The sequence below is a fragment of the Thermobia domestica genome, chromosome 6, assembly GCF_964235325.1.
Source record: "Thermobia domestica chromosome 6, izTheDome1.hap1.1, whole genome shotgun sequence".
Lineage (NCBI taxonomy): Eukaryota > Metazoa > Arthropoda > Insecta > Zygentoma > Lepismatidae > Thermobia > Thermobia domestica.
In genome coordinates, this window is record NC_137459.1 from 264,506,235 (window position 1) to 264,578,323 (window position 72,089).

Below are 72,089 nucleotides of genomic sequence, written 5' to 3' on the forward strand. Positions count from 1 at the left end.
CATGCTACCGAGTGATCCTGAAATGAACACCAGTAAAAAAATTTGGTCTAGTCTATATTCACATAACAAAAGGAACAAGAAACTAAAAATCAACTCAACACTACTTTTATACCACCAATAGCAGCAAGGGGCAGACGATACTATCCCGAAAAAAAAAATGCATTTATTCCTTTGACCCACATTGCAAAGCATCGGACAATTTGCAACATCAATTACAAAAGCCTGAAGAGAGAGATTTTTTATGGACAATAAGTTTCTTACATACAATATTCAATTATAAAATGCCTACTACTTATCTTTCTTATTTAATTTATGGGGCGCGATGGTTCACTGGTAGAACGCTTACCTTTGGTGCATGCGGTCTCTGGTTTTATTCCGTTCAAGTAAGCTTGTGGTGGACAACATTATGTCCGTGACTTTTCTCAAAGCATTTCCTTTTCCTTCCACTTTCTCATTCCACCAATTCTTATATCATTTTCTTACTTTAAATATCTTCTCCCTTAGCCTAAAATAGCAGGATTCTAGAACATTGGTCCGTATACCAATTGAGTGGTGATGATGAAAGCAATCAACCTGGTTAACCTGCCTTCACTCGCTATCGCTTGCTCGACTTTACTATATGAATTGTGTATTGAGATTTGATAAAGAAAAGAACCAAACTGGTTACTAATCCAAATTATCCTCTATGTGAGGACCAGCAATCTAGAACCTTCCCGCCTAAAGGGCGTAATAGTGGGATGTTAAATATTTCATTTCATTTTCTAATTTAATTAAGCTCTTCCACATAATATTTTATCTGAAATAATAATAAGATATTATCAAGTGCTCGCAAAGCTGGGAGCGATCTCGGAATCTACCGTAATGTGCGGTAATCTTATTAAATATGTTTCACTACTAGATCAGTTGTTGAATGTTTCATAATGCTATACTAAATTCCATAAACATTCAAGCGAAATAAGTAAAATTGACGAGATTGACAATTTAAACCGCACAGTATTGCAAAGCTGGTGGTGTAAATATTTACTCCATTACGCAAACTCTGTTTCAAATACAACCATTATTATACAGTTCATTTTCATAAACTTGTTCTTATAACAACTATATCATTTCCTATTTAAATTCAATTTATAGATAATTTTGTGTTACATATCAGCTGATACTCATGCTATAAACTATACAATAAGTTAACATTCGATGTAAATAAATAAGAAATGTATAATGTTACAGGTTCTGGAATTGCAATTTAATTCAATTTTAAACTGTATACATTTTCTATATGATTGTTTCATTTACTTTATAAAAATCCAGATTGATTTACACGAACTGTTTTAATTAAAAATACAAGCTTATACAGGGTGCGGGGAAAGTCCTGGAACGGTCCAATATCTCGCGAAATATACAGATCAGGAAAACAAAAATAACACGTGTTAAACAGTTTTGAAAAATCTATCCAATGATACCAAACGCAACCCTCCATTCCCACACGGGGGGTAACTTTAAAATTTTAAATGGATATCCCCATATTTTGTTGCATATTTGGATTCTTCAGAATAAGTAACAGTGACTTGACCCAAAATTGAAAACAGTGCCTTCACGGATAGCACTTGAATCGACACAAAAAATGGAGGCGGCAAATCTTTATGAAAATGTGGCCTCTCAGTGTCGAGCTCTGGGCCATGCGGTTAGCGTACGGGACTGCGGCATGAAATGTCATGAGTTCGATTTCCACGCAGAGTAAAATTTTTATGTGATTCTTTTACCCACATAACGAATTCATACATTTTAACTTCCATAAAGGGTTGCATTTGTCCATATTTATTAATTTGCAAGAAAATACAAATGGTGACAAAAATGGCTTATTTTCGTTGTAAATAACCCTACTACTAAGAACTACTTCATAAAGCTACTTTGCAAAACAATTATCGATATTGTATTCCATGTAACTTCATCTTCGCACACACTGTTTTCAACTTTTGATCAATTCACTATCACTTTTTCTGGAGAATCCACATATGAAATAAGAAATAGGGATTCCCATTTAAAATTTTAAAGTTATCCCCCGTAGTCCCCAAGGAGGTTGGGATAGGTGATTGTGTTTTCTATCATTGGATAGCTTCTTTAAAACTATTTAACATGTGTTATTTTTGTTTTGGTGATATTTATACTTCGCGAGATATTGGACCGTTCCGGGAATTTTTCCGCACCCTGTATACAGTATTTTATCTCTCTCTTTCGCACTCTCACTCTCTATATTACAACTGAGTGTTGCAATAGGTATCAAGAACATGAATAATTTTCATTTTGGACGTATGGTTTAAGGTTGGTATTCAGATCACAAATCTGTTCTCATTATAACGGATGTGGTATCAACGTTAATAAGGATCTTAACGTTCCACATTTTAGTGTCTTCGTATATAGCCTAATTGATGAACATAGTGAATAAATGTGACTGAGCTTTGAAAAGTGATTGTTCATCTGGTCTTGTGTTTTTAAGCACTTCAAACTAGACATTTACATTTAAAAAAAAAAAAAATATTTCACTATATTGAAAAAAAAGCGTTCCGCACTCAGGCTCGAACTGCCACCCTTCGGTTCTAGAATTTCAACAGCATTGCTAAACCCGCTTGGCCACGCAGGCATGTTAGGAAATAACGCGTTCTGATATTAGAAATAGACTCGCTCCAAGCGCAGATTTACACTTGGAGTTTTAAATAGCCATTTTCTTTTTTTTTTTCAGTAATTTCAACTGAAGATATTGATTGATTTCCCATATTGGTACTTCACGTGAAGTGTGAATTGTATGTTCATCTCAAAAATACATTATTTTCTGTTCCTTTAATTTTACGTTTTTGTGAGTGCTCCTAATACCTGTGCACAGTATGGAGTGAATTTCCCTCGGGACACTCTTCGCGTAATTATCTGACAGACTAAAGTTTCATAACAATCACAGTTTTTTGCTTATAATTTTCTTATTTTGCTTTATTTTTTCACAAAAATCATAAATAATTATTCATTACTACACTGCTTTGTTAAGAAAAGCACAAAGAAACTATAATATATTAAGAAAACTGAGTTATTAATGAAAATGTGGAAGTTACAGTATATGCGAACTTTTTTTTGCGGATGACTATACCTGAAAGGCGTTCTCTTTGTATATTCTGAAGTTTTTCATCAGGTAAAAAGCCTGGATAACCTCTACGATCTCGTTATGACGGTGCACCCGCCGAGGTTTGTGTATAAAACACTCCCCTATAACATGGCCAGCCGTCTCAACCCTTCCATGACAACCCTTGCATTGGACGTCTATATCGTTCGTTGCTCGACCCAGGACAGCCCGAACCCCTACGGTGTTCGAACGCAGCTGGAGAGCGTCTATGAACAGTCCATCAGTAAGGAGGGAATCATCAAAAAGAAAGGAGTTGGAGACAGCTAGCTAACTAACTAACTAACTAGCTAACTAACTCTATGGCCTATGGAACCCGGAGGCTCAATGCCGCGATCACAAAAGCTCTCCACTGACTTCTATCCTTAGCTAACTGCATCCAGTTTCTACTTTGTATTCCAATCTCTGCGAGATCCATCTTAATATTGTCCTCCCATCTGCGCCTAGGTCTTCCTAATGGTCGTTTTCCGATTGGTCTTCCAGTCAAGACTTTGAAAGCGTTTCTACTTTCTAGTTGGAGACAGCTAACCGACGAAAATAACGAGCACCTTTACCTTGTGACTCCAGGCCGGCCCAACGCTCGCTTGCCTTCTCTCTCTCGTTCTCCGCAGACTTTTCCAACTTCTCAATAGACAGTGTCCAAAGATCTTTTTCTTTTTAGCAAACTCTCCGATCTTAGCAGGCAATCCTGCATCAAGGGCTATATGACCCACCACCTCATATTTGCCATCCACAAACTTTATCCAATTTCTGACTGCTCCGTAGGATACAATACGCTCTACCCGAGGTATCGCTAGAATCTTTCCCCGTCTTTCTTTCTAGCGTACAAGAGACAGTCAGTTCTGGAGGTAGGTAAGTGGAGAGTCTACTTCACAAAGTTTCCTATCTCTTGGTGTAATGACCGTAGGCAGTAACGCCTTCCTCCTCCACCGTCCATTGGTAGGATAGACCAGTGAGAAGATACTGCTTAAGCAGAATAAGTTTTTGTCTTGGTTTCGATCGGAGTCTACTCAGTCTTCGCAGAAGGAGAAAGAGGTATCCAACTTCACGTAAGGAAAAGCGCCCACTGTTGATAGTAAACAGGCAACCGAGATATTTAAACGCTTCGTTAACTGCTACCTTCGGTACCGTTTGAGCCCCAATGCCTACCTTTGGGTCCCTTGTGTACCAACTTCTATTCTTCGCCACCAATTCGAAAGACCTACACTTGGCAAACGACTGTGACATGTCGATCGACGATAAAAGGTTCTCAACCACCGATAACGAACCCTGAAGGTGAACCGCGGAATTGTATGCCAAGAGCAGGTCGTCCGCATACGCTAGACATTTAATCCTACGATTACCGACCTGGAGTCCACCTGGGGCATCCTCCAAGTGCCTCAAGAGCTCGTCGAGAACCAGATTAAACAAAAGTGGGCTTAGAGGGTCACCTTGTTTTACCCCTCTTTTAATATCAAAGGTCACCTGATGATTTTCGATTCTTGTAATGTTCCGGCTATACAGACAGCCCACTAGATTTTTAAACTCATCAGGTAACCTCTGCTCTCAAGGGCCCAGAGGATAGCCTCGTTGGGCACCGTATCGAACGCCTTCCGTACGTCAATAACCGCGAAGGCACCACCTTCTTTTTTGGCCCTTCTAATAAGTTCCCCCAGAAGGAAACAATTGAATGCGGTGTGGTCTCCTTTTAGTGACCCTTTCTGGGACCTGAAAGTGCACCACTTCCTGTAGGCAGTCCATCAGCATCCCGGTGAATGTTCGCATCAAGAGAGACCCTATAGTAATGGGTCTCCAATTTTCTGACCTTGAAAGCTCCGTTTCCGTTTTTGGGATAAGAACCGTCCTGTGCTGCATCCATCTTCCCGAAATCATGGCAGATTTCTAGATGGCGTTAAAGAGTCCCCGGACCAGATTACGCCGAACCTATTCCAAAATATCGCATTTGCGCAGACCGTCCTGTCAAGGGGCTGTGTCCGCCCTAATTTTGGCCACACGGGTCTGCAACTCCCTCGAGGAGATAGATGCGCACATTCGATTCACTCCCTCGAACTCCACCATCCTAAAATCACACTCACACTTACCTCTTACAGACCACAATTGGTGGTATAGCTCCTGCACTCCTCGAGAAGCCGGCGTTTCCTCTTCCATGTGGCTGCAGACTCGTCTCTCTATTATCCTATTTACCAACGTGCAGGGTGTGTTGCAAAGAGCCTCTCCGTATTCACGTATTCTCTAGGCTTCTTCGATTTCTTTGCTCGATTAAATGTATCGCCCTTGGGCATATTGCGTCTATCCACTTCCGACAAGGTTGTCCATTGATGACATAAGTGGACAACTCTATCATTCCACCGATCCAACTGTTCCTGTCCGAGGGCCCGATCACCACCCTCGACATATTTCGAGATTTCCAGGAGACCCTGAGGCTGCACCCTTATGGCCTCGAGTAAATTGGTCTGCTCATCTGCTCCGATGTAGGGCGTTTGAGAGAAGACTCTGCTTCACTATTATTCAGACAGTTGGCATCATTTGCGACTGGAGGTATAAGATTACACTGGATTGCCTGATCGGTTCCTGTCAAAAGGGAACCTCCAAAATTGCCAGTGTGTCTCTTAATTCTTGGGCCTCGATTGTTCGAACTGTTGAGTTGATCATTGAGTCTGAATCTCCATCGTTTTGAGTGCAAGTTCAGTCTCAAACTCTTCCAGCAGAGATTCAGCAGCTTCTTGTATGAAGCCTCCGTTCTTCTCCTTTCCCTCCTCTTCCTGTTCTCCAGCTTGCTGGCCAGCCAGCTGCTCTACGTGTTTCTGGAGAGAGACTTTATCGCTTTTTAGCTGTTTTATCTGGTCTTCCAAGAGTTCACATATCCTGATGTGTCCCTGGATTTCCGCATCCTGCTCCTCTAGCAGGTTCTCTTTCGCTTGAGAATCACTCCTCAACAGCCTCACCTCGTGGCTCAATCTTTCAGTTTCCTCCCGTGATGAAGTCTGCTCTTGGAATTTTTCATTCCGTAGAGCGATAAACTCATCGAACAGCACCCCGAAAGTGGCTTTCTCGAGCGCCAACTTGTTAGTCTTAGGGTCCAGGCCAAGGATCTCGTCCACCAGTCGGCCCCTACCCCCACCGGTCACAGAAATTAGTGATTTTTTTAAAATTAGAGTATATGAATAATTAAAGAATTTTATATTTTTAGAGAATTTAGCAAAGAGTAGTCCTCAGGTGTAGCTAGGTAAAGAAATAAATAAACAATTAAATAAACTTTAAAAATATAAATAAATAAATTAAATAAATCAATTGAATAAAAATAGTAATTCGATAATTTTAATTAATTTCAGAGTTCATTGGGAAGTTGAATGAGTAAGTATAATACTATGTCCAGATTTATTTGGTACGGGATTTTATTCATGTTGGTGAAAGCAGATGATGTAGATCAACATCAGCAGATAACATTGCCGGGCATTGAACTAGCGTTAGTGCAAGATGCATTTGCTGTGCACGCATCTAATGTAGTGTATACAACCATACGTATGCATTTGAATTTTCGTCAAGCTGTACCAATACACAAAGTTTGTTCTGAGACACATGAAATTTTAAACAAATGTGCTGTAAAAGAAAAAGAATTTCGACCTAATATTATAAATTCTACTCCTTGTCATTTTGTTTATGAAAATGGTAGCGCTATGTGTAAACAAGGAAATATGAATAAGCGTTCTATTTTTGGTTTCCTGTTTGGACTTTCATCGTTAGGACTTTCAGCTTATAATTTTGTACACACACAGCAATTGGCATATTCGATTAATAAATTAACGGAACATAAGATAGTTTTAACCATTGAAGTCACGAATTTAAAAGAATCAATTAATTCTGAAATAACAGTAGTTCATGGAATTATAATAAAAATTCAACAAGTGTTACAAGGTGTTAAAAATAAATTGCTAGAAATGTATTGTTACCTACATCAGGCTCAACGGAAAATTTTGGCTAATTTATTTTCCCACTTGGTGCAGGAAATGGTAAATAAAACTATGAGCGATATATTGAGTAATCAATTGTCGTATCATATTTTAACGAACGAAGGTGTAAAGGGATTTATAAATATGCACGATATTTTGAAACATTCGATTTATAGATCAGATGTGGGAACGTTTTATAGAATGTCGACTATCTATTTAATGCGGAATAATTATTAGGATGATAATCTTAATTTGTTGTTACAGTCACCTGTAATATATAATAATAGTATTTCAGTAACGTATAAAGTTATGTCTAGGGGTTACTTGAGTCAAAATTTTCGAATATTTAATAAATTACCGAAGGTAGTATATTTAGCTGATGGGAAATATCACACGCTAGACAGGTCACAGTATGAATTTAAGAGCTTTTTGTATTTTTGTGAAGCTTACACTTGATGACGATGCTAAATGTTTAAATAATATAGTATTCAATAAATCATTAGCGAATTGTCATCAAAATTCAGAAAAATATTTAGGTGAAGTTTTATTTGAATATACACATGAGCTGGAGGAGCTAAATTTTCCTGGACATTATAATGTTTGGAGGACAATCTCCCTGCGTTTTGAGCTACGCATTTGCTTTAGAAGGCACACGAACAGGGGTTGACAATATATAAGTTGCTTCCTGATTATAATCCCATAAGCGATACTGAAGAGAATAAGTTACTAAGGCAACACTACGATAATAATAATAAGAATAATAATAGCATCGATGGCAATGCACAGGTTTCTACGACTAATGACGAAATAGGAAATATTCTGAAAAATCTTAGAAACAATAAAGCTCAAGGACCAGATAGCATAATGGTAGAAATTTTTAAATATGACTCTCAATTTTGGATAACCTATTTAACTAAGCTTTATAATAAATGCTTAGATGTTGGAATCTTCCCAAAATATGGAAAATTGCAGAACTTATTCTTCAGAAAAATATAGCAGACAATTCTAACTCGCCAATGTCTTACAAGCTGATATGCTTGCTGAATATTATACGAAAAGTTCTTGAAAAAATCATCGCTAATAGAATAAGTGCCAAGAGAAGAGGTATAAATAATCACACACTTCAATTTGGTTTTAGGAAAAACAAAGGCACAATAGAGGCTATCAATTCGCTACTGTGTCATGTAGATTTAGGAAATGATACCGGAGAAAAATATACGACAATCATATTTATAGATGTAAGTGGTGCCTTTGATAATAATCTTTGGTGGCCTATGATGTTAGCAGAGTTGGAAAGGTTAGGAATACGCGGTAAAATTCTTAACATAATTAAGAACTATTCGAGAGATCGACCAATTGTATATAATGGATGCTCCTTTGAAATTAGTAAGAACGTAACCAAGGGATGCCCACAAGGTTCAAATCTAGGACCATTCTTGTGGGATATCACACTCCAACCGGGATTAGAGATGCTTAACAACCTAGAGGAAACGACTGGAATCGTAGCTTACGCCGATTACTTGGCGGTAGTAATAAATGCGGATACCAGAATAACGCTAGAGGGAAAGGCAAATAAAAAGTGGAAGCGCTCCAGGAATGCACCAGAAAGGCAAAATTGGAAATTTCAACTAACAAGACAAAAGATATGCTAATAAAAGGTAAACTAAATACTTATCCAAGTATCAAAATTGCAAACAACCCAATAAGTAGAGTTGAAAACTTTAAATATTTAGGTGTGTGGCTTCATAAACGCTTAAACTTCGAAAATCACGTAACGAAACAAAAGGAGAAGATAATTAGTATTGCCAATAAAATGTTCTATGTTATGGCAAAAGAATACACACTCTCGCCTAAATACTGCCAACTGTACTATAAAGTTATATTCAAGACAATAGCATCGTATGGCACTACTGCATGGGGACATAGAATTAATGAAAATGTCAGGATCCGTAGAAAAATAGACAGCCCCCAAAGAACAATCTTACTTAGAATTTCAGGTGCCATGGCAACAACGCCGGTAGAGGCACTGCAAACTGTATTAGGTACCGACGCACTTCACCTGTCTATATTAAGAACTGTGGGAAAATACTGGATCGAAAAAGGAAATCTTGAAAAAATAGAACACATTTTTCAAAGGACACTGATATTTATGGACGACATTGAAAAACATATTTTGTCTAAATGGCAAGAGCATTGGGATACATGTAATAAATGTGCCAGAGTGCAGGAACTAATCCCAAATATAAAAACAAAGATTAGATCTAGGAAAATAATAGACATGTAATTCAATTCCTTACTGGATACGGACCAATTCGATCGACGTTTTACAAAATAAGCCTACTGGAAAATAGTGATTGTGTTTGTGGTCAAACACAAACTCCCGATCATTTGGTATTTGAGTGCAACAATATAGTATTACCGGAAATGGAACAAAGAATCAGAGGCGAACTATATCAGGTTAAAAATCAATTTGGTACGTTGGAATTAATTTGTAACAACAACTACCAATGCCTTTTTAATAGATTATGTTCCCAAATTCTCGAAATTAATAAAGTACAAATAACAATAGATCTGGCTAGAAGACAATGAACTGAACTAAATAATACTAATTATGGAAGAATCTGACGCCCAGTCCAATACGTTTAAAACATAACATACTAAGTGCAATGTTGGTAACAATAAACAATTCAGTTTTTTTTTAAATGTTAAAATTTTAATGTGTTACTGTTTATGTGTGTGTCTATTGTTAGTGTTTGTGTTGTGCATGGAAGTGGATAATGTGTTAAAAATTATCTAGCTCCCTGGTCTATCAGGAATACTGTAGACTGAGTGTGCTAAAGTTAACATAATGATAGTTGCAGGACCCACGGTAAAGTTAAGCTAAATGTAAGATGGATAGGTGAAAACCATTAATAATTAGAAGTGTACTTACATACAGGAGAAAAACCTGTAAAAATTTACTTACTAGGAGGAAACCAGAATAGTCGAACAAGTGATTAAACCAAAACCAATAATGTATTTTTTGAATTTTAAACTTATAACTAACATTTTATAATGTATTTCAATTCCTGTATCTTGAAATTAAAAATTGACTAAATATAAGTTGTAATTGTTGTGATATGCTTTTGTGTATTTTGTTTTGTATTATGTGTATGTGTGGTGGTGTTGTAAATAATAAAACAATCTTTTCAGTGAAAAATAATAATAAAGGATAATAGGAATATAGGGCCTGATATAATTATAAGGCATCAGGCTAAATTTCTGCCTCCACCCCTGCAAATGGGTGAATTAGTACGAAAGAGAGAGAAGATATAAATAAAAGGAGAGAGATTATAATAAAGGGGGTCAGGGGCCCATGCGTCTGCCATTAAGACCATAAAGAAATGGGTAAGGCAGGGGTAGTGGAGGATATTTAAAAAAAGATAGGGACAGTGGGAATCTCGTTAATCCATTCATGCGCGTCACTAATTAGATGACGAGGCATTTGGCTATTAACAGCTCTTTATTGAATTAAGAGTTTTCATCTGAAAAGAGTCTAGTTTACATACACTATAAAAGTTCCATACAAAGTATGTCGTAAAAAACACATTATAAAATACAATGTGAACATTATAAAATTTCTATAAAAGTATGTCGTTAAGAAAATGATCCGTATACTTCCATACCATGATATGCCGTTAAAATTATACATAATATACAATAATAAATTATCATACATAAAAAGACTTGAAGTAGTAATAATTTCCGCAATCTCATTTTGAATTTACCTTATCTGTATTTATTTATTTTGTCTCTTTCTCTTCTACCTCTTTTTCCCTTATCTTGCCTTTTTTCTCTTACTTTCATTCCTTCTTCTCTATTTTATCCTTTCCTTTCCTTTTTCCTTTTCTTTCTTCCTATTTAAAAGTTATTTCCTTTATCTTATTTATTTCCCTACATTTTTTCTTTAATCTGTAATTTTTTTTCTAGTCCTTAAAATCTCATCATCCTAACAATCATTAAATTAAAATGCTCAATAAGATCACCGGATTCAATGGGAAGTCATAACTCAAAGTTAAAAAGGAAACCAAAATAAAATCAGGTATTCAAGCAAAGATGACAACCTCGTTATTTATAGTCCAAATTGGTATTCTCCAATTAAACGCTAATTCTTATTACTGACATTACAATAGTTTTTTTTATTCTTCCATTACTTATCCAACTCTTTACAGCATAGAACTCTCAGACCACCTCTGGCTCCTAATACTATCGGGTTAACAGTGACATACCTAACACTATATTTCTTTTTAATTCTCTCTTTTATTTTTTATATTTTACAGTTTTCTCTTTTATTACCAGCTCTTCAAAGTTTCCCTGTTCAAAACTAATTGTAACATCAATAACATGAGCTTTATTTTCTTTCAACAAAATAAGATCGGGTTTAAGCTTCTCTCCATTCTCAAGCTTAACTTCAGGTTCCCTAACATAACTGAATCCATTGTTTACAGTGGAATCCTGAATTATGTCCAACACCACATTATGACGATGAGTTATGTAACTCTTATTTTCGGTGCATTCACAAAGAACTTGTGCCAAAGTTTCAATTTTCGTATTGTACCTTCTAGATGAAACCTCATCCGTTTTATAGGCTTGTGCTAAGTAAACTTTAGTTGCAAAACTTTAGTTGGATCTGATCTTAAGTAAGTCAATATATCGAGAGTCTGATAGCAATCTTTCATCATATAACGCGATATTAGCATCGCGATATTTCTGAAAATAATGAATTACTTTTCCCTGAACTCTTGTTTCTTCATGTTTATTTTTACAGGTTGTTAATTTCTTAACTGAAAAGGCCATCTGATGTTCAAAGCTTGGGCCCTTCTTTTCGTAAGTTCTTCTATCCTGTTTTGTTGATAGAGCTTCCGAATTATTGGATCTTCGTTGTCTTTCCATTTACAACCATTTTTAAGAATAGCCAGTGAGATAACGTTTACCAAACGTGGAAAGCCCAGGCCACCATCACGTTTCTTACTGTAGATTACTGCATCGGTTATATTATGATTTAGATGCAATACTTTTTTTATCAAGTTCTTCAAAAATTGGTCAAGTTCTAAAAGAAAATTTATATACACGATGCCATTAATGAGACAGTAGAAGAATTTGGGTACAAAATATATAAAAATTAAATTCAGTTTTGGTTTCGGTTTCAAGCATAACTTCAATACTCTATTCAAAATTGTCTTAATATCGTTAAGCTGAAGTGTATTGCTCAGACCCTCGCAGACAGTATAATTGCACCCTAAGTATCCAAATCTCTCATTAACACCTAAAACTGTGAATTTCATAATCTTGTGTGTGTAATCTTATAGGTTAACACATCCAATATTTCCCAATCGAGGCAATTCCAAAAGCATAACACTTCTTATTTGATAAGTCCATATCTAAATCATTAAGAAACTGCACAAGAACATTGATTTCTTTTCTTTTCTTTTCTTTTTTTTTTTTGCAATCCCTACTCAGTCTTATCCAAAAACACAGTATCAGCATAGGCCAGAGTAGAGATTTCATCATCATCTACGGTAATACCATTTCCTAGTTTTTCAATCATTTATATCAGGTCATCTAATACTAGATTAATGAGTAAAGGATTAAGCGGGTCACCCTGCTTTATGCTTCTCTTAATAGATAAATTTATATCTTCCTGACCTCTAATTACCGTACGTATATTGCAGTACATGTCACTAATCAGATTTGACAACTGTTTAGGACAATCCCTAGCTTCTAATACAGCTAAAATTGCCGTATTTCGTACAGTATCGAAGGCCTTGGATATGTCTATTCTTAGCGCAGTCATTTCCATATTTCTTGTACCGTTATACAAGAGTCGATTAAACAGAAAACAATTATTAGATGTATTCTCTCCATGAGAGAAACCTTTCTGACGTTTATTATATGTAATTGCTTTCCTCAATCTCTCATCAATAATATCACTAAGCTACCTATGTAGAATAGGATTTATTGTTATTGGTCTCCAATTTTTGGCATATTTAAGATCATCCTTTTTCGGGATCATAAATGTCTTGTTGTTTTTTTCTCCAGCTGCTTGGAATTCTTCCATACCCCAGGATCAAATTTAAAAAAAAACACCTCCAATACTTCAATAACTTCGGGATTGTTCGTATCTGTCTTTTTTAAACCGTCCAGACCTGGTGAGGAATTATTTATCATTTTCTTAATCTTTGTTGATTTTCTCCTTTATTGTAGGTGCTGTCAACTCTTCCTTTAAATGGCCATCCATTCTCTTTTTTTTTTTCAAATGGCCATTTGCAACTTCCCAGAACTTATCATATAATTGCTTAAAATCTTCACCTTTGGGTTTTTCGTCATTCTGTCCGATCAATTCATCTAGATTATTATCCATCACTTTATTGGCTAAACTCCCAGGGTTGGCCTTATAAAATCTTTGTGTTATAGCATAACGATGTACCTTTTTTACCTTTTAGTTCTCGCTTTCTTTTTCTCTGATTTTTTTCCGATATTCCATTCTTAGAGTCTTCATCCTTTGCTTTCAAAAGAGTAATAAGTTTCCATTAACATAATCCAGATCTTCAGTAGTTATTCCTTTATTACTATCCACCATTCATCTAAGAGTTTAATAGATTCTTCACAACGTGTTATCGTTATGGTCATTTTCTTTCCCATTCTCGTTTTGTTCTTCTTCATCAGATATTACCTCATCTTGCAAAAGCTTTTCTATATCATTGTGAACAATATTGCTTATTTCAGATTCAATCACATTCGGTTCAGGTGTCAAGAATAATCTATCTATCATTTCTTGTGTGGACGAAAAACCGCCCATCTCAACTAATTGATTATTATTCGTTCCGCCCAACAACATTTGGAATCTATCTTGAATTTCCGCCACTTGAATATCTGACCAAACGGCCATATCCTTTTCTTTCAAGGGGGGCGCGGTGGCTCAGTGATAGAGCGTTCACCTCTGCTGCTTAGGGTCTCGGGTTCGATCACAGCCCCCACCAAGTGAACTTTGTGGTGGACAAACACCGTGCTCGTGGGTTTTCTCGGGGTTCTCCCGTTTCCTCCCATATTCTTCATTCCACCATTTCACTCGTCTCTCATCATCACCGTCTCCTTTAGCCTAACCGGCATAACCGTGGGACGTAAAACTCAAAGATTTCATTTCATTTTCCTTTTCTTTCAAATCACTCACTTTTGAGTTTTCACCATTTTCCCCAACATCAGGTGTCTCCATATTGCCTCTATTAACCGTTTTTATCTTATCTTCTTTTTGATTTAAGTTGGCAAAATCACTATCAGAGTTTCGTTTTTTCTTAATTAATTAATTAATTTCGCAAGATATCTTTCAATAAATTTTTCCTCTTTTCCCTCAAGTAATCCTTGCTTACGTTTTTCCCTCCTTCTGTTTATTTTTATGAAATTTCCTAATAATAGGAGTTATAATACTCCAACGTCTAGTCAAATTAGACTCTTGACCCTTAATGGCACTACGCTTTTCTTATCGTAGTTTGCACGTTCCGGGCCTGCAAGGCCCACATACACTGTAGTATGAAAATGTGAACATAATTTAGTGGAGATCGTTTCGGATGTGTAACAAATTGAAATTTAGGTGATATAACATGTTCAGTTGTAGTTACAGCAATATAATTCGTAATTTATATAAAGGGCACAAAATAAACTTTAAACTAAAATTAGTATTTCGAACATGAAAAGATGCAAATTTTCACGTTACATATACGCTTTAAAAATGTATATATAGTGTGCATATTTAAGTGATAAATTTTATTGTTCACAATATGCATTATTTTTTTTGTGGGTCTCACTGGTACCTTGAAATATTTCTGCACATAATGCATATTACATACATTGGTCACACATAACAAACATGTGCTCACTGCACACATTATTCTGAGCTTTTCAGCAACCCACTTTGGTTTTCCAGTCTCTGGAACTAGGACACAAGTGACATCGTTTCCTTTTCTTTTCTCCAAGTATTCCTGGCTTATCGCTTTCAATCTTCATACCAAATCTTAACAAAAACTCTCTTACAGAATTTCAAAGTAGACGACTTAGCTTTTTTCAACATTAGGGGTGTAATCAAATCATAAGCTAGCTCCTAGATAAGTCATTCGCTTATGATCCTTTAGGATATTCCAATTCGGATAACAATATTTGAAATAAAGATAAGAGTTTGATATTGCTACCTCTAATATATTCATGTAAAAGGAAAAAGGACATCTTGAAATCTGTCTTTTGCACGAATATTCTCGCGATTTTTGATCCATCAGTTCGACCTCTCCTTTACTTTATTGTAGTAGTTGAAGATGTACTTCCTTTTTAGGCGATTACCACCGATTATCGAATCATGATGCATGCTGCCTATGAGAATCACTTTTGTTGTATTGGGAACATAACTGGTCATTGATACATCTTTACTAAACACAAATTCGAAAGAATAAAATTCCTATTATTACTAGGTCTGCAGATGGGTAGATGCTCCTGTTATTATTTCTAACTATTCCAATCATTGTTATGTTTCTTGGGAGAAGATATTCTGCTAAAGGAATGCTTGTGAAATAATTGTCTGTTTTGTTAAGTCCTTCATATTGATTGAGGCTAGACACAAAACGCTTGCCAACTTCTGCTGCAAGACCTATTCGAACTGGTTTACCAATATTCTACCAAATAGAAATACACGTCAAAAGCGTAACTAAATATAGCATCGGAAATCCAAAACACTTTCATTCCATATTTTACGGGATTTTTAGGCATGTATTGAATGAAAGGACATCCACCTCTATACAGAATCAACTGTTCGTCAATTGTTAAGGATTCGAGGTTAGGCTGATTTAAATTCAATACATTTGAATATGTTGACAGACATTGTAGTGTTGTAATGCGGGTGAGAGTTGGAATTTTAAAACAGTTCTCTGGCGGATACATTCCAACTGTTCTCGACACCAGCCAAAAGTAGAAGTCCTAAAAATGCAAACATTTTTTCTTGTCGAATTCTCTCTATTTTTTGGAACCTCGGTTGCAGCTAGTTTTCCTAGCAAATTAGAGCACAATCAGTTTTTTTTTCCAAAATGTCATGTGTAATGAACAGATCAAACGCAGCGCGAGGTGAATCGGTAAAGGTTCCCTGCCGTGGTCCAGGAGCTGAACGTATAGGCTACTATTGTGAGATCCAGTCTGAGATTATTTCCCCGGAGTTCTTGACCCAGCACGTCCGTCTTTAGAACACAATTCTGCACTTACAATATTCGATGTTCTGCTACTTCCTGATGTATCAGTCGTTTTCATTGGCACTTTCACTTGTATCATTTCCACTGGCTATGTTCTATACGACAATCAATATCATTACGAACATTCGAATCTTCACCATCACTAACTTCACCACTGCTCAACCAGAGACAAGTATCGCTTTCGTCCTCTTCTTCTAACATCTGTGACCTTCCGCTAGAGTACCCATACTTACAAGTCACAGTAATGAATAACACGTATTGAATAGACCTACACCAAACTTATGCAGTAAAATTACATTTCGAAAGGGGGACAGAATGACATCGAAAAATGTTTTTAAACATTTTGCAGGACCTATTTTCAAACATACTAAAGGTGTAAATAAAAATAATGTATTTACTTCCTGCATATTAGAGTATTCTAATACAAAAAAAAAACAGTATATACAAGTTATGAAAGAAATGTGACAGCAATATAGTTGTCACAAGTAAAACTATAATTTATAATATTTATTTCAATACTTTGAAGGAAATGAACGAGAAAGACAGAGTATGTATATAGCATAATACATTATATAAATTCGGGTCTACAAGGCCCGTATTGTGCAAAATCGGGGTATATAAAGAAAATACCTTTAAGTTTCAAAAATTAAAATTGCGAAATGGAAATGATATCACCGTAACAATTTTGAATGTTCAACTGATGATGTCAAAAAGACTTAGCCTGAGACATATATATTTATTAAACTTTGAGTAGAAAATACTATCTTCCGGGCCTCCCAGGCCCGGATTGTACCAACAAGGGTTAACTGATTATCAGTTTTTCATCGATTTTGTTTTTAAACTCCTGAAATTCAATTGCTGATTTATTATCATCAACGTCCTCTTTCTATAGTTTATCCTTTCCCTAATCCATTCCTTAATCCATCTCATCATAATTCAATGGTTTGTACCGTCCGTTATTCACAATTTCTTCTAGATCTCTTCACGTATTTTGTTCATTCCCAGAATCATTCCCTATTTCATCGTCAATAATAGATTCATTTAATTTAGTTTATCCATTTGTTTCCTGGAATTCTAGTTCTTTCTAAAATGTCGTTCCTAGCAGGCTCTTCGATTTGGGTTATGACGTCACTCATAACACAAACAATAGACGTTTCTCATTTCCTATCACCCAGGTTTATCTGGTCATTGCAATTCGTTTCATCCCTCTCATCTGACCCGCAATCATCTTTTAGTAACGATTTTCTTCGATTAGACACGAGATTCCCAATCACATCAATTTGAACCTTCTCATCCTCAGATGCTTTTCTTTCCACTATAACTTCTCCACCTTCCTCATCCTACAATATTTATGGGTTTTTATCATTAACTTCTTCTTCATTTAAATTTCCATATTTCCCCTCCAGGAGACCATTGTCATGATCAGTTTTCTGATTCCTTTTCAAATTACTTTGATCAGTTTCTTTTCTCAAGCTCTTATTTTCCGTTGAGTTATGTTTTCTTCTTACTGATCTTTGTCTCGTTCGGTTCCTTATTTTCTGAATTCTCCTCTAAACATATACTTTTTCTTTTTTCCTTTGCTTAAGACCTCCAATTGTTTACTATTATCCTCCACTCGTATTCTTCCAATTCTGATCAAATGTTTCTTTTTATCACTTATTAAACTAATAGTCTTGTTAGATTTTTCAGCTAACATCATATATAAATTCTCCTTATTTTTATATGTATTATATAACTCAATGAAGGTCTCAACATCTTCATTAGTCCATTTATGTCCAGCCCCTGGATCAATTCTACAATTTTTCTGTTTAACTCTTCAATTTTTTCTTTGTTCCTCTCTGCTGCGTGTTCTAATCTTACATGCGTTCCTCTATCATATACACTTGTAAATTTCCTTACACAGTATCTGTATCTAAATTCCCCCTTTTCTACCTTCACACCAGGACATTTTGGGACATGACACCAGATGTGCTAATTGTTAAATTCTTTACCTCATTTCTTACAAACTAAAACATATACATTATTGTGCTTTTCCTCTAGATGCGAAACAAACATTTTTAGGTCCCAAAAATTTCTTTAGTGTGAATAGAACAGACAATTCCTCTTCATTAAGAGGAAACAATTATAAATTTACCTCCCGTTTTTTCGGACTTTGGACAAACAAACATATATTATTTACATTTAACCTTATTAACCATCGAGAGCTGAAATACCCTTATTTTAAACTGAATTAACAATCAGCGAACCAATTACAAATATAAAACAAGAAAAAACAATGGATTGCCTACAAACAAAACTTTTAGTATTACTTAAATCAGGTTATTATATAAAATTAAAACCTATGTAAGAAAAATTTTGCTTGCACGAAAAGAATTTTACGTCAATAACTTCAACTTGAAAAAAAGATTTTAGGCGTAAGTAATTAAAATATATTTTTTGATTAAAAATATTCAAATTTTAACGTCTAAAATTTAAATTAATGGGAACTAATTATTTTAAAGTAAAACAACAATTTTATCATCATATTAAAGAAAAAAAAAACTTTTAGATATATACTTTTAAAAGGCCATTAACAGACAAAATTATCAATAATAAACAAATGCAATTGTGAAATACAAAAAACTTGGCCTTTGTCCAATGATACGATTTTAACATTAAAAAAAATATATTAAATGATGTGATGCTTAGATCTGTAATTTTACTGCGCTATTTTAGAAAAAAAAGTTACCCAACACACAATTTTAAAATTTACGTCGGAATTTACCTCTAAAATCAACCTGAACAAAACATCTAAATTACAATTTTAACTGCATAACAAAACAATAAATACCAAAAGTTTTAGACTAGAATTTTTAAAGGGCATATAATGGTCCCGACAAAAACCAGTTTTAATTAATCTAATCTAAGTGGTACAAGAATATGACATTGTTTTAATACAACAATTTTGGTATATTATATATAGTCAAAATTTTAGAATTCCTAAATTTATTATTTTATTGTGCTGATTTTAATTATAATAAAATATGATATTGAGCTATTTTTTCACTTGAGATTTTATATGATACTCGCTCTAAAAATTTCCACCTTATAACTACACCATAAAAAGCACAAAATTTGGATTTATTATTTTACACTGCTAATATTAATTTAAAGAACCTCATTAAAATATATGTATGCATATATACGTATATGTATTTGTTTTACTAGATTTTCTTCTTTCTTTTTTCCAAAGAAGAAAATCAGCCCAAAGTTAAAGCCACAATTTGTATTTATAGACTGTACATTTAGTTAAGAGCAAATCGTCAGTAAGTGCAAGTTTAATTCTAGCTTGAAGCTTTATTACTCTCCTTCCTGACTTACGTATGATATACCTCGTTTGCTTAATCAATTACAAGTCCAAGCCTAAACCAATGTTAATTATCCTCTTATGCTTAACTGGTAGCAAATCATAGGCAACACAATCGTTAGTAATACTCAAATATTGTATCAATTATTATTGTTTTGTTTTAATGTAATTCTTTTCTTTAATTTTTTAAATTATAATAAATGAGTGTTAGCCCATGACTATTAACATTCGATGTCTCGTCTAACAATGACGATTAATCACTTACCAACTAGTCCAAGATTTAATATTAACAATTTAAGTCTTCAATATTCCTAATACACATCGTTCACTTGGATGTGGGCTAGTGGTGAACTAACCAAGGACAATTCCCTATCATAAACTGCCAACACAGTATTTTGTAATCTACCCGTCGTGCCTTTCGCTACCAGGAAGAAGGATTGCCATTACGGACAATAACAACATCACACAAAACTCCACAACATCCAATTTTATCCGACCCGGCGTCGGGATGTGGCGCCCCCATCGCTCAGTTCTTCGGAACTGCAATCAGCCACTGGTCCTCCAGGTTGGGGGTTGTGCCGGGCCGATCACCCGGCATTTAAAACCTGCGATCGAGCATAGTTAGAAATATAAGCCTCGGATGTGGACTGCTCTTTTAGAAGACAATCTTGCAATGGACTGGTTTTGCTTTTGGATTTCCTTGGATGACGCTGGACCCGGGGCCGTGGGACGGAGGAGTGCAGCGCATGCGCACCCTGCAGGACCGGAAGAAGTGATGCCCTGAAAGGGAATGCTGGGAGTCTGCGGTCCGGGAATCTCCAATGAACCATTGGTTCCTCCCCTTACACTGTGGGACATGGGTCCTCTCAAAAGTACCCATCAGTCGGCGGTGCAAATGGCTCTGCCTCCTTGTCATTTTGACTTGGTGTCACAGCTTAGCTTGCTGACAAAGGTCATGCAGGTAGGACCTGCCAGCCTCGTTGGCCGCTTCGAACCATGACGGGGAAGCTGAGAGGATTTTGGGCTTTCTATATTTATGGCTACGCATCAACCACCCACCCAGGACAGAGTAAGAGAGGAAAAGCTTGGTCTTGCACCAAGGTATTTAATTATTAAAGATAGATCAAGTGATACCGTTGGAGCATTAAGTAAATTGTCTCCGTTCATAGTTCAAGGACAACTTCATCACATTGCCACAGGAACGTTTCCTCCTGGCTATATTCGCAAATTACGGAATGCGACGCTCCTTGTTCAGACGACCACAGAAAAACAGTCACAATTACTTCTAGCTAGTACGCAGTTAGGACCTGTTCCTATTCTGGTTGAGCCTCATCGACAACTAAACACTAGCAAAGGAGTCATCACTTGCTTCGATTTGCGAGAGTTACTAGAGGAGGAAATATGTGCTGAACTTGGATAGCCATGTCACAGACGTCCATCGCATTACAACGAAGAAACATGGTACAATACAGTCCACGGATTCGTATGTCATTACTTTCACTTTACCTGACCTTCCAACGCATTTGAACGTTGCTTACCATCGATTTGAAGGTCCGCCCGTACATACCATTACCCTTACGATGCTTTAACTGCCAACATTTTGGTCACTCAGCCTCTTCTCGCCATGCCTCTGCCATCTTTGGCAATTGTAGTTCTGCAGCTCATGGTCCGGCTCCATGTGTGGCCCCATCGAAGTGCACTAATTGTAAAGGTGACCACCCACCTTGGTCACGTGACTGTCCTACTTTTATGGCTGAGAAGAAGATCCGTGAATTGATGGTAATCGAGAAGATCTCCGCCGCTGAGGCTAAACGAAGACTACAGCCAAAAGTCAACTTCGGCACCAGTTTCTCTTCGCTTCTAAAGACCAGCAGATCCCAAAGTACCCAGACAGTCAATTCTGCTACCCAAACTGACGTTGAGGTTCCCAGTGCGCCAGTCTCTTCCAAAGCGTCCCGTACCACTACTTCTGTGAACCCAGGACTATCTCGGACGAAGCACCGATCATCATCTGCTTCGCAGCCTAAGCTTCCCTTGAACGATCGTTCGCCTCCACGAATTGTTAAGCCCATTCCTGCTTCTCAGCCTCCTGCCGCTCTAGCAGCTGGCTCTATCTCGTCTGCTCCTACTCCCTCCATAACTCAGTTTTTGAAGCAGTCAAACAGCCAGCCTCCTACCAAACCCCTCACTAAGAAGGAACGAAAAAAACAGCTCCAGGCTCAAGCTTCCAAAGCTGTCTCTCCATCTTCCACTGCTTCTTCTACCAAGGCATCGAAGAAATCTTCACGCACCCAGTCTTGTAGCCCACCTGGTGCGAAGAAACAGAAGCATACGTCACGTAGTCCACCTAGTGATGACGAGTCTCTTATGGATGATATGGTGGAGGAGGAGCTCGATGATTTTACCCTTGTGGAAGGCCGTGAAAAAGGCAAGCGCAGTACCTCGCTTCTTGTTCTCGATGCTTGTTGAACATGTCCCTTCTTCAATGGAATTTAAATGGATATTCCACTCACTACGAGGAATTTAAGCGGTTATTGACATTGTTTCATCCTACCATATTCTGTCTTCAGGAAACGCATTTTACCTCTACTAGCAACTCAGTTCTCTCTGGTTACACTGTATATCGTCATGATCAGGTTACTGCAGGTCGTACAGCAGGTGGTGTAGCAATTGGGGTCTCTGATGCTTACCATTCTGCTCTCATCCATGTGAATAGTGCTTTCCAGCTTATAGCTGTTCGTGTCTTCTTAAGACAACCTGTTACTTTTTGTTGTATCTACCTTACGCGTCATGACGCCTTTACTGCTGTTGATCTTGAACAGATTGCTCGACAGCTTAGATCCCGATTTCTGTTTCTGGGTGACTTTAACTCGTACCATGCACTGTGGGGCTCTCCTCGTACTGAGCCTCGAGGTCAAGAGATTTCCACTTTCCTTGACAACACTAACTCATTGCTCCTCAATGATGGCAGTCCCACACATTTTACTACTGCTACTGGTACCTACTCTCATTTGGACCTCTCCATTTGCAGTCCTCAACTTGGTGCCCATCTTACTTGGCGCGTGCATGATTATCTCTGTGGCAGTGACCACTTTCCTATTCTTGTGCATGGTCTTCCGCTCATCCATTCTGCTCCGTTCACTGCCTACAATCTCCGTCGAGCAGACTGGGATCATTTTTCCGCCACTTTTCGTTTCACCTTAGACCCTCGTTTTACTGTTGATGGTCATTGTGAGGCCTTTCAGCAGAGTATCCTGGCAGCTGCACACGACTCTATTCCTATCTATGCTGGTTCCCGGTGTAAACGCACCGTTCCTTGGTGGTCAGAGGAGATTCGTGACGCTATTCTGGCCCGACGTTGAGCACTACGTACTTTTCATCGTGCTCCTACAGCTGATAATTTGGCTCAATTTCGACTTCTTCGTGCTCGAGCCCGCTATCTGATTAAGCAAGCTAGGCGCCATAGTTGGCGCACTTATGTTTCTTTTACTGCTGGCAGCTCCATGACAGCGGTCTGGTCGCAAATTCGTCGTCTACAGGGACATGTTTCTTGCGTTCCGGTTCCATCCCTTATTATCGATGGTGTAATGGTCACTGATCAGGACAGAATTACTGCTGCGTTAGGTCGTCATTTTGCGGATGTCTCCAGTTCTACTCACTACTCAGCTGGATTCCTCAGTTATAAACAACGCACCGAACGTACGCCACTTCAGTTCCGCTCTGCAACTGCTGAAGCTTATAATTTGCCTTTTACTACTGCTGAACTTGCTGCTGTTTTGTATTCTACGAAGGACACGGCACCTGGTCCTGATGGCATCTGTTATGCTATGCTCCGGCACCTGCCTGACGATGGCAAAGAACATCTTCTTCACCTGTACAACCGCATCTGGCTTGAAGACTCCTTCCCCGCTGCCTGGCGTGAAGCATACATTATTCCTATTTTAAGCCTGCTAAACCTGCAACGTCAAGTGGAAGCTACCGCCCGATCGCCTTGACTAGCTGTCTGTGTAAACTTTTGGAGAAGATGATCAATACTCGCTTAGTCTGGTTTCTTGATCACCATGGCCTCCTTTCCAATCTTCAGTGTGGCTTTCGGCGCTTCCGTTCCACTACTGATCATTTGGCGCATCTTGAAAGTGCTATCCAGGATGCATTTCGTCATCAAGAACATCTGATAGCCATTTTCTTTGACCTTGAAAATGCCTATGACACCGATTGGCGATATGGCATTTTGCGGCAACTCCATCTCTGGGGCTTACGTGGCCACTTGGCTCTCTTCATCCAGAATTTTCTCCAACAACGTTCTTTTAGAGTCAAGCTTGGAGCTACTCTCTCTGCTCGGTTTCCACAAGAGAATGGCGTTCCACAGGGTAGTGTGTTGAGTGTCACATTGTTTGCTGTTGCAGTGAACAGTGTGATGTCGCAGCTCTCCCCTTCTGTTCATGGGCTGATTTATGTGGATGACTTTACTATCTACTGTCACTCACGTGATCTCCGTACAGTTACTCGCCAGTTGCAGTATGCGCTCAACCGGCTTCACCGATGGTCTACCACTACTGGTTTCAGCTTTTCTCTCTCCAAAACACTCTGCGTACATTTTTGTCGACTTCGTCACTGTGCCTATGATCCTGAGCTGTTCCTTGGCTGTTCTCGCTTGTCTTATGTGGATCATGTCCGTTTTCTGGGCTTGGAGTTCGACCGACGACTTACCTGGGCTGTTCACGTTCGAGACCTGAAGTACCGCTGTCTCCGCTCCATGAACTTACTACGTTTGGTGTCCCATCTCTCGTGGGGTGCTGACCGTGTGGTGATGTTGCGACTATATCATAGCCTCATCCGCTCCCAATTGGATTATGGCTGTGTTGCATATGGATCTGCTCGACCTTCCATCCTACGTCACCTGGATTCTGTTCATCATCTTGGCCTCCGTTTGGCGCTTGGAGCTTTCTATGTTGCGGCTCATGAACCATCTCTTTCCCACCGTCGGGACAGCCTGTTCCAGCGCTATTATATTCATATCCGTGCCGTACCTGACCATACTTCGGCCTTTGCCCTTGAGGCTGGTGCTCGCTATTACAGATATCAAGAACGACCTACTGCTACCCGGATGCGTACCGTACCTACGATGTCTTCTACACGGATGGTTCGAAGCATGAAGATTCTGTTGGTTGTGCCTTCGTCACGGATGACCATAGCGCTGGCTTGAAGCTCCATCCTACTTCCACTGTGTTCACTGCTGAATTGGTTGCTATCCTGGATACTCTGCATTATATTCGTCGACGCCATCTCCGACATGTTCTCTTGTGCTCTGACTCCAGCAGCGCTTTACATAGTCTCACGGATGTGTCAACTGTGCACCCTATAGTTCAGCAAATTCTACTCGCTTGCCATTCCTTACGACTTGCAGGTTGCGATGTCCTATTTTGTTGGGTGCCTGGCCATGTTGGTATTCCAGGGAACGAGCGTGCTGACCGTGTTGCCAGAGACGCTGCCCTTACAGGACTTGTCTCCGTCACCGCTTCCCAGCTCTGATATTCGCCCTGTAATCAACCGTATTCTCCTTCAGCGCTGGCAGACAAACTGGGATGAGCAACTTCAGAATAAATTGCATGCTGTCAAGCCGCGACTTGGTGTTTGGGCCACGAGTTCTCGTCCTTCAAGACTGGAAGAACGACGATTGGCACGCTTACGTATCGGGCACAGCCATCTGACCCATGGCTACCTCTTACGTCGTCAGAACCCGCCTTCCTGCACCCAGTGTGGTGCATTCCTGACCATCCGCCACCTTCTTGTGGAATGTGTTCCTCTTGCTCCTGAGCGAGCCCGCCTTGGCTTACCAGCTGATCTGTCTACCTTGCTTGGAGACGATGTCCAGATGCTCCAGAAAGTTTTCACGTACTTGCAGCTTTTGCACGTCTTGCGTGATCTGTGAGTGCATTCTCACATTTCTTTTAATTAATTTATTTCTGCTTTTATCTACTGTTTGTGCTTTTTTCATGGTGTTTTTATGCTTGTCATAGCCTTTCCTTGCTTTTATCTTCTTTACTGCACTGTCATATACATTACTAATTATGGGCTGCCCCACGTGTGTGCACCTATTGCCGAGCTGCCCCGGCAGAGAAGATTAACATGCTGTTGTGTACTAACCCGTCCTTGTGTTTGTGTATCGTGTTTGCACATTTCTTGAATGCTATGACATTTTAATTCATAAATGACCGAACACATTTTACGTACTCCAGACTTTGCTTTTACTTTATTATATCTGTGATACTATGCTTTTATGTTCTTGGGTACTTCATTTTTCTAGTCAGAGAAGGGTGCAAAATACCTCGCTGTGGACGCGCCCATATAAACCCCTTTCAATCAATCAATCAATCAATCCAATTTTATCCGACGAATCCAGTCGCCGTTATTTTCAATACACAGTACATAATTAACTAAGAACTATAGTAAAACTTTTCCTGATAGAAAAAAATAATAGGTAACGATTCGTGTGGATATTTTCATGTTTACCACCATGTATTTTGAATATAGCAAAAACGTGGTTCGCCATAATCGCTGTTCAACCCAGAAATCCAAAGACATCTTATACATCCCACATATTTAAACAATAGTTCACCAAGAAAAGTTTCAGAATCACACGGATAGCCATATAAAACGTTTTACAATCCATATATCAACACGCAGCTAACATTTCCAATAATTCACCACAATAAACGTGGCCTTTGCAAAGAATAGCAGCATGGCAATATTTACTTAATTTTAAATTACTTGATAATTTCTAAATACCTAGCCCATCCTAGCAGGTAGGATAAATATATTAAAGTTTAAAGCAGTACACATCAATATATTAAATTTCCCAACACTACAAACGTAACGGATGTAAATTGCCTTATAATGTATATTCACAATTATAATGGATGGAAACATGGATTCTTTTAAATAATTCAATTTTCCACTTGCATCCAAGTATATCTATAACATCCTTGAAGTCTGAAGATTCATAATACAATTTATGTACAGTAAGATGGAGCTTCATCAAAAGAGAAAGTTAGAAATATATAAACACATGCACAAACACAATACATACCCAAAGTCAGAGCACCAGAAAAAACACGTCCTGCTCGTACCACTTCCCTTTAAAAGAGTCATAGTTACTCCCGCCGTTTACCCTCGCTTGCTTGATTTTTTTCACGTTGACATTCAGAGCAATGGGCAGAAATCACACTGTGTCAACACCCGTTAGGGCCATCGCAATGCTTTGTTTTAATTAGACAGAGTTTAGGGGCACTATTATCTTGTCTTGTATTTTATATTTTTGACCAGACGTAGGTTTCTATGTTAATTATTATCTTTCTCTTTCTTTTGTTCTGATTGCATGTTACAAAATTGTGTACTTAAATATTCCAATTTAAGCAATTATGCAACTACCATTGTGCAACTACATGAAGTGCAATTACAGTTGGTGCTACAATAATATTTGATTAACTGTGCGTCTACTACTAGTGCTACTATATTACATGCAAAATTTGCAAAACTACATTTGATTATATTCATGATTACTACATTGTTTCATTAATATGATTTATTTGTTAACTGTCCCTTAAACTGTCCCTCATGATCTGGGTGGTAGAAGACCCTGTTGCCAGCTCCATTCCTCCATACGTTCATTAGTGTCTCTTCTTCTTCTCCGGTTGCCTGGAAATGCATTTGATTTAGTGTTCACTATGCTGGAATCGGCTACCAATTCCTTTCCATTCAATATCTTATTTTCCTTTCCATTTCTTGCAGTGATACCTGTGTCTCTTCTTAATTGGGCTTCCTTTAATTTCTTCTACCATCCATTTCTGTATTCACTTCAGATAATGAAGACTAACTTCCGTGTTGCGACACTAAACACTATTTGCAACTACACTACATTAATGACACTACACTACTGATTTTCTACACTACATTTACTGCAACACATGCAGAGTAATACTTAACTGTCCTATCAGTTGTATATATTAACCGTCCTATCGGTTAAGGGGAAATGACTCCTTGCATCTTATTCTTGAACCCGATTATGTCCTCTTCTTCACGAGTATTCATCCTGGAAATCTTTAGAAATACAGTTAGTAAGTTTCTCACAGTGTTAATATAGCACTTGATCTCTTAGAATTTCATTTTTTGTTTTGTTACCTACGAAAAGTAACTCTCTCTTCTGTTCCTATTTGCCGTGTATTTACGCATTCGAAGATTACGTGTTTCGGCGTGGCTTCCGTTTGTCCATCACACTTGCAAGTTGAACGTTCTGTTAATCCTAAACTGTGCAATTTGTGGTTATAAGGTCCATGTCCTTTTATATATGTAACATTCCCTTGGTTGGACATGTGTGTGTCAGTGTTATTCTTTCTCTTACGTCAGGAAAGAACCCGTACACTCTTCTTCCTTTCGTTGAGTTGTCCTAAAGATGTTGCCATTTGCTCAGTATCAATTCACTTATTTGTTCTTCATTATTTGCAGGCTCCTTTAGTATTTCTTCTCCTTTGTCTATTATCCTCTTTTAGTCAGTAATACGCTTCCCGCTGCTGTATCACCATAAGCAATGGAGGTATCCCTAATGCCACCAGGAGTCTGTCTCTTGATGTCGTGTTGTATGCACCCGTAAACCTGATGAGTATATTCCTTTGAATTATATCAATCGAGTCTGCATTTTTAATGTTGTTTAGGCGATGGGCCCATGCACTAGAGGCATACGCTGTAATAGCCACCTGATATACCTGTATTGTCTTGAGGGGTAAGTTGAAGCGTCTTTGTCCTATGGTGTTTATCTTGTTCATAACGGATGTTGCCTTTTCTCTGACGTATTTCACATGCTGTTGAAAGTTAAGTCTATCATCGATCATTACACCAAGATATTTCGTTACTCTTGCTCTTTTGATTACTTTATCTCCCACCCTTACCAGGGGGTCTCTTTGTAGTTGCCCTTTCATTAGCATGTACATTGTTTTTTTTTTCTGGTGATAGTTTCAGCTTATTTTCAGCACACCATTGCTGCATAACTGCCACTACTGAAAAAAGCGTTTCGTTCAAGTGCATTTATCGTTTCTCCTGCGATTATTATTGTTAGGTCGTCTGCATACGCCACCACCCCTTTTACATCTCGACTTTCCTGCAATTGATTCAAGCAAGGCTCCATCACTGTGTACCAGAAGATCGGTCCACACACCGAACCTTGTGGGCATCCCTTTGTTGTGTATTTCCATTTTATTGTTTTTGGGCTCGTGGACTGTACTTTCCTATCCTTACAGTAGTTCTTAAATATTTTGTACAGGTATGTCGGACATTTTAAGTTTCCTAGACTTTTAAAGAGTGCCGGCCACCACATGTTGTCAAACGCACCTGAAATGTCTATGAATATCCTTATTGCATATTTTTCTTCGGTTGTTTCTACTATTTCTAGCACTTTGTTAATAGCATCTTCTGTTGATCTTCCTTTGCGAAATCCATATTGATACATATTCATTCCTACATTTAGTCTGCGATTGGTTAGCCTATTGACTAATATCTTCTCAAAAAGTTTCCCCATGCAGTTTATCAGACATATCGGTCTATAGGATTTTGGCTTTGTTGGATCTTTATCCTCCCCTTTTTAATTATCACCTCGGATTCCTTCCAGACTTTAGGAAATCTACCTTGTTTTAGGCACTCATTCATGAGCCCTGTTAGTTCTACGATTATTTCCGTTTTTAGTTGTTTTAATACTTCAGGTTTTAACCCATCTGGTCCTGGTGCTTTCTTCTTTCTGAGTGAGTCTATGGCTGCATTTACCTCTTCGACCGTCATTTTCGCGATATTGTCTGCCTCCATCTGGTACTCGTCTTCGTCTTCACGCCTTATTTCCTTCTGCACCTCATTGTCTTCTTCTCTTCTATCGTCTGGCAGGAGAGCATCCATCAATAACGTCATTGATTCCTCCCAGTTTCTTGTTTTTGTTCCAGCATTCCTTCCCAATGTTGTTATAACTGTGGGTACTTTGACTTTGTTCGATATGATTTTGTAAGGCATTCCCCATGGATCCAATTCAAGCTCTTCCCTAACAATTTTTTCCCAGCTCTTCGTTTTGGCTTCTTGTAACTTGTTTTCCAGTTCGTTTTTGGCGTTTCTACAGTTTCCTAGTCGCATTTGTCTTAAGTTGTCTGGGATGGTCCTTTGATATGCCTTTCTCAGCTTTCTATACCTTTGTTTAAGTTCTTCTATCTTTTACTCCAGAAAGGTGTTCTCGCATATCTTCTTTTAGCACTTCTCTGTGGTATTGCAAACCTGGTGCCTCCTGCATTCTTCTTGTTGGACATTCAGCATTTCCGTCTATATCATTTCCTGTTTTTGTTCTTCCTTGCAATTATCGCTGTTTTACTTTTTTCCAGTTTACATTATTGACATTGTACCTCATTTTACCTTCTTCATCCTCTTCTTCGTCTGTGTTGTTCCCACTCTTACCTATGTCCATAATTATTAAATTATGATCACTTGCAATGGTGTTGTCAATTACTTCCCACTCTTATCTGATCTGACATGGTTCTTGTTGCCAGAGTGACATCTATATTACCTGATGCTCCTGCCCTATTGTGGAAAGTGGGTGGATTTCCTGGTTTGTTGACAATGGACAGATTTAATTCTATGATTAAATCTTCGAGTAGCTCTCCTCTTTCATCTGTCTCTGCATGATGCCATTGCACTGACTTTGCATTTACATCTAATAGACATATTATTTTTGCATTGGAGAAGGCGTAAGTTGTTTCGCGTAGTTTATTTAGGTATGGTTCAATATTATGTCTAAACTGGAAGTATGAATTGACCAGCAAGAAGTCACCTGTATCTGCTTTAACTTCAATACAGCTGGTCCATTCATCACAAATTTGATGAATTTGTACTATCTTCACCTTATTATTAAAATTCAATATGGCTGCCATAGGCATGTCTCCGTTGCATACTTTTTTTTGTGATGATTGGCATAAAAGGTACTCTTCCCCTTTGCGTGTAGGGTTCCTGTAGACACACTATGTCTAATTCCTGTTCTTCGACTAGTATCCTGATTTCCTGGAGGACCGTTTTTGATCTATTTGCATTTATTTGTGCTACTCTAATGTCATGGCTGTTTCGTTGTAACATAACAGGTGGGCCATCTTTGCGACGGGTCATGGACAGTCCTCCCGTGTGTTCTAACAAACTGCCTGTAGATCTCGTTTATGTCGAAGGTTTCATTTCTCCTGTCGAAGACTTTCACGACATACGTCATGAGTTTCAGTGGATCCGTGGATATATTTTCAGCTTTCAATGAGACCCTGTCTATTGCTTCTATTTGCGGAAAGTTGATATATTTTTTCCTTTCTCGTGTAGGTTCCTTACCAGTACTCTCAGGGCCATCGTGTCTTCTGATCTTCAAGCCTTGAAAATCTTAATGCATCTTCTAATTGTTTGTATACGCGATCAGGGTTTACGTTTACGTGTGCGGTTTCACCTGCATGACCTGTTATTTCTTGGCCGGCACATTCCCCATCGCTGTGGTTTTTCACCTGTGTAATTGTTGTCGTTCTTTCACCTTTGGCCTCCTTAGGTTTACTCTCTCCTCTGCGGTTGTTAGGTTTTCACCTGTATAATTTTATCAGTATCTGTTAGTTTTCTGTTTGCGTGCCTATATTTCTTCTACTTGTAGTTTTGGTTTTATACGCTATTAGTCTCTGTAAATCTTAGTTCTTTACTTACTCTCCTTCTATTCCTGGCTTTGTTTCCGTCGTGCTCTTCCTCTGTGTGTTTTGGACTCCTAGTCGCCATAGTCTGTTTTGGCAAGGGTCCTCTGAAGAATTAGTTTGTAGGTAAGACAGTCCTTCGTCTTATCTGCTTTGCAGGCTTTCTTTCTTAGTGCATGTTGCTTTTCGGTCTTTTTTCCACAGTCCTTTTTCTCATGCGATTTGCCTCCGCAGTGAGAACATACCGCTTCATTTTTGCAGTACTTCGCTATTTGACCATAGTCTCTGCATTTCATGCATAACAGCACTGATAAGTAATCCTTAACTGCTATGGCATCGAATTCCAAATACATCCTTGGATCTCGTAGTAGCTTCTTCCTTATATCTGGCGACACCTCAACCACATGATGACATGGAGCTTTAAGTGGTCCTGTCCTAAATTTAGGTTTGAAAACGTTCTTAAATTCCGCGACTTCCATCTTATCTTCATAGTTTTGTTGATGGACGATTTCTACTAGTTCTTTTATTTCTGATGGTACATTGTACAGGATTACCAATGGTCTCTTTTTCTTCTGCCTTTCGCACATTAAAGTTTTGCGGATGTTGTCATGACTCGTGATTTTGGTAATCTTCGCTTTCAGTTTCTACTATTAGAGTATTGTTGGTTGCTCTCATAGACCTTATTTTGATATTATCCTTTGTTGGATTTAAAGTTTTTGTGAAGTGACGTTCAACTTCCTTAATACTCTCGTTTTGCTTGACTTTGATGAATAGGGTATGTTTCTGTTTGTCTTTGTTGAGTTCAATTTGCCGCTGCCGTTCATCCGTTGTTGTCTTCAGTACCTCCGCAGAGGTTGGAGTACTTTTCTCGTAGGCGGCTTTTCGTAGTTCATTGTTCTCTTTTTGCAAGAGCTCAACTTGTCCTTGTAGTTTGGGTTACACGTCAGTGACACAAAAAGCTTTTAATTCGCTCGGGTCGGGCGATTAGAGTTAGTTTGCTGCTTTGTAGGCCAGTAACCTTTTCTGATCAAAGTGGCCTTGAATCAAAAACGAGTAGTCATGATTTTTGGCTACAAACTCATGGGCAGCCTAAGATTATTCCTTGTGGTGCAGGGAAAGGCTTTCGAATGAACACGCCCAGCTTTGTGGTTAGTGACTGCAGCTGACTCCGGAGAGTGGAAACTGTGTGTTCTTGGGCTTCCGCGACGGCGGTTGTCTTAAATGACCAACAAAGTCTGGTGGTTTACAACCCCCTGTTGAGGCAGTTTTTGTCTCGACGAAAGTTCCTGAGTGAATTGGGGAAGTTAGTCCTTGGATTTCATCCTTGCCAAACCCCTTTCGATGGGAACGAGACTGTCTTGTGTACATGCAATTCCCTAGCCTGGGCCGGCGCAAGTTGGTTGGCGAACAAGGTAATTGGACCTCTGAGTCTTGCTATTCCAATTTGCCTCTATTCCCGGATGAGCTTCACTACAAGGTGCCGGCAAGGGGTCAGGAAGTGACCCTTGACCTACCTTGGCGATCTACATCTTGTAAATTGAGAAGTCCTGTTGTGAGCGGGCCTTCAGGCGCGCTCTATTTTTGGAGCTTGACCTCAGATTAGGTGAGATTACCCGCCTAATTTAAGCATATTAATAAGCGAAGGAAAAGAAACTAACTAGGATTCTCTTACTAACGGCGAGCGAACAGGGAAGAGCCCAGCAATGAATCTCACAGTCGTTGGTTGCTGAGACATGCGGTGTTATGGAGGGTCGATTCTCGCGAGTTCTTCAGGCGTGTCTGAGTCTCTTTTGAATAGAGCCAATGCCCATAGGCTGTACCAGGCCCGTGCAACCATTTCAGTTCTCGGGAACACCTCTCCTCAGAGTCGGGGTGATTGAAAGTGCAGGCTTAAGTGGGTGGTAAACTCCATCTAAGGCTAAATATGACCACGAGACCGATAGTCAACAAGTACCACGAGGGAAATTTGAAAAGAGCTTTGAAGAGACAGGTCAAGAGTACGTGAAACCGTTCAGGGGTACACGGATGGTACCTGAAGCTCTGGATTAGAGATTCAGAAAAATCTGTGTGGATCGAATTTTAAGGTTAATCTTTTACTCCTTCGGGGGTTGGTACTTCTGGGAGAGGCAGCTGATTCTACAAAAGACGTCGCATTTCTGTCTTTCGAGGCGTCAGAACTAGTTGGATGCCAGTCCACGGCCTGGGGAGGAACTTGTCCGGGTCCCCGTTGCCCTTAAAAACCCCTGGTGTTCCGGCTGGAGTTCTGCAGTATGACAATAAGGAGTTGCCCCCGTTTAACGCTTTCATGTCTGTACAAGTGTTGGATTTGATAGCCCGCGGACTTAGTCCCAGACTTTGCACCAACAGCATCGGACTACTAGACTCTATGAACCGGGCGTATTTCTTGTTTGTAGCTTGTACTGTTTAATGGACCATCCGACAAGTCTTGAAACGCGGACCAACATGTGCGGGAGTCATTGGGAATTACTGAACCCAAAGGCGTAATGAAAGTAATGGTCTCTGTATAGAGACTGAGGGAAGATGGAGACCTTTAATTTGGATGGGTTGACACGGCCTCTCTGTTGCCTATCACGGGCCCTCCCGAATTCCTGGGGTGTCTCCTTCTCATTGCGAGATGAGGCGCAGCTACAGCGTATCTGTTGGGACCCGAAAGATGGTGAACTATGCCCGGCCAGGACGAAGTCAAGGGAAACCCTGGTGGAGGTCCGTAGCGATTCTGACGTGCAAATTGATCATCGGAGCTAGTATAGCGGGGAAAGACTAATCGAACCATCTAGTAGCTGGTTCTCTCCGAAGTTTACCTCTGGATAGGTGGTGCTCATTTGAACGAATGTCGAACGAGTCTCATCCGGAAAAGCGAATGATTAGAGGCCTTGGGGCCGAAACTACCTTAACCTATTCTCAGCGTTTCGTTCATCCCACAGCGCCAGTTTAGCTTACCAAAAGTGGCCCACTAGGTACTCCGATCCTGAGCCTCTGCTTCACACTCAAGCAAGCAGAGTTTATCACCCATTTAAAGTTTGTTATGGCGCCTAAATCGGAGCGTATTTTGAAACCATAAAAGGTGTTGGTTTCTTAAGACAGCAGGACGGTGGCCATGGAAGTAAGAATCCGCTAAGGAGTGTGTAACAACTAATCTGCCGAAGAAACTACCCATGAAAATGGATGGCGCTCAAGCTCCGTGCCTATACTCGGCCGTTACTGCAGTGGAGGCTGCATATCACACTGAATGAAGCAGTAACGAGTAGGAGGGTCGCGGCGGTGTGCGCAGAAGGGTCTGGGCATGACCCTGCCTGGAGCCGCCGCCGGTGTAAATCTTGGTGGTAGTAGCAAATACTCCAGCGAGGCCCTGGAGGACTGATGTGTCGAAGGATTTCGTGTGAACAGCCGTTGCACACGAGTCATTCGATCCTATGCCCTAGGATAACTCCAAAGGGATTACGGGCATGAACTGTTGTGTGAAGGGGTTAATTAGGACCCTCGTCCAGAAATACGACACTAGTACGGCTCAAGTGCTATCTCACTTAGCCTTCACGGATTTCCCAATGCAATACCCATCCTTCGTTCGAAAGGGAATCTTATTCGTATTCCAGAACCGATCAGCGAAAACGTATTTTACGTACCCTCGCAGGTTCGTCAGGGCAAATTAACAGGATTCTGAGACGTCGACGGGGGCTCTGGGAAGAATTTTCTTTTCTGTTTCAGCGTTCACGTTCCATGGAAGCATTTCGCATGGAGATAGGGACTAGAACGCGAAGACCACCACAGTTTCAGCGGTGTTGAGAGAGATCTGAACATCCTAGAAATGGACACGTGGAGGTATTGCGCCCGATCGTACCCATATCCGCAGCAGGTCTCCAAGGTGAAAAGCCTCTAGTCGATAGATTAGGTAAGGGAAGTCGGCAAACCCGATCCGTAATTTCGGGATAAGGATTGGCTTTGAGATTCGGGGCTAGTCTGGCTTGGTCGGGAAGTGGGTTTTTCGCAGACGTGCCGGGCCTGGGCGAGGTGACGGTGAAGGGTTACACCTTCTTCCTTAACCGAGTTCGGTCCCGTGCCTTGGCCTCAAACGGATCTTCCTTGTTGGGAGCGCCTTGTTACGGCTCGGTATCTTGTCGGCTGCAATTCAACGATCAACTCAGAACTGGCACGCCCGGCGTCGGGATGTGGCGCCCCCATCGCCCAGTTCTTCGGAACTGTAATCAGCCACTGGTCCTCCAGGTTGGGGGTTGTGCGGGGCCGATCACCTGGCATTTAAAACCTGCGATCGAGCATAGTTAAAAATATAATCCTCGGATGTGGACTTCTCTTTTAGAAGACAACCTTGCAATAGACTGGTTTTGCTTTTGGATTTTCTTGTATGACGCTGGACCCGGGGCCGTGGGACGGAGGAGTGCAGCGCATGCGCACCCTGCAGGACCGGAAGGAGTGATGCCCTGAAAAGGAATGCTGGGAGTCTGCGGTCCGGGAATCTCCAATGAACCATTGGTTCTTCCCCTTACACGGTGGGACGTGGGTCCTCTCAAAAGTACCCATCAGTCGGCGGTGCAAGTGGCTCTGCCTCCTTGTCATTTTGACTTGGTGTCACAGCTTAGCTTGCTGACAAGGGTCATGCAGGTAGGACCTGCCAGCCTCGTTGGCCGCTTCGAACCATGACGGGGAAGCTGAGAGGATTTTGGGCTTTCTATAGTTATGGCTACGCATCAACCACCCACCCAGGAAAGAGAGAGAGGAAAAGGTTTGTCTTGCACCAAGATATTTAATTATTAAAGATAGACCAAGTGATACCGTTGGAGCATTATGTAAATTGTCACCGTTCATCGTTCATCGTCAACTTCATCACATTGCCACAGTTACGTTTCCTCCTGGCCATATTCGCAAATTACGGAATGGGACGCTCCTTGTTCAAACGACCACAGAAAAACAGTCACAATTACTTCTAGCTAGTAAGCAGTTAGGACCTGTTCCTATTCTGGTTGAGCCTCATCGACAATTAAACACTAGCAAAGGAGTCATCACTTGCTTCGATTTGAGAGAGTTACCAGAGGCGGAAATATGTGCCGAAATAAAGGATAGCCATGTGAAAGACGTCCATTGCATTACTACGAAGAAAAATGGTACAATACAGCCCACGGATTCGTATGTCACTACTTTCGCTTTACCTGACCTTACAACGCATTTGAAAGTTGCTTACCATCGATTGAAGGTCCACCGGTACATATCATTACCCTTACGGTGCTTTAACTGCCAACATTTTGGCCACTCAGCCCCTTCTTGCCATGCCTCTGTCATCTGTGGCAATTGTAGTTCTGCAGCTCATAGTCCGGCCCCATGTGTGGCCCCATCGAAGTGCACTAATTGTAAAGGTGACCACCCAGCTTGGTCACGTGACTTTCCTACTTTTGTGACTGAGAAGAAGATCCGTAAATTGATGGTAATCGAGAAGATCTCCGCCGCTGAGGCTAAACGAAGACTACAGCGAAAAGTCAACTTCGGCACCAGTTTCTCTTCGCTTCTAAAGACCAGCCGATCCCAAGGTACCCAGACAGTCAATTCTGCTACCCAAACTGACGTTGAGGCTCCCAGTGCGCCAGTCTCTTCCAAGGCGTGCCGTACCACTACTTCTGTGAACCCAGGTCTATCTCGCACGAAGCACCGATCATCATCTGCTTCGCAGCCTAAGCTTCCCTTGAACGATCGTTCGCCTCCACGAATTGTTAAGCCCATTCCTGCTTCTCAGCCTCCTGCCGCCTCCAGCTGGCTCTATCTCGTCTGCTCCTACTCCCTCCATAACTCAGTTTTTGAAGCAGTCAAACAGACATCCTCCTACCAAACCCCTCACTAAGAAGGAACGAAAAAAACAGCTCCAGGCTCAAGCTTCCAAAGCTGTCTCTCCCTCTTCCACTGCTTCTTCTACCAAGGCATCGAAGAAATCTTCACGCACCCAGTCTTGTAGCCCACCTGGGGCGAAGAAACAGAAGCATACGTCACGTAGTCCACCTAGTGATGACGAGTCTCTTATGGATGATATGGTGGAGGAGGAGCTCGATGATTTTAACCTTGTGGAAGGCCGTGAAAAAGACATTCGCAGTACCTCGCTTCTTGTTCTCGATGCTTGTTGAACATGTCCTTTCTTCAATGGAATTTAAATTGCTATTCCACTCACTACGAGGAATTTAAGCAGTTATTGACATTGTTTCATCCTACCATATTCTGTCTTCAGGAAACGCATTTTACCTCTACTAGCAACTCAGTTCTCTCTGGTTACACTGTATATCGTCATGATCAGCTTACTGCCGGTCGTACAGCAGGTGGTGTAGCAATTGGGGTCTCTGATGCTTACCATTCTGCTCTCATCCATGTGAATAGTGCTTTCCAGCTTATAGCTGTTCGTGTCTTCTTAAGACAACCTGTTACCTTTTGTTGTATCTACCTTACGCGTCATGACGCCTTTACTGCTGTCGATCTTGAACAGATTGCTCGACAGCTTCCATCCCCATTTGTGTTTGTGGGGAGATTTCCACTTTCCTTGACAACACTAACTCATTGCTCCTCAATGATGGCAGTCCCACACATTTTACTACTGCTACTGGTACCTACTCTCATTTGGACCTCTCCATTTGCAGTCCTCAACTTGGTGCCCATCTTACTTGGCGCGTGCATGATTATCTCTGTGGCAGTGACCACTTTCCTATTCTTGTGCATGGTCTTCCGCTCATCCATTCTGCTCCGTTCACTGCCTACAATCTCCGTCGAGCAGACTGGGATCATTTTTCCGCCACTTTTCGTTTCACTTTAGACCCTCGTTTTACTGTTGGTCATTGTGAGGCCTTTCAGCAGAGTATCCTGGCAGCTGCACACGACTCTATTCCTATCTATGCTGGTTCCCTGTGTAAACGCACCGTTCCTTGGTGGTCAGAGGAGATTCGTGACGCTATTCTGGCCCGACGTCGAGCACTACGTACTTTTCATCGTGCTCCTACAGCTGATAATTTGGCTTAATTTCGACTTCTTCGTGCTCGAGCCCGCTATCTGATTAAGCAAGCTAAGCGTCATAGCTGGCGCACTTATGTTTCTTTTACTGCTGGCAGCTCCATGACAGCGGTATGGTCGCAAATTCGTCGTCTACAGGGACATGTTTCCTCCGTTGCGGTTCCATTCCTTATTATCGATGGTGTAATGGTCACTGATCAGGACAGAATTACTGCTGCGTTAGGTCGTCATTTTGCGGACGTCTCCAGTTCTACTCACTACTCAGCTGGATTCCTCCAGTTATAAACAACGCAACGAACGTACGCCACTTCAGTTCCGCTCTGCAACTGCTGAAGCTTATAATTTGCCTTTTACTACTGCTGAACTTGCTGCTGTTTTGTATTCTACGAAGGACACGGCACCTGGTCCTGATGGCATCTGTTATGCTATGCTCCGGCACCTGCCTGACGAAGGCAAGCAATATCTTCTTGACCTGTACAACCGCATCTGGCTTGAAGACTCCTTCCCCGCTGCCTGGCGTGAAGCATACATTATTCCTATTTTGAAGCCTGCTAAACCTGCCACGTCAAATGGAAGCTACCGCCCGATCGCCCTGACTAGCTGTCTGTGTAAACTTTTGGAGATGATGATCAATACCCGCTTAGTTTGGTTTCTTGAACACCATGGCCTCCTTTCCAATCTTCAGTGTGGCTTTCGGCGCTTCCGTTCCACTACTGATCATTTGGCGCATCTTGAAAGTGCTATCCAGGATGCATTTCGTCATCAAAAACATCGGATAGCCATTTTCTTTGACCTTGAAAAGGCCTATGACACCGCTTGGCGATATGGCATTTTGCGGCAACTCCATCTCTGGGGCTTACGTGGCCAAATGGCTCTCTTCATCCAGAATTTTCTCCAACAACGTTCTTTTAGAGTCAAGCTTCGAGCTACTCTCTCTGCTCCGTTTCCACAAGAGAATGGCGTTCACATTGTTTGCTGTTGCAGTGAACAGTGTGACGTCGCAACTCTCCCCTTCTGTTCATGGGCTTCTTTATGTGGATGACTTTACTATCTACTGTCGCTCACGTGATCTCCGTACAGTTACTCGCCATTTGCAGTTAGCGCTCAACCGGCTTCACCGATGGTCTACCACTACTGGTTTCAGCTTTTCTCTCTCCAAAACATTCTGCTTACATTTTTGTCGCCTTCGTCACTGTGCCTATGATCCTGAGCTGTTCCTTGGCTGTTCTCGATTGTCCTATGTGGATCATGTTCGTTTTCTGGGCTTGGAGTTCGACCGACGACTTAACTGGGCTGTTCACGTTCGAGACCTGAAGTACCGCTGTCTCCGCTCCATGAACTTACTACGTTTGGTGTCCCATCTTTCGTGATGTCGTTTGACCGTTTGGTGATGTTGCGATTATATCGTAGCCTCATCCGCTCCCAATTGGATTATGGCTGTGTTGCATATGGTTCTGCTCGACCTTCCATCCTACGTCATCTGGATTCTGTTCATCATCTTGGCCTCCGTTTGGCGCTTGGAGCTTTCTGAACTAGCCCTATTCCTAGTCTCTATGTCGAGGCTCATGAACCATCTCTTTCCCACCGTCGGGACAGCCTGTTCCTGCGCTATTATATTCATATCCGTGCCGTACCTGACCATCCTTCGGCCTTTGCCCTTGAGGATGGTGCTCGCTATTACAGATATCAAGAAGGACCTACTGTTACCCGGATGCGTACCGTACCTACGCTGTCTTCTACACGGATGGTTCGAAGCATGAAGATTCTGTTGGTTGTGCCTTTGTCACGGATGATCATAGCGCTGGCTTGAAGCTCCATCCTACTTGCACTGTGTTCACTGCTGTATTGGTTGCTATCCTGGAGACTTTGCATTATATTCGTCGACGCCATCTCCGACATGTTCTCCTGTGCTCTGACTCCAGCAGCGCTTTACATAGTCTCACGGATGTGTCAACTGTGCACCCTATAGTTCAGCAAATTCTACTCTTGCCATTCCTTACTATTTGCAGGTTGCGATGTCCAATTTTGTTGGGTGCCTGGCCATGCTGGTATTCCAGGGAACGAGTGTGCTGACCGTGTTGCCAAAGAAGCTGCCCTTACAGGACTTGTCTCCGTCACCGCTTCCCAGCTCTGATATTCGCCCTGTAATCAACCGTCTTCTCCTTCATCGCTGGCAGACAAACTGGGATGAGCAACTTCAGAATAAATTGCATGCTGTCAAGCCGCGACTTGGTGTTTGGGCCACGAGTTCTCGTCCTTCAAGACTGGAAGAACGACGATTGGCACGATTACGTATCGGGCACAGCCATCTGACCCATGGCTACCTGTTACGTCGTCAGAACCCGCCTTCCTGCACCCAGTGTGGTGCATTCCTGACCATCCGCCACCTTCTTGTGGAATGTGTTCCTCTTGCTCCTGAGCGAGCCCGCCTTGGCTTACCAGCTGATCTGTCTACCTTGCTTGGAGACGATGTCCAGATGATCCAGCGAGTTTTCACGTACTTGCAGCTTTTGCACGTCTTGCGTGATTTGTGAGTGCATTTCTCACATGTCTTTTAATTAATTTATTTCTGCTTTTATCTACCATTTGTGTTTTCTCATGGTGTTTTTATGCTTGTCATAGCATTTCCTTGCTTTTATCTTCTTTACTGCACTGTCATGTACATTACTAATTATGGGCTGCCCCACGTGTGTGCACCTATTGCCGAGCTGCCCCGGCAGAGAAGATTAACATGCTGTTGTGTACTAACCCGTCCTTGTGTTTGTGTATGGAGTTTGCACATTTCTTGAATGCTATGACATTTTAATTCATAAATGACCGAACACCTTTTACTTATTCCAGACTTTTTTTTTACTTAATTTTGTCTGTGATACAATGCTATTTTGTTGTTGGGTACTTCATTTTACTGTCAGTGAAGGGTGCAAAAGACTTTGCTGTCGACGCGCCCATATAAACTCTTTCAATCAGTCAATCAGAATTGGCACGGACCGGGGGAATTCGACTGTCTTAATAAAACAAAGCATTGCGATGGCCCTAACGGGTATTGACGCAATGTGATTTCTGCCCAGTACTCTGAATGTCAGCGTGAAGAGATTCAATCAAGCACTGGTAAACGGCGGGAGTATCTATGACACTCTTAACTATAGGAGTTAAAAACCAAGGGAATGGGACTCCAAACGGGCAGGAGAAGACTAAGATTTCCCCATTATTGGAGCAGCCAAGAGATCTCCAAACTCATATCAGTCTGCAAGAGATATGCAGAATATCGAAACATTAACTTCTTGGCGGCCGAAGCACTGGAAGTAAGAACGGTGGATGAAATCGGACTCAAAAAGAGAAAGCTGATCCTGCAACGGATCATCCGGAGAACGTCTACGTCCGCAACCTAAAATGTTGAAGCCATACACTTATCTCTCAGGCCGGATCCTCCCATTTGGTCGGGGAGCTACGTGGGGGTACGGACAAACTGGTGGACGAGATCTTGGGCCTGGACCCTGGGGCCGACAGGTTGGAACTGGAGAAGGCCACTTTTGGGGCGCTGCTGGACAAATTTATTGCTATGCGGAACGAAAAGTTCCGAAAGCAAAACACCGAGGAGGAGACCAAGCGACTAAGACATGAGGTTCACCTGATGAGGAATGACTCGCAAGCGAAGCAAGATCTATTGGAGGAGCAGGATCTGGAAATTCAAAGACACATCAAGAGATGTGAGCTCCTCAAGCAACAAACTAAATCTCTCAGAACTGAAAAAGAGTCTGTTCAAGCAAGTGGAGAAGCATGCTTTACAACGTGAGGGAGAAGAAGAATCGGAATATAGACTCTCTAGAGCAAGAGGCCGAGTCTCTGTTAAAACAATTAGAGAAGGAAAGGAAGTTCTTGAAACAGAGCTCGCTCTGAAAACGGTGGAAATACAGAGACTTAACGAGCAACTCAGTAGTTCGAACCTGGAGGCTCAGCAGCTTAGAAGTACAGTGGAGATTTTGGCGGGTTCCTTATTAACAGGAACAGATCAGGCCATCCAGTGTGAACTTATTTCTCGTATGGCTAATGGCGTCATGTATCAAGAAGGAGGAGATTCAGATGATGATGAAACAGCCCTCAAGCTTCCACCTACGGAGACAAGAGAACAATCCAACTGGCTCGAGGCCATACGGGCTCAGGCCTGGGATCTCGTCTTGGAGATGTCGGAGTACGTTGAGAGGGTAGACGAGGCTCTGAGGGGGAAAGCTGTTGGATCGCTGGAATGATAGGGTTGTCCATTTATGTCGCCAGTGGACGATATCAAAAAAAAGGGAGAGAAACCGAAGTCTCAAAGGTCTAACCGTGTCAAGAAGTCTATAAAGGCTTGAGAGTATGCCGACACCGAAAAGCTAAAGTTCCCCGTGCTTTGGTGGATCGTATAATTCAGGAACGTGTGAGTGGCCACCTGGAGGAGGAGACGCCGGCGGCTCTTGGGATACAGGAATTTTACAGCCGGTTGTGGTCGGTTGTAGGAAGACGTGATTGTGAGTTTCAAACGGTGGAGTCTGACGGGGCAAATAGGTTGTGCGCATTTATCTTCTCGAGGATCTACAGACTCGCTTGGCCGAGGTTAGCGCGTACACGGCCCCTGGGCCGTATGGCCTGCGAAAATGCGACCTTCTGGAGAGGTTCGGCGCGATCTGGTCCGGGGGCTGTGTAATGCTATCTTGAGTTCTGGCATGATACCGGTGGGATGGATGCAGCACAGAACGGTTTTGATCCCCAAGTCTGAGACTGAACTCGCCAAGCCTGAGAACTCTAGGCCTATTACCATTGGTTCCCTCCTTATGAGGGTGTTCACTGGGGTGCTGGCGGGCCGCCTTCAGGAGGTCGATCAATCTCATAGATCCCAGAAAGGGTTTCTCAAGGGGGAGAATACCGCGTCCAACTGTTTTCTACTTGGAGAACTCATTGGGAAGCCTAAGAGGTTGGACGTTTTTCTCGCTGTGCTAGATATACGAAAGGCGTTCGATACTGTGCCCTACGAGGCTATCCTCCGGGCACTCAGGAGCAGGGGGTTGCCTAAGAAATTCATAGATGGGTTGGGCTCACTACATAGTCATAATGTGACATCAATTGAAATTCGCCAGGTAACCCTTGAAATTCGAAGAGGTGTAAAACAGGGAGACCCTCTAAGCCCACTTTTTGTTTAATCTTGTTCTGGATGACCTCGTGAGGCGCCTGAAGGATGCCCCGGGTGGACTCATGGTGGAAAGGATTAGGGTAATTTGCTTAGCATACGCGGACGATCTGCTCTTGGTACACGATTCAGCTGCCCACCTTCAGCGTGCTCTGTCGGTTGTGGAGGAGTTTCTATCATCGCTCGATATGTCATTGTCAGTGACCAAGTGCAGATCGTTCGAGCTGGTGGCAACAGGTATACAAGATACTGGTATGCAAGAGACCCAAAGGTAAATATTGGGTCCCAGACGGTTCCCAACGAGGTAGCTAACGAGTCATTTAAGTACTTGGGCTGTCTGTTCATTCTTAATAGTGGACGATTTTAGTCCTATGATGTGGGATACCTCTCTCTCCTCCTGCGAAGGTTGAGTAGAATCCGGTTAAAGCCGAGACAGAAAATAACTCTTCTCCGGCAATAATTACTCCCCCGCTTATACTACTAGTGGACAGTGGTGGAAGTAGTCGTTACTGCCTTGCGGTCATTTGACCAAGAAATAAGAAACTTTGTTAAGCAAACTCTTCACTTACCAGCCTCCACCACCGACTTTCTCCTATACGCGAGAAGAAAAGACGGTACATTAGCAATACCTCGCGTAGAAAGGATTGTGTCGTATGGAGCAGTCAGAAACTTGGTAAAATTTGTGTATGGTAAAGACTATGTAATCGGGCATATGGCTCTGGAAGCAGGACTCCTTGCGATAATGAAGGAGTTTGCAAAGAAAAAGAAAATATTCGGACCGCTGTCAATAGGGAAACTGGAGAAGTCCGCGCAGAGGAGAGGGAGGAAGAATGTGAGAGATGGCCCAGTCTGGAGTCCCAATGAAAAGGTGCTACTTATTTTCGCAAATCGGCGGTCTCCAACGCCTTTCTATATGATGATTCCCTGCTTACTGCCGGACGATTCATAGACGCACTTCAGCTGCGCTCTAAGACTATGGGAATTCGGCTAGTTTTGGCTCGGGCTACCAAGGGTATAGACGTCCAATGCAGGGGATGTCATGAAAGAGTGGAGACGGCCGGCCGTGTTGTTGGGAGTGTTTTAGACACAAGCCTCGGAGGGTGCACCCGGCGTCGGGATGTGGCGCCCCCATCGCCCAGTTCTTCGGAACTGCAATCAGCTACTGGTCCTCCAGGTTGGGGGTTGGGTTGGGCCGATCACCCAATCTAAAAATACCGATCGCTGCAGAAACCAAAAATGCCTCGGATGAAGCCGGACGGATCTTCTGACTTGACCCCTGCATGGATATGGACTTGAGTTTGGTTACTATTGGCCGACGCTGGACCCGGGATCGTGGGACCGAGGAGTGAAACGTGTTTGCACCCAGCCGGACCGGATGGAGTGATGCCCGGAAAGGGAAAGCTGGGAGTATGCAGCGCAGGGATCTTCGAAGAATCACTGATCTTTTCCCCAAACACGGTGGGACGTGGGTATTCTCGAAAGTACCCATCAGTCGGTGTTTCAAGTGGCCCTGGCTCCTTGTCAGTTTGACTTGGAGTCACAGCTCAGCTTGTTGACAAGGGTGGAGCAGGTAGGACCTGCCCATCTCGTTGGACGCCTCGAACGATGACGGGGAAGTTGAGAAGACTTTGGGTTTACTATACCTATGGATCTGCATCAAACAACTTCTTCAGAAAATACTCAGCAAAGCAAAGTGAACACAGTACCCAGATATTTAATCATTGCAGATAAGTCAGACGCGACAGCTGGTTCTCTACACAAGTTATCGCCGTTCGTCATTTATAAACATATTTGCCATATTGCCACGGGTACTTTCCCGGATGGCCACATCAAGAAACTACGTAATGGTACCTTGTTAATACACACCACTACTGATAAACAGTCTACTCTTCTTTTGAAGTGTCAGCAGCTTGGATCAGTGCCTGTTGTTGTTCAACCCCACCGCCAATTGAATGTTAGTAAAGGAGTGATTACCTGCAGAGATTTGCACGATGTGCCGGTGGAGGACATCCTGGAAGAGCTACGCGCCTCCAATGTTATAGACGTGCATCGTATAACTGTGAAACGGGATGGGCAACTGGTAGCCACTCATTCTTACATTTTGACCTTCGATCTTCCTACATTGCCGCCTATTCTGCGTGTTGGCTACCTACAACTGAAGATTCGACCATATATACCGTTGCCATTGAGATGTTTTAAGTGTCAACGCTTTGGTCATTCCGCCCCCACTTGTAATGGACCCGCCACTTGTGGTAACTGTGGTGAACCTTCCCATGGATCTGACAAGTGCAACGCATCTTCTAAATGCGTCAATTGTAATGGTGCCCATCCTCCTTGGTCCCGGGATTGCCCAAAGTTTACCGAGGAGAAAGCGATTAAAGAACTGATAGTCACTGAGAAGATCTCTGCTGGTGAGGCTCGCCGCCGCGTGCTGCCCAAGCTGCCTGCTGGTGGCAGTTATGCTTCCCGAGTATCCTTGACCACGACTGGCACCCAAAACTGTACTGCAAGCACCCAGACCACCTTTGCCGCTCCTTCTGCCGCTGGCTGTACTTGTGGAGCATCTCAACCATCTAGTGCAAGCAAGTCTACGGGTACCATGACTCGTTCGCGGCCTTCTCCGTCGCCTGCCTCTGCTGCAGTACCTACCTCACCTCGCTCTCGCCGAGAGAAATTTCTAAAAACTACACCAACTGCTACTTCTACACTCCCGAAGGACAAGAAGAAAGGTTCTCAATCAACGCCTGTTTCCACCGGCTCTTCGAAAGCGGCTCGTCAGCCCTCTGTTAGCTCTCCTAACTCGAAGAAACCTAAACCATCTTGCAGTCCCTCTGCTGATGATGCCTCTTCAATGGATGGTGTGGAAGAAGACGCCTGTGAAGCGTTTCACGAGGTGACTCCGCGACGCCGTAAGAAAGTCAGTGGCAATTTTCTGGTTGTCGATTCTGTTTAAATCATGGCCCTGCTTCAATGGAACCTCTACGGCTTTTCCACTCACCACGAAGAATTTCGACAGCTTCTCTCGCTCCTGGATCCGATTATCTTCTGTTTACAAGAAACTCACTTCACACCCACCACCAACTGTCTTCTTCGTGGCTATACTGTCTATCGCCATGATAAAATGACTGACGGTCGTGCTGCTGGCGGTGTTGCCATTGGTGTCTCTGGGCTCTATTATTCGACACTGCTCCATTTGACTACGACCCTTGAGGCGGTTGAAACACGAGTGTTTCTTCCGCAGCCTGTTACCATCTGCTGTGTCTATCTCCCGCGTTCCACCGCCTTCACTGCCGCTGATCTGGACAACCTCTACAGCCAGCTTCCAGCGCCTGTCATTCTGGTTGGCGATTTCAACGCCTACAATGTCTTGTGGGGGTCTATCCGGAGCGACCCTCGTTGCCGAGCACTGTCCACTTTCATCACGAACCAGCCTTTGATTCTTCTGAATGATGGCAGCCCAACACACTTTTCCGCTGCCACAGGGACTTTTTCACATATTGACCTGTCTTTGTGTAGCCCAGCCTTAGGAGCTCAACTGAAATGGCGCGTACATCCGGATCTTTGTAGCAGCGACCACTTTCCCATTGTACTCACTGGACTACAGCTCCCTCTACCGGGACCGTCGTCTCGCTACAACCTGCGTCAGGCTGACTGGACACGCTTTGCTTCGGCCTTTGATTTTACACCGGATCCTAGGTGGTCTGTAGATACATACTGTGCAGCTCTTAACTGCAGCATCCAGATGGCAGCTGATGCGGCTATTCCTGTCCATCATGGTCTTCCTCGTCGTCGTGTTGTTCCTTGGTGGTCTGCAGAAATTAGCCAAGCTATCCGTGCCCGCCGACGATCCTTGCGTGCGTTTCGACGTGCCCCTAGTGAAGTCAAGTTAGCTGAGTTTCGCCGCCTCCGTGCTCGAGCACGGTATTTGATCAAGCAGGCTAAACGCCGCAGCTGGCGTGTGTATGTCTCATCTCTTTCTGTGCAGAGCACCATCTCCGAAGTGTGGTCTAAGGTTCGCCGTCTTCAAGGGCAACCCTCATCTACTGGTGTTCCGGCCTTGCTTATTGATGGTCATCTTTTAACGGAGCAGGATCGAATTGTGGCGGATTTGGGTCGCCATTTCGCTGCTGTCTCCTGTTCTGGAAACTATCCTCCTGCCTTCCTGCCTGTGAAACAGCGTGCGGAGCGTATACCCCTTACCTTTCGCTCTGATAACAGCGAGAGCTACAATGCACCTTTTAGTGCTGATGAATTGTCTTCTGTTCTACGCTCTACGAAGGATACTGCCCCAGGTCCGGATAATATTCACTATGCTATGCTTCGGCATCTCCCTCCTGAGGGACTCTATCATCTTCTTACCCTCTATAACCGGATCTGGACTGAAGAGGTTTTTCCTACTGCCTGGCGTGAAGCCTATATAATCCCGATCCTGAAACCGAGCAAGCTTGCAACGTCTTCTGCCAACTATCGGCCGATTGCCCTTACCAGCTGTCTTTGTAAAGTCCTCGAAAAGATGATCAACGCCAGGTTGGTTTGGTTTCTGGAGCATCATGGCCACCTCTCCAATTTTCAGTGTGGATTTCGGCGGTATCGTTCCACGACCGATCATCTTGTTCATCTTGAGACTGCCATCCAGGACGCCTTTCGCCATCACGAGCATCTTGTCGCCATCTTTTTCGACCTGGAGAAGGCCTATGATACGGTTTGGCGTTACGGTATCTTGCGGCAATTGCACGCATGGGGAGTGCGTGGACATATGGGATTTTTTCTCCAGCATTTCCTCCGCGAGCGCTCCTTTCGAGTGAAGCTTGGATCCACATTGTCTCGATCTTTTTCTCAGGAAACTGGTGTTCCACAAGGCAGTGTTCTCAGTGTGACTTTATTTGCTGTGGCTGTGAACAGTGTTATGCCCGAACTTTCACCTTTTGTGCATGGGCTGCTGTATGTGGACGACTTCACCATCTATTGTCGGTCACATGACCTTCGCACCATCGTTCGCCAGCTACAACTGACACTTAACCGCCTTCACCATTGGTCTTCCCACACCGGCTTTCAGTTCTCCTCACTAAAGACGAAATATGTTCACTTCTGTCGTCTGAAGAACTGTGCTTTCAATCCGGAACTTTCTTTGGGCCCTATTCGGCTGTCCTATGTGGAGAGTGTTCGTTTTCTGGGCCTTGAGTTTGATCGCCGCTTTGCATGGACTCCCATATTCTCCAGCTGAAGTATAGTTGTCTCCGTGCAATGAATTTGTTGCGCATGGTTTCCCATACCACTTGGGGTGCTGATCGAGTTGTGCTGCTTAGACTGTATCGGAGCCTCATTCGCTCCAAGATGGATTATGGTTGTGTGGCGTATGGCTCTGCCCGTCGGTCTGTCCTCCGTCACCTGGACACTGCTCACCATCTGGGCCTTCGCATTGCGATTGGTGCTTATCGCACAAGTCCAATCCTCAGCTTATACGTCGAAGCAAACGAACCATCTTTGGATCATCGTCGCCAGTTGTTGCAGCTGAGATACTTGCTTCACCTGCGAGCTTCCATTGATCCCCCGTCTAGTTTCACCCTGGATGCTGGTGCTCGTCTTCAACGTATCAAGCCCGACCCACTTGCACCCGGCCTTTTAGCATTCGTGCCCTTGAGCTTTTAGCTGACCCTGACGTCGATCTCCCTGCGCTTTCTCCGCTGGGTTTCCCGCCTCTTCCACCTTGGCAGCTCTTGCAGCCTGTGATCAATCTCCACTTGTTGCGGTTCAAGAAGGCGACTACTACCGATTTGGAATTTCGGCAACAGTTTTTGTGCCTCCTCGCCTCTTATCGAGGCCATAGTCTTATCTTCACTGATGGGTCCAAGCAGGCTGATGGCGTAGGGAGTGCTTTTGTCCTGGATGCCCACCGTTTCAGGTTCCAGCTTCATCCATTCTGCACCGTATTCACTGCAGAGCTGGTTGCCATCTTGGAGAGGCTCCATCATATCCGCCGTCGCCATTTTCGCCGTGTTGTGATCTGCTCTGATTCCAGCAACGCCTTACATAGCCTAGCCGATGTCACTTCTACGCATCCGCTGGTCCAGCAAGTCCTCCTTACTTGTCATGCACTACTTGCTGAGGGCTATGATGTCACGTTCTGTTGGGTACCTGGCCATGTTGGCATCCCTGGCAATGAGTTTGCTGATGCTGCTGCGAAGGAGGCTGCTGTTGCTGGTCGACGCTGTCTTCTTCCTGTTCCTAGCTCTGATGTCTGCTCGGTGTTTGCTCACGTTCTCCGTCAACGCTGGCAATCCTACTGGGATGAGCAGATTCACAATAAGCTGCATGCAGTGAAGCCCCGCCTTGGAGTCTGGTCGACGAGCTCCCGATCATCTCGCCTGGAAGAGCGGACTTTGGCCCGCCTTCGAATTGGACATAGTCATCTCACTCATGCACATCTTCTGCAACGTACACCTCCGCCTGTGTGTCGTCATTGTGGTCAGCCCCTGAGTATTCGTCACCTCTTAGTGGAATGTGTGCCTCTTGCTGCTGCCAGACTTTTGTTTGGACTGCCAGCTGACCTCGCTACTGTTCTCGGCGATGATGAAGCCACTGTGTTAAAGCTGTTCCAGTTTTTGCGGCATTTGCATGTTTTGACGGCGCTTTGACTTTCTTCTGTGTTCCAGTGCTTCAGACCTCCGATCTGTGTACAATTTTTCATTTTTAGTGCTAGCGAGTGCTAGTTTTACTATCTGACCTTCACCGCATTCAGTGCCTCGTCTGTGCTTCCGTCGTTTGTATGACTGTTTCTTTTACGACCAGTGACGGGTGCAAAAGACCTTCGTTGTCGAGGCACCCTCCCCAACCCCTTCTCCATTCCATTCGGAGGGTGCACCATCACAACGAAGTAGTCGAGCTTATCCAGCCATTTTGCCTGAAGAAAGGTTTCAGGGTGTTTAGGGAGAACTCCTTTCTGTAGCGGGAGAGTGGCTCAAGCCTGACCTTGTCATCGACACCGGAGGAGATCGGTTCGTTCTCGATGTCACGGTCAGGTTTGAGGATGGCCATAGCTTTGAGCTCGCAGCGAGAGAGAAAGCTAGTAAGTATGGAGGTATGAGAGTAGTTTTTAAAGACGATAAGGGTTTTAGATATTTGCCGGGGATAGTTTTAGGATCACGGGGGCGGTACCGAGTTGAACGGTAAAAGCGTTGTCGCGCATAGGCCTAATGGAAAGCAGCGAGCTCAGGACTATGTCCATGATATATCTTACGTCTAAAATAGAGATTGTTAATGCCCATTTGGATTACCAGTAGATCTCGTTAATCGATTCGGCCCCCTGCCTCCTCGTGGCGTGCGTTGGTAACGGCGTTGCGGGTCAAATGGGAGGACTTAGATTTTTCTTGGGTTTATTCGCAGTAGATCGTTGTACATCCGGGATGATCGGTTGCTGGATTGGTAGGGTCAGTCGAAAGATAGGTAAGGATAGGTTAAGATGTGGAGGATAGCTTGCCAAGGGGTTGTTTTACTTGTATATTGGGTCTTCTGCGTGTTAGAATAGCCTGCCTTATTTTAGGTGTTATTTAGTTTGTTGTTTGCAGGTTGCTTATGTATTTTACTATCTTTGTTAGATCTTTTAAGACGATTTGGTAATTTATGAAATTCTAATGTGTTTCGGTAATTCTAATTTATCATTTTTATGTATGTATCTGTTTTGCTTATTTATTCGAATGTATGCTCATTTCACATTTTGTATTCTTACCCATGTTCTAAATACACCAAATATTTAATACAATAAGCTAAATTGAAGATGGTGAGGCATTTGGGGGTATTTTAGAGGGGTTAGTTCGGGAGTTTTTAAATGTTATGTTTATTTTAGATATTTTATTAGCTAACATTAAGTTAGAGAATTTTAGGCAATCGAATAGGAACCTAATTTTGAGGGAACAGATAGGAAATTTCATTAGCCAGATGCCTCGTCATCTAATTAGTGACGCGCATGAATGGATTAACGAGATTCCCACTGTCCCTATTTTTTTAAATATCCTCCACTACCCATGCCTTAGCCATTTCTTTATGGTCTTAATGGCAGACTCATGTGCCCCCGACCCCTTTTATTATAATCTCTCTCCTTTATTTATATCTTCTCTCTCTTTCGTACTAGCTCACCCATTTTTAGGGTGTGGCGTGTCTTGGTAGCCACAAGAGGTGAAATTAATTGTGGACGAAGATTGGAGATGAAATGTTTGTATCCATGCAGATTTCCTGGAAACCCTGCCGACGCCCATGAACGGGGGTGAAGTGTAAAAACAAAAAGAGGAAGAAATAGTTCTTTGTTTGTTGAGAGAGACTTTAAATAATGATGTTAATTTTCTTCTTCTAAGTCATTGTGTATTTTTTTTCTTTTTTTTTAAAAAAGAAAATAGGAGAATTGAAATAATGAATATTTAAATGTTTAAAAAGAATAAAATTGAATGCTATTTGTAATTTGTTAAGAGCATAAGGCAAAGAGAAAGAAAGAACGATTGTATGTATGACGTCAGCACTCAATGGAGTATCCGTGCGCTTCTGTCTTGTGACTGGAGGTCGTTTCGTGTAGCTTCAGTTGCAAGCCAGAATGGGAAAGAGATAGTTGGTGTGTCAAACGGAACCTGTGATTGATTCAACCGTGAACGTTCGTTGTCACTTTCTGGACTTAGGTTGCTGCCGAGTCGAGCTGAGAAGCGTTGATTTGATAGAGGAGGAATTCAAGGGCGATATCGGAGTTGTTATTATCGTAATCTGTGTGAGCTGTATAAAAGGACGAAACTTTCTTTGCTGCTGAGGTGTTGTTAGTCTTCGTTCATGGAAGATTGTCAGTTCGAAGTACCCTTTAGTTGAATGTTACATTTGAAGCCAGAGAAAGGGAAACCATTGGGAGCTGATTACGGTAAGTGTAAAGTAGTAAAACCCGTAGAATATCCCTTTGTCCTTGTCCAATTCATATTTCGTGTGGTCGTCTGATTGAATTCTCAGTTTGACATAATTTGCAGTCCGATTTGTTCAGCAGTTTTTCTCCTTTGCATTGATATTGAATGGCTATTTAACGTCCATATTTTGTGCATCGAAATTGAATTACTATTTAACGTCCCAATTTTGTGCATTGATATTGAATGGCTATTTAACGTCCCAATTTTGTGCATTGATATTGAATGGTTAGGATTTTGATTTCTTTATTCGTTGAATTGAATAATTTACTTAAAAATAGTATTTTAATCATAATAGTTAAAGATTAAAGAATCAATTTTGATATTTTTGAACCTTCTCTGACGTTGAATTTACTAAACGTGATTAAAATAAAAAAATATTTCTTACCTAATTTACTGAGTAATTTTGCATAGAATCGTGATTCTAAACTCAACTTGGGTAACCATTGATTGCTGACTTTTGGTTGCTTTTGGTTAAATAGGTTGATAAATTAAAATAAAATTGTGAAAGGGTAATTTGCAATTACTTGATTATTGTGTTTAGAGTTGTTGAACTTAATTAATCAGAAGTGTTGGAATGAGAAAATATTTAACATATTGTTTTTTTTAAAAGAAATTTCAAGTTGCTTGTTGAATCTAGGATTTATATTCGTTAATTGAACTCAAAATTATTATTGTTGGATTTCTATATAAAGTTAATGAAAATAAATTTATACAATTGTTTATGCGAGTTTACATTTCTATTTTTCAACCATAAAGACTGTTTTATGCTTGAATTATTAAGTATTACTGCAATAGTTTTGTTACGTTATCAGTTGAATTGATATCAATTGAGATAAAGGTAAGAAGTATAATTGCTTTTTCTTTGGTACGTTTGACCTCTCAGAAAGCCGCCCGCTGTGTTGGATCTGAAATACTTCAGTTTAAATTGTCCCATTGTAGATTGGTAAACAGTCGTAATATTGCGGATTCCAAATAGGTGTGGTAGCGTTGCTACAAGATTCTGGCTTGCAACTCTGAGTTCATCTCATTCAACTCAATTCTATTAAATTGCTACTTAACCACATTAAACTTATTCTTGAATGTAGATTTTTAACAGGTAACTCAGTGACTCACTATTTTTGAATTTGAAAAAAAAAGAAAGAAAAATAGGTTATTAAAGTTTTCAACGTTGTTTGTATTGAGTCAAGTTTTTGCTTGTTCACGTAGATACTTCCGGGTTGTCATTTGGAAAGAATCATTAATTATAAACTATTGGAATTTCGTGGAAAGTCGAATAGATCCATTGAGAAAATTTTGTTTGTGGAAAATTTATTTTAGTATAAATCTGAATTAACCAAAGTCAGCGTTTCTGTAAATTTTTTATGAAGGATTCAAATTTGGATTTGGTATATTGCAAATCTTGGTGGGTTGTTACCTTTTCTCTTTCTGTAGTAGAACGTAGTGGAGTAGTGGTAGAGTAATTGTCATAATTAATATTTATATATATTTTGTAGAAATTTATTAAATTTTGAATTTATATATGAATGTATGTTTCGGTGAAATTAATAATTATAGTGTTCTGGTACAGTTGTGTTTTAAATAATTTGGCGCAAAAAATAAATATGGCGGAACGAGACGAAACCGTGCGAATAGATATGGATGATATAGAAGATGGTGTATGTACCTTAGATCAAACGGGATTCGTATCTGGTAATAGTTTTGCGAGCATTCCTATGAGTTTGGCCCCTCCCCATAATTCATTTTTTCAGATAAATAATAGAGAAGAGAATTTAGTATTTAATACATTGGAATCTTATTCTAATAGTAATAGAAGCAGTTTAGAAAATCCATGTTTTCCCAATTTTAGTCATGTTTCTCAATCTCCAATTTCAAGACCTTCAGAAAATTCATGTTTTCCCAACCTTAGTCGTGTTGCTCAACCTCCAACTCCGGGACCTTCGGAATATCATAATGACATTATGAATAGAGATAGATTTAGAGTTGGTAACTGTGTTCCTAACGTAACAAGGCAGGTCGAGTTTCAGTTATCTGATGAAAATCCTGAAATAGTTTCACAAAATAGAACTAGGCCAAATTTTTATCGCCTTTCGGATTATTATAAGAGGGTTTCGGCCATTAGGAACTCAACACCTATAGGAAGGTATAGGACTGGAAGGCATTTACCTCAAGATTATAATTATTTTAGTTCAATTCCGATAAATAATTCAGATACTAGGAATTGTCAAGGGAACGTTGCGATTTCTGGAGTAGCGTTGAAGTATATGGATAAATATACCTTTCAGAAATTATTAGAATCATTGGAGAACAAGATTAAGGGATTTTCCAAAATAGATGGAAGATACAGTAACTTAATATTTGAAATTTTGAGGGTTTTGGAAAAATTAATTGAACAGCGTAGTTATCCGGTTGGAGTTTTGTATGGAGTTTTGTTATCGAAAAGTGAGGGTGAATTTCAAATCGAAGTTCAACATGCAATTAGTGCAAATATTTCTTGGGAGGATTTTCGGAATAGAATAGTAGATAAGTTTATATCAAGTACTGCTAGACATTCATTAATGGCCGAGAGAATTTTTAGAAAGCAAAAAATTAAATGAAGGGGTTGATATGTTTATAGAAGATGTTTATTACTCTTCTGTGGTTTTGAATTTCAGTTGTAGTGAGGGGCTGATAATCCGAATTATATTGGATGGGATGAATCCCTCCATAAAGTTTAAATTGTTTTCTAATCGATTACCTCAGTCTTTGAGTGAATTGAGAGAAGTTTGTAACACACATGCGAATCAGTTTAAAGAACAATTATAGTATATGAAGAAAGTGCGGGCTAAGTCTGGTGCATCTGCCTCAGTAATGAAAAGGCCATTCTTTAAATCTGAAAATAATAGTTCTTTGGGATTTAATAAAAAGAAAATTAGTACGGGGGTTAATGAAAATCGAAAAGAAATTAGTACAAGTCGAATGCAATTGACGATGCCTGAACGTCTTAATAGATCGAATAATCGGGTAGTTCCTCCGAAGACGAATGACTCTATAGCTTCTTTTGTGGATGGAAGAATTAATAATTGAAGGGTGATGATCTGTTTGGATAGTGGGTCCTCATATAACCTGATAACCGAAGAATTTGTTCGGAGATGTGAGTTGGAGCATCAACTTGTAGAAACTTTGCCTGAAATGATTCGTGCTCCTTTGGGATCAGAATATCATGCTAGCAAGGAAATTTGTGTTATGGTGAATTTGTCAGGGTGGTTTGAACTGGTAACCTTTAAGGTAATGGCCGACCTACCATGTGAATGCATACTTGGTGTACCCTTTTTGAGAACAACGTTTTCCGTCATTGATTATTCTAGAAATAAACTTTTGTTAAAGAATAACAGGAAATCAGTTATGATTTTTTATGATGATAAGATGGAAAAACATTTAGACAGGAAGTATGGTGGTGTTTCAAAGTTTAGTTCCGGAGACCGTGTTGGCAAGTTTGGTAAACATCGTGAATTAGATACTAAAGGGGGTCAGAAGATGGCTTCTTTGTTTTTGAAGTGGAATCCTGACAAGTCTAGTAAGTGTGATCGTTCAATTCAATGCGATATTGATACAAACAATATCGAAAAACAATTATTGGAGATTAATGCTCCTAATGAAGAACAGTTGAGGAAACTTCGGACAATGTTTGACAAAACCGTAAAACAAGACTTTGGGTCGACTTCTTTTAGAGGTGAATCAGGTGGTCATCGTTTAGATGGATCTTCTGTTAAGGACAGTTTAGTGGGTGTTCCTAAACTGGAATTTTCTTCTGTGAAAACATTTTCGGATTTGAATGGAGACTTTGATTATTTAGTTAATCCAAACCCAGCGACTAATCTAGATTTAGGATATGTGCGCAATGATAATCGAATTGAAGTGCAAAGGGAAGATTCATATGAAAGAAAGGATGGGCATTGTTCGAATAAGAAGAAGAATAAGAAAAAGAAAAGGACAAAAATTAGGAACGATCAAAAGGATAATTCAAATCCAATTCGAGATTGGAGTGAAACTGAAGAAAAGGATAAACATTTAGCTGCAGTGTTATTAAATGGTGAATCAGTTCAGGAAAATTCAGGAAACAATTTTGTGAATGTTATCCAAGAAGTGGAATTTGATCCGGAAGTTTCGGATATGGACCTTGAACAATCTAACAAGTTTTATGAACTTGTTAAGAAAAATAAAAAGTCATTTGCTTCTGATTTTGAGGAAAACTTAAAGAAATTAGAACAGAAAGATGAAACGTCACAAAGTAGGGAAAATTCGAATGGTTTAGAACAATGCGTGGATAAAGACGTTCAGGAATTCGTGAATGATATTCGAAAGGAATTTAGTGATGTAATTTCAAACAATATTGGGTGTGTAAAAAACTTTGTCGCCAAATTGTACCTAAAGGAAAAGAAACCTTTTAAAGAAGCTCCGTTTCCAGTACCAAAAAATAAGGAAAAATTTTTGATGAATGTATTAAAGAACTAGTTTCACAAGGAATTCTGGTTCAGGTAGATCACTCTAATTTCGGAAGTAGTTGCTTTCTTGTAAAAAACAAAAATAATACGCATCGTATTGTAGGAAATTTCTGCAAAGCTAATTCATAGACGATGTGTATCCGTCTCCTAATATGGAGGAGTGTTTAACGAGCCTTGCAGGGAAGAAAATCTTCAGTGTTTTAGACTGCCGTAAGGCATATTTTCAGTTGGCCCTCCATGAGGATTCGCGAGAGATTACCACAATCGTAACTCCGAAGGGATGTTACCAGTATACCAGAGTTCCTGTTGGAATTAAGACTGGAAGTAGTTTGTTAACTCGTGCGATGGAAAAGGTCTTTGGAGATCTTAAAGATGAGGGTGTAAGATGTTATTTTGATGATCTCCTTATAGCTAGTAGAAATGTGGAAGAACATAAAAGAATTTTGCGTTTGGTATTGGAAAGAATGAGGGAAAATGGAATTACCATTTCGCCGGATAAAAGTTTATTTTTTATAAGAAAATTAAGTATTTAGGATTTTTGGCGGATAGTGAATCCATTGAAATAGATCCATCAAGAATAGCAGCCATTAAAAACATACCTCCTCCTAGAAATAGGAGAAGTGTTATGAAAATTTGTGGGCTATTCAATTATTATTCCAAGTTCGTAAGTGGGATGCAGGAAATCATGGCTCCCATAAGTGAATTACGTTCGGAGCGTAAAGGATTTGTATGGTCAAGAGAACATCAGAAAACATTAGATAAAATAAAAGAAATTTTGATAAATAATGTAATATTAAGAACTCCGGATTTGAATAAAACCTTTTATTTGCATTGCGACGGAAGTGGGAAAGCGATTGGAGCTTGCCTGTCACAATTAGATAGTGAGAATCGACTCGTTCCCGTGTCGTTTTATTCTAAAAAACTAACGGAAGCCGATAAACACCGGAGTATATACGAAATAGAATTTCTTAGCTTGGTTAAGTCAATAAACAGGTTTAGACATTATCTCAGTAGGGAGTTTGTAGTCTTCACGGACAATAAAGCTTTGTCTTGGATATTGGGGAAACTCTAAAAGATTGCTTAAATATGGACCATTGGTAAAAACACTGTCAATTTTCTTTTACAGTTCAACATGTTAGGTCGCAAAATAACATTGTTGCGGATTTTTTAACAAGAGTATATGACCCATTTGAATTTGTTCAGGTTGATGGGCCAGTAGGAATGGCTATAATTAAAAGAAATATGAAGATCGCAAATACTTGGAATTTACCTTTAGTAAAAGAACCTATCGATGTTCTACAGAGAAAAGATCCGGAATTATTGAACATTATAGAGAGGATAAATTATGGAGAAAAAGTGCGAAATTTCATCCTGAACAAAGGTATATTAATGAAGAAGAGTAGAGCATTTAACTGTCCATATAAAATATATATTCCGAAGGACTTACAACGGTTGGTAATAGAATATTTTCATGATCATGTTCTGTCAGGTGAACATTCTGGTACGTATCGTACTCGTAAGAAAATCATGAAAAAATACACGTGGGATACTATTGTGGAAGATGTAAAGGAATATGTAAAATCCTGTATTCAGTGTCAGAAAATTAAAGATCATAATAAAAGAAAAATGGGTCCTTTGATATCAATTTTTTTCTGAAAGAGTTTGTGAGAACTACATGATCGATATTATTGGACCAATGCCTGTCTCTAATAGCTATAAGTTTGTACTTACAGGAGTCGATAACGCGTCTCGATTTGTTTTTCTAGAAAAATTGAGAGTATTGAATTCGCAAATTATTTGTAATAAGTAGACTTCGGATTTTAAGGCAAATGCCTATTTTGTTCCCTTTATAGGAAGTAAAAAATACTTCGGATCTTTACGAATCATGAGGAATTAAGCCTATTAAAACACTTTATAAGTGCCCTAAAATGCCTAAAATGGAGTTTAGCGCCTATTTTGGCCGTTTTGGCCTAAAAATGCCTAAAACTGCAAAAAATACAAAATTCCTGTATTTTTTAAATAAACTTTTTTTTTAGTGTTGAGTGAAATTTAATTGACAAATCTGAAGGCAGAGTGAGTGTGTTTGTCGAGGCTAATTTTAGTCTAACTCGTATGAAGAAGTGAAACGCAGAGGGTGGTTGTATGTAAAAAATTGTTTCTAAAAGTTGAGCTATTTCTGCTCAAGGTCAAGCCCATTTGTGAAAGACAAAGACAAACCATCCCTTTGCATCCTGCAGACACTGTACTGAAAGATCTCTATCTCTTTCTGTCTGTCTCTCTTTCCCCAGGGGCAAAACCAAAGCTATTGCTAAGTGCATATCGCAGTAACCAATATTCCCCTCCCTGCCGTTCTGCATTCTTGGAACTATTCCACCTTTTCTCTTCTGTAGCGGCTCACTTCAGCTCTTCTGTGATCCGTTCAGCTCTCTGGAATTTGGACAATAGTTTACACACACACATTCACAAATCAACACACAGCTCTATTGAAGCAAGAATCTCTTCGGGTCTTCGCTTTCAATATTTGGGAAAAACCAAAGTCCACGAACAGAAACGATTCATGAAGTGACGCGGTTCAGTTGACTGGAGTATCCATCCATGTATCATTTTCGGGTCAGTGCAGTGATTTATCTTAAACACGTAGTTCAAGAACGATACATCGTCTCTACAACGCATGAACAATTGGACTCAACGGCTTACAGCCCAGTCACAGATCTTGAGGATTCTTAAAAAGAAGTTTTGTATCATACGCAACAATGCCAAAGGAGAAGTCTTCAAAAAGTACCTTGATTCGCCAGTGGTTGCAAGAATTTCCAGATCTAACATACGATGGAAGAATAATCTTTTGTCCATTGTGCAGCAAGCAGGTAAGAAAAGCTATTTTTATTTACAGAATTTATAAATTTAATTAAATCAATTGTACACCCCCCCCTCCTTGTTTCTGTATAGCTAGCTAAAGTAAAACCTTTATCAATGGGAGGTTAACTATTTTAAGAGACAACGTTACTGAGCTGCTGAACTCGTGAAAATCTAATTTACATGGAATTTAGATCAGTTAAGAAAAAACATAAAAATAATCCTGTAACACAGGAAAATCTTTAAAATGTAAAGACTTCTAGCAGCCTGCTTAAATGAAATATATGAACGATGGTTTTGAAAGTGCTAATGGAAGAAAGTGTCTAGACTTACACATTCAACAGTTTTAGGGATTCTCGGGGATCTTGAGAAAAGCGGACATGGCATTCTCGGTTCTTTCCGAAGGACTCCCCCCCCCCGAAAAAAAGCGGTAAAGGTTAAAAACAATGTAAGTTAAAGTTGACATATTGTGTCAGTAACTCCAAAAGGGGTCCTCTTTTCGGAGAAAAATGTTTAATGCCAGCAATTACTCGACAGTTTCAGGAGCTTAAGAAAACATATTTTTGCTATCTCGTTTTTCAAAAGAAAAAAAAAATACGAAAGAAGTTAAGAAAGGCGGGATTCAATTTTTTTTAAATGCCAACAGTTCCAAAAGTTTGAAAGAAGAAATGTGCAATGCCAATATTGATTATCTTTAAAAAGTTAAGGAAACTGGATATATCCTTTCATCCCGAAAATATCTAAAAACGAGGATTTCAGTTTGAAAGAAAAACTAGAAATGTCAATATCTTGAAAAGCATAAAAGATAGGAAAAATGTTTAAAGGCCATTTTTTTTTGTTATTTTTCTCGAAAAAGAAAGAAAAGATCTGTTAATGGTTAAATAACGGCGTTTGAGGTTCATAGATTGTCTCAGAACTTGTTTTACGAAGCAGAAACTTGTTTGTCTCTTTGTTTTTTTATTTATCAATTTTGCTCGAGGTGCTACTGTCTATTGTCTTAAGATGCTATTGATTTCCATCCATAGTTACAGACAAATAAATTCCACACAGGGGCAAGAAAAGAACAGTCTGACACTCGTCTAACAAGAATTACAATTGCGGATAATTTTATTTTAGGACAGATCTTAAGAAAGGAAGAATTTGTCTCTGATGTTCTCTCCCCAAAGCCAAAAAAAAAGGAATTCTAATCGATTGCTCTCTCTCTCTCTCTCTCCTGATGAAGAATATCCATACACCTTTTGTCGCAGGGCCGCAAGAGACAACTAATTTCCAAAAAAAAAATAAATTAAAAAACGCCAATTTTATTTATTGTATCATGCTGATGTTCACGCTCAACTAAGGCATTGCTAATACTTTATTTTCGTTCTAACTTTGGTTTCTGTCAGTTGATAGTTGCAAAAATTTTGAATTTTTCAAATTTTAAAACGGCCCTTATTTTAAATTTTTGACAGGTCACTGATTTTCACACTGAAACATTTTAATCATATTTTGGGGAAAATTTGGTTCAAATCAGTTAAAAATTTTGTAAATTACAGTTTTAAAGAAAATTTTAAAGGGACGATATTTTGAAATTTTTCATGCAATTATTTTGGCATCCAAATCTCAAACAAAATATTGCCAAATTATGTTTTAATTTTTGCCAAGTTGGAGTGTGTCAGCATTCGAAATTAAATAAAATATAGTGCTTAAAATTAAATTAGTTACAGTGCTTAAAATTAAATATTATTTCTCAGATATTGATATACAATTTTATTGCTTCTGTCTGTAAATTGGGGATTATTCTGAAGTAAAATGCTCATCGATTAGTCTTTTATTTGATCTGTTCTGATTCGAAATGGGACTGGGGTATATTGGTCTTTAACGAGGTAGACCAACAAGTTTGCCTTTTTGTCAACTTTAAATCAATAATGTAACGTTCACCGATTAAAAAAAAAAAGCACATTACGACCAGAAAGGCAAGCAAACAGTGATGGTAGTTGTCGCAATTAGTGCTCTCAATCGGGTCAGTTCGGGTCGACTTTTGGTTGGACACCCTCGAGTAACGGGTCGGGTCAGGTCAGCCTAACTCGGGTCACGGGTCGGGTAGCGTTAGACCAACTCAGTTCACCGGTCGAGTCGGGTCACCCGAGATAGTTTGACCCGACCCGACTGGTGAACTGAGTTGGTCTAACGATACCAGACTCGTGACCCGAGTTAGGCTGACCTGACCCGACCCGTTACTGAGGGTGTCCAACAATAAGCTGACCCGAACTGACCCGTTTGAAAATACTAGTCGCAATGTACACGAAGAAAATTAGAGAATTTGAAACCGAAATTAAAGTTAAAACGCCACCATCTTCACTAGTTTTGTAAGAAGCATTTGAAAATATATTTCTAAGCGTTTTTTTTAAGGTTTCTCAGGAAAAGAAGTGCCACTTAAAGCAACACATTGATGGTGCTGGACATCTTGCCAAATCTAAAGCGAAGAAACAACAGAAACAGACACAGTTAACTCAGCCTTCTGGATCTGGATCTGAATCTGGAACTGCGAACACATTTAATGCGGATCTTGCTAGAGCCCTTGTCGCTGCCAACATCCCATGGAACACACTTCAAAATGAAACATTCCGACAGTTTTTACAGAAGTGGTGCCAGCAATCGATACCGTGTGAGTCAACACTCAGGAAAACGTGTTTGGATTCTGAATACAACAATACACTTGATACAATCAGAAAGGATATTGGCGATTCCAGCATTTGGGTAGGCGTCGATGAGACTACTGATGCATGCAATAGATACATAGTGAATGTTGTTGTAGGAAAACTTGATGAAGATGGACCTTCAACTCCTCACTTGTTAAGTAGCAAGGAAATTAAGAAAGTGAGTGCCCAGACAATTGCTTACACCGTGAACAAAAGTTTGCAACTTCTGTATCCTAGTGGTGTGGATGATTCTAAAATTCTTCTTCTTTGCACAGATGCAGCTTCTTACATGATTGCTGCGTTTAAGAACCTAAAACCTTTCTACCCCAACCTCATCCATGTTACCTGTGTAGCACATGCTTTTCATAGAATTTCTGAAACAATCAGGAACGAATTTCCTCAAGTCAATGCCCTCATTTCTAACATGAAAAAAACTTTTTGCAAAGCCCCATCGAGAATCGCTGTCTTTAAAGAAAAACTGCCTGGCATTTCTCTTCCTCCACAACCTGTCCTAACGCGCTGGGGAACATGGCTTGAAGCAGCTTTGTATTACGCAGAGAACTTGGACGCTATTGCTGGTGTTGTTGGCGAACTTCCTGGTGTGGAAAACATTGCAAGTGTTTCAGTTTTGAAGGAACTTTTCAAAGATCCCATTCTCAAAAGAGATCTTGTATATATCAAGTCAAATTTTTCATTCTTACCTACGACGATCACTAAGTTGGAAGCTACGGGAAAGCCACTTAGTGAACAGGTGTCAGTAGTTAACGAAGCCGAAAAGAAAATCCAAAGTGCTACGGGGAAAGTTGGGGAAAAAGTGCAGTGTAAGTGGGAAAGTGTAGTGAAGAAGAATGAGGGATTTCTTGTGTTGGCTCGTATAGGGAAAGTTTTGATGGGAGAGGATGAAACCATCCCCGACGAAGTGGAAATGAAAAATGTATCGAAATTTAAGTATGCTCCTGTAACATCTGTCTCAGTGGAAAGATCGTTTTCGGCAGCAAAGATGATCCTTACAGACAAAAGAGAGAGATTGACAGTCGAAAACTTTGAGAAACTGTTGGTAATTTACTGTTTCCAAAATTACGAATGAGCAAGTTGTGTACTGAATGAATCACCTGATTCACTGAAAACAAAAGATGTTAATAAAAAGGGGTATGTAATAATTTATACTATTATTTTTAGAGCCTATTTTTAATTTTTAGCGCCTATTTTCCTATTTTTAGTACCTATTTTAGGCGCCTAAAATTAAACTTTTTGGTGCCTAAAATTCCGAAGTCTAGTAATAAGCTACTAGAAGTGTTTAGCAGACTAGGTTTTCCGGAGACCTTGTCTACAGACAATGCTTCTGTTTTCGTATCGGAGAATTTCAAATTATTTTTGTTTAGTCTAGGTATTAAACATATTAGAATAAGTCCTTACCATGCGGAAGCTAATATCGCGGAGAGATTTATCAAGACTCTAAAATATTCTTTGAGAGCTTATTGTTCTAATAACCAAAACATATGGTCGAAATATATTCCGGAGATAGTTTTCTCTGAATCTCTGAGAGCATTCTGGTCTGAAAGCCGTACCGGCGGAACTTTTTTAGAACGTCCGATTAACACCCTTTTAGAAAATAGCTGGCAGCTTAATAGTCCAGAATTGTTTAAATTTGATAAATCAAAAACTTGGGAAAATGCTCTCAAAAATATGGAAACGGCATGGATTAAAAGAAGGAATGTACTCTCTAAATTAAGAGGCCCAGTGGTGGTTCAAGTTGGTGATGAAGTTCTCATAAGATCACATGGTAAGTCATCGTTGACAGAGAAGATTACAAAGTCTTTGAGTGATAAATGGGATGGACCATTTATTATTCGAAGATTTTTAACTCCAAATACTGTTTGTGTCGAATCTGAATAATGATCAGAATTCTTTTAAAATAATTCATGTGACCGATCTAAAGAAATTCTTTCCGAGGCGTCAGAATAATTGAACCTAAGTTCGATCAAAGTTTGAATCCATTCATAAAGAAATATTTGAATATGTAAGGTTGTTAATTGAGAAATTGAGTTGTAACTGATCTGTTATTATTAGTGAATTGAAAAACAAAATTTTTATATTTTTAAAGATTATAATTTGTAAGTTTATTTTAGAAATTGATTATTGTAAATAATAATTTGATTGAATTTTAGACCATGGTCTTATGTATTCAAAGAATGTATGAAAGGTAATGGATGAAACAAATTTTTAATGAAATTTTTAGGCTAGCCTATAATAGAACTAAGTGATTGCAATGTTATGAATGTATTGTAATGTTATGAAAATTTCAACAAATTTTAATGTGTTTTCCTTTTTATTATTTTTTGTGAGTTTTGCAGTATGGAGGATTATTTGCCCGAAAAATTCCAAAGAATTTTTCTCCTTCGGCCAGGGAGGTTTGTGGCGTCTTGGTAGCCACAAGAGGTGAAATTAATTGTGGACGAAGTTTGGAGATGAAATGTTTGTATCCATGCAGATTTCCTGGAAACCCTGCCGACGCCCATGAACGGGGGTGAAGTGTAAAAACAAAGAGAGGAAGAAATAGTTCTTTGTTTGTTGAGAGAGACTTTAAATAATGATGTTAATTTTCTTCTTCTAAGTCATTGTGTATTTTTTTCTTTTAAAAAAAGAAAATAGGAGAATTGAAATAATGAATATTTAAATGTTTAAAAAGAATAAAATTGAATGCTATTTGTAATTTGTTAAGAGCATAAGGCAAAGAGAAAGAAAGAACGATTGTATGTATGACGTCAGCACTCAATGGAGTATCCGTGCGCTTCTGTCTTGTGACTGGAGGTCGTTTCGTGTAACTTCAGTTGCAAGCCAGAATGGGAAAGAGATAGTTGGTGTGTCAAACGGAACCTGTGATTGATTCAACCGTGAACGTTCGTTGTCACTTTCTGGACTTAGGTTGCTGCCGAGTCGAGCTGAGAAGCGTTGATTTGATAGAGGAGGAATTCAAGGGCGATATCGGAGTTGTTATTATCGTAATCTGTGTGAGCTGTATAAAAGGACGAAACTTTCTTTGCTGCTGAGGTGTTGTTAGTCTTCGTTCATGGAAGATTGTCAGTTCGAAGTACCCTTTAGTTGAATGTTACATTTGAAGCCAGAGAAAGGGAAACCATTGGGAGCTGATTACGGTAAGTGTAAAGTAGTAAAACCCGTAGAATATCCCTTTGTCCTTGTCCAATTCATGTTTCGTGTGGTCGTCTGATTGAATTCTCAGTTTGACATAATTTGCAGTCCGATTTGTTCAGCAGTTTTTCTCCTTTGCATTGATATTGAATGGCTATTTAACGTCCATATTTTGTGCATCGAAATTGAATTACTATTTAACGTCCCAATTTTGTGTATTGATATTGAATGGCTATTTAACGTCCCTATTTTGTGCATCGAAATTGAATTACTATTTAACGTCCCAATTTTGTGCATTGATATTGATTGTCTATTTAACGTCCCAATTTTGTGCATTGATATTGAATGGTTAGGATTTTGATTTCTTTATTCGTTGAATTGAATAATTTACTTAAAAATAGTATTTTAATCATAATAGTTAAAGATTAAAGAATCAATTTTGATATTTTTGAACCTTCTCTGACGTTGAATTTACTAAACGTGATTAAAATAAAAAAAAATATTTCTTACCTAATTTACTGAGTAATTTTGCATAGAATCGTAATTCTAAACTCAACTTGGGTAACCATTGATTGCTGACTTTTGGTTGCTTTTGGTTAAATAGGTTGATAAATTAAAATAAAATTGTGAAAGGGTAATTTGCAATTACTTGATTATTGTGTTTAGAGTTGTTGAACTTAATTAATCAGAAGTGTTGGAATGAGAAAATATTTATCATATTGTTTTTTTTAAGAAATTTCAAGTTGCTTGTTGAATCTAGGATTTATATTCGTTAATTGAACTCAAAATTATTATTGTTGGATTTCTATTTAAAGTTAATGAAAATAAATTTATACAATTGTTTATGCGAGTTTACATTTCTATTTTTCAACCATAAAGACTGTTTTTATGCTTGAATTATTAAGTATTACTGCAATAGTTCTGTTACGTTATCAGTTGAATTGATATCAATTGAGATTAAGGTAGGAAGTATAATTGCTATTTCTTTGGTACGTTTGACCTCTCAGAAAGCCGCCCGCTGTGTTGGATCTGAAATACTTCAGTTTAAATTGTCCCATTGTAGATTGGTAAACAGTCGTAATATTGCGGATTCCAAATAGGTGTGGTAGCGTTGCTACAAGGGGTGGGGGCCAAAATTTAGCCTGATGTCTTATAATTATATCAGGCTCTATATTCCTATTCTTCTTTATTATTATTTTTCTTTGAAATGAAAATTTTTATTATTTACAACAACACACATACTACAAAACAAAATACACAAAAGCATATCACAACAATTATTCTTATATTTAGTCAATTTTTAATTTCAAGATACAGGAATTGAAATACATTATAAAATGTTAGTTACAAGTTTAAAATTAAAAAAAATACATTATTGGTTTTGGTTTAATCACTTGTTCGACTATTCTTGTTTCCACTTGGTGAGTAAATTTTTACAGGTTTCTCTTCTGTATCTAAGTATACTTCTAATTATTAATGGTTATCACCTATCCATCTTACATTTAGCTTAACTTTGCCGTGGGTCCTTCAACTACCATTATGTTAACTTTAGCACACTCACTCTACAGTATTCCTGATATACCAAGGTGCTAGATAATTTTTAACACATTATCCACTTCCATGCACAACACAAACACTAACAATAGACACACACATAAACAGTAACACATTAAAATTTTAACATTTTTTAAAAAAAAAACTGAATTGTTTATTGTTAGCAATATTGCAATTAGTATGTTGTTTTAAACGTATTGGACTGGGCGTCAGATTCTTTCATAGTTAGTATTATTTAGTTCAGTTCATTGTCTTCTAGCCAGATCTATTGTTATTTGTACTTTATTAATTTCGAGAATTTGGGAACATAATCTATTAAAAAGGGATCGTTGGTTGTTGTTGCAAATTAATTCCAACGTACCAAATTGATTTTTAACCTGATATAGTTCGCCTCTGATTCTTTGCTCCACTTACGGTAACACTATATTATTGCACTCAAATACCAAATGATCGGGAGTTTGTGTTTGACCACAAACAAAATCACTATTTTCCAGTAGGCCTATTTTGTAAAACGTCGATCGAGATGGTCCGTGTCCAGTAAGGAATTGAATTACATGTCTATTATTTTATAATGTCCTAGATCTAATCATTGTTTATATTTGGGATTAGTTCGTGCACTCTGGCAGATTTATTACATGTATCCCAATGTTCTTGCCATTTAGACAAAATATGTTTTTCAATGTCATCCATTAATATCAGTCTCCTTTGAAAAATGTTCTATTTTTTTCAAGATTTCCTTTTTGGATCCAGTATTTTCCCACAGTTCTCAATATAGACAGTTGAAGTGGCTCGATACCTAATATAGTTTGCAATGCCTCTACCGACGTTGTTGCCATGGCACCTGAAATTCTAAGTAAGATTGTTCTTTGGGCGCTGTCTATTTTTCTATGGATAATGACATTTTCTTTAATTCTATGTTCCCATGCAGTAGAGTCATACGATGCTATTGCCTGGAATATAGCTTTATAGTACAGTTGGCGGCATTTAGACGAGTGTGTGTATTCTTTTGCCATAACAGAAAATTTTATTGGCAATACTAATTATCTTCTCCTTTTGTTTCGTTACGTGATTTTCGAAGTTTAAGCGTTTATGAAGCCACACACCTAAATATTTAAAGTTTTCAACTCTACTTATTGGGTTGTTTGCAATTTTGATACTTGGATAACTATTCAGTTTACCTTTTACTAGCATACATTTTGTCTCGTTAGTTGAAATTTCCAATTTTGCCTGTCTGGTGCATTCCTGGAGCGCTTCCATTTTTTATTTGCCTTTCCCTCTGGCGTTATTCTGGTATCCGCATTTATTACTACCGCCAAGTCATCGGCGTAAGCTACAATTCCAGTCGTTTCCTCTGGGCTAATCCCGGTTGGGGTGTGATATCCCACAAGAATGGTCCTAGAACTGAACCTTGTGGGCATCCCTTGGTTACGTTCCTACTAATTTCAAAGGAGCATCCATTATATACAATTCGTCGATCTGTAGAATAATTCCTAATGATGTTAAGCATTTTACCGAGTATTCCTAATCTTTCGAACTCTGCAAATATTATAGACCACCAAAGGTTATCAAAGGCACCACTTACATCTATAAATATAATTATCGTATATTTTCCTCTGGTGTAATTTCCTAAATCTACATGACGCAATAGCGAATTGATGGCATCTGTTGTGCCTTTGTTTTTGCTAAAACCAAATTAAAGTGTGCAATTATTTATACCTATTATCTTGACACTTTTACCATTAGCGATGGTGTTTCAAGTAGTTTTCCTATAATATTCAGCAAGCATATTGGCTTGTAAGACTTCGGCAAATTAGAATTGTCTGCTATGTTTTATTGAAGAATAACAAGTTCTGCAATTTTCAATATTTTTTGGGAAGATTCCAACATCTAACCATTTATTATAAAGCTTAGTTAAATAGGTTATCCAAAATTGAGATTCATATTTAAAAATTTCTACCATTATGCTATCTGGTCCTTGAGCTTTATTGTTTCTAAGATCTTTCACAATATTTCCTACTTCGTCATTAGTCGTAAAAACCTCTACATTGCCATCGATGCAATTATTCTTATCGTAGTGTTGCCTTAGTAACTTATTCTCTTCAGTATCGCTTATGGGATCATCATCAGGAAGAACCTTATATATTGAAACGTGTCTTTTATATCCTTCGTAAATTTTCCATATGTTTTTTCATATATGTAAGCATAAGAGACTGTTTAATTTTGTCCATAACTATTGTATATGGCATTCTGCTGTTAAATGTGCCCCATGAAATCTTCTTAACATTATAACTGAATATGCTCTTATCATTTGTACAATCATCTTGTGTCTGTTGATTTATCGTAAAGTTGGTTATCTGATGATTGCTTGTTGTTTTGCTATCCAGCACCTGCCAGTTAGAAATTACATTAATGAAATTAGCTGACACTAATGTGATATCAATATTGGATTCATGTCCACTCCTATTTCTATATGTCGGGGGATTCCCAGCCACATTGACTGCAAAATACGTTTATTGCATCCCTCAGGTTCGGTGCATAATCGTGGCAGATAGGTCAAAATTTCATGGGACTTCATATACATTATAGCAACAGCAACCTATATGACAAGGAACGGCAGAAATCCGATAAAACGCGGTTTTGGCGTGTGCCACCTCGCTAGTGAAACAAGAATTTATTTCTGTGAACACGAATTTTTCTCAACGAGACTAAATAAATAAATAATTTAATAAACATTAAATACTTCTAAGGGAAGAACACAGTAAATGAATGAAGAGGTAGGTAAAAATTCCTAATTGAAATACAGGGCTGTGAAGTTCAAAATAAAAAAAAAAAAACATTATCATACTTAAAAATATGTGGTAAAAATTAAAAAAAAACGTTGTGATAAGACCTTTTTTGTACTCTCAAGAGAAGATACACACATCGTCTGGAAATTTGAGTCGATAGAAAGCACACTACTGTGAGCTAAAACAACCACATTTAATAAGAAATCACCACATAAGTGTAAGCTAATGAAGTTCAACAAAAGAAAGCATACGGTAATTGGAGGGCGCAGTTACCGTCATGTAAACAAGTCCGTTTACGCTTAAGTTTAACGGGAGCGAGAAGGTAAACAATGTCTGTGATGGATGGCTTAGTTGCCGTCATATAGAGAAACCCCTGTCTATCGTGAGACCCATGTTCCACTTGCTAACACTTTTACATATGTGAAATGAAATAAAGATCGGCAAGTGTGAGAGAGTGCGAAAACGTAAAGTCGGCAATTATGAGCAAATGAAAAAAATCAGTAATTATGAGCATATGGAATATTGCAAATGGAAGAATTAAATTTAAAAAAAAAACAAAAATGTGATAAGACACTTGTTGTTGTACTCTCAAGAGAAGATATATATCATCTGGAGAGTACGCAACTGTGAGCGAAAACAGCCAAATTAAGAAAAAGAAATCACCACATAACTGTAAACTAATGAAATTAAAGAAAAGAAAGCATACGGTAAATTGTGGCGGTGATGGAGGGCGCAGTTATCGTGATGTAAACAAGTCCGTCCACGCTTAAGTTTAACGGGGGCGAGAAGGTAAACCATGCCGGTGATGGATGACTTTGTTGCCGTGAAATAAAGGAGCCCCTGCTTATAAAGAGACAAATGTACTATTTCTGGGCACGGAACATTATATGGAGGGCAAAGTGCACAGCGTGAATGCCAGGTGTACTTGTCGGTGATAGTAAGGCTACTGTGGTATCAGGTGTCACGGAGGCAGTACGAACTGGGGTACAGAACTGACGGACGAGGTCGGCCCTGTGTAAAGTTGGTTCCTTTTATCACTTTCCCTGGCAATGCGCATACAGTAAAACATCCGTGTCCTGGCAGACAATTTTGTTTTTTCTGTCTGTACACGTATTTATTGTATTATTCCAAGATTCATAAAAATAAATGAATATGATTCATACATTTTGGTGAGGAACATCATCACATATTATCAGCAATCCCTCTCCTCTATTCTACATAATGCTCCCCCCTCCCCTCCCCTTCCCACTCAGTATATTGTCTTACGAGGGATCCTATCCAAGTGCAACTGACTTCGAGTAGAGACTATGAGCGTTGGATACCTTGTCCCGAAAGAATATAACACGAAAAGGGACATATCCTCGATCGCAACCGTTGCGGAGATATAAGCGTGAAAATTAGAAATTGAGCTCCATACTATACAGTACAAAGTCAGATTCAGGGTCAGATTTTTCGGAAACGGTCGGGTAAGGAAACTCAGCGAATACATACCAAATTTGTGTTGGGAGCCCAGCACCTTTTGAATGAAAAATTGGTCCCCGGGGCACTCGCAGGGTCTCAGGCAGGGTCCAACTCAAGATTTGAAAATGGAACCTGGGGTCAAGTAGCATACTATATGAAAGCTATTGTTAAATAAATGAAGATACAACAAATATCAGCTCTCTACGATAACCCTGTGCAAACGGGCAACTGGTCAAAATGTATATACAACCTACATCAGAAAATCTATGGCCAAGTTTCTAAATCTTTTAAGTTGCTACTATAACAAAACAGAAAAACACGTATAAATGTGCAAGTTATTGAAGTAAAGCAAATTGCTGCAGTCTCTCACGGAGTCGCACAACGGACCTTATTCAAGTATAAGTGTGACTTCGAATTGACCATAGAACAACCATGACAATTGGATTTCGTGTCCTAGAAGAGAAAGGATACATTGTCAATCACAACCGTCTCGGACGATGAGAAGGTCAAAAGGCAATGGTATATGTTTCGCGCATCGGGACCTCAGATTCACAGATTGCA

The 72,089-nt window shown here is 40.1% G+C and overlaps 1 protein-coding gene and 1 pseudogene across 1 annotated transcript; both read left to right on the forward strand.

Annotated features, from left to right (window-relative positions):
- The first annotated feature begins 33,066 nt into the window (after nt 1-33,066).
- LOC145688693 (large subunit ribosomal RNA) lies at nt 33,067-35,354 on the forward strand (annotated as a pseudogene).
- Nucleotides 35,355-48,963: 13,609 nt separating this feature from the next.
- On the forward strand, nt 48,964-50,264 carry LOC145687538 (uncharacterized). Its single transcript, XM_081760999.1, has 2 exons — nt 48,964-49,219; nt 49,279-50,264. The coding sequence occupies exons 1-2, from the start codon at nt 48,964-48,966 to the stop codon at nt 50,262-50,264; spliced, it is 1,242 nt and encodes a 413-aa protein (XP_081617125.1).
- Nucleotides 50,265-72,089: the final 21,825 nt, after the last annotated feature.

What these genes read in the sequence shown, in the direction of transcription:
- LOC145687538 (XM_081760999.1), top strand. Translation starts at nt 48,964, where the DNA reads ATGGATTATGGTTGTGTGGCGTATGGCTCTGCCCGTCGGTCTGTCCTC. An exon ending in TGCTGGTGCTCGTCTTCAAC is followed by an intron (nt 49,220 to 49,278) that starts GTATCAAGCCCG and finishes TTGAGCTTTTAG; the next exon opens with CTGACCCTGACGTCGATCTC.